The sequence below is a fragment of the Glycine max genome, chromosome 15 (genome assembly GCF_000004515.6).
Source record: "Glycine max cultivar Williams 82 chromosome 15, Glycine_max_v4.0, whole genome shotgun sequence".
NCBI lineage: Eukaryota > Viridiplantae > Streptophyta > Magnoliopsida > Fabales > Fabaceae > Glycine > Glycine max.
In genome coordinates, this window is record NC_038251.2 from 21,922,612 (window position 1) to 21,994,700 (window position 72,089).

At 33.2% G+C, this 72,089-nt stretch overlaps 3 protein-coding genes across 4 annotated transcripts; 2 read left to right on the plus strand and 1 right to left on the minus strand.

The window, feature by feature from the left end:
• The first annotated feature begins 14,194 nt into the window (after nt 1-14,194).
• Nucleotides 14,195-19,022, plus strand: LOC100808161 (protein REPRESSOR OF SILENCING 3). The gene is made up of 4 exons (XM_003547522.4): nt 14,195-14,542; nt 15,331-15,546; nt 17,053-17,463; nt 17,594-19,022. The coding sequence occupies exons 1-4, from the start codon at nt 14,336-14,338 to the stop codon at nt 18,581-18,583; spliced, it is 1,824 nt and encodes a 607-aa protein (XP_003547570.1). The 5' UTR covers nt 14,195-14,335; the 3' UTR covers nt 18,584-19,022.
• Nucleotides 19,023-29,973: 10,951 nt separating this feature from the next.
• Nucleotides 29,974-32,421, plus strand: LOC112999599 (uncharacterized). Its single transcript, XM_026125914.1, has 4 exons — nt 29,974-31,245; nt 31,384-31,818; nt 31,926-32,025; nt 32,216-32,421. The coding sequence occupies exons 1-4, from the start codon at nt 29,974-29,976 to the stop codon at nt 32,419-32,421; spliced, it is 2,013 nt and encodes a 670-aa protein (XP_025981699.1).
• Nucleotides 32,422-49,520: 17,099 nt separating this feature from the next.
• LOC100809759 (uncharacterized) lies at nt 49,521-56,283 on the minus strand. 2 transcript variants are annotated; one of them, XM_006597860.4, is made up of 6 exons: nt 56,035-56,283; nt 54,160-55,114; nt 53,401-53,585; nt 52,691-52,914; nt 51,010-51,337; nt 49,521-50,120 (listed from the first exon to the last, which is right to left on the minus strand). In XM_006597860.4, exons 2-6 carry the CDS (start codon nt 54,905-54,907, stop codon nt 49,719-49,721), a joined length of 1,887 nt encoding a protein of 628 aa, XP_006597923.1. In that variant the 5' UTR covers nt 54,908-55,114; nt 56,035-56,283; the 3' UTR covers nt 49,521-49,718. The 2 variants fall into 2 exon arrangements, with proteins under 2 accessions (XP_006597923.1, XP_003547572.1); XM_003547524.5 differs by lacking the exon at nt 56,035-56,283 and adding an exon at nt 55,819-56,022.
• Between the last annotated feature and the right edge of the window lie 15,806 nt (nt 56,284-72,089).

Below are 72,089 nucleotides of genomic sequence, written 5' to 3' on the forward strand. Positions count from 1 at the left end.
ATAATAAATGTGACTTTATCTATAGACCCTAGGAGGGAAATGTTAATAGAAATAGATATGGAAGGTATCCATGGAACCAAAGGCACCCCCCAAAGTTTAGGCTCCTTTGCCATTAAAATAAAAATTTGAAGTCCTCTGGTAGATAAAGCTCAAATTGGCCCAAAAATAGCATATCCAATCCACCCTTCACTAAGAGCCCAATAACATGAAATCCTCCACGAAGAGCCAATAATCAACACATGAACATAATAAGCTTGATTTGGATTTTGTGTGTAGTGACCCCACTAGAGTAGTACCTTCTCACAAGGATAGCAACGACCACAAGCATGAAGATGAAAAGAGTGGAGATTGGCAAGAGATTGGAAAGAATCTAAAGCTCAATGAAGAATGCAATCACAACAGAGGCTACCACCATAGCGATCGTGACATTCACTATCGTCCAGATGTGCTCATCAACTAGGGAAAACCAAGGTGGTATCATGTGGGTCAAGTACCTAGCTTGGCCCACAACACTCACCAACAACACCATGGTATTCCCTTCAAAGCACCCAATGCAACAATGTACTTAGCCTAATCCCACCATATGACAGTAAATGCAATCGAAAAGGGTGCATTGACATCAATGCTAGTGTAGGGTTGCATGAGGCATAGTGTGGCTGAAAGCAAGCAATATGTTGTCGTAGTAATCACCATTGACCCTACAAATCCTACATATGCAAAGTATAGCATTGCTTAAGCTTGAAAAACACCCCTTGCACCAAAGGGTGCAAAGGGTGTGTAGTTTTTAGGCTTGGCATTAATAAGACCCATTATGACTATGAAGGCAATGATGACCATGTTCACCATGGAGTCAATAATTAAAGATGGACGAGTCTTTGGTGTTGTAGACTGCAAGAATTATGATTGCTATAGGATCAAAGTGGGTGTGATTAGGGTTCATGTTGTGAACCGCTGTGCAAAAACCATCAAGGTTTTTGTTGCATAGAGTGGCGAAATACGAGGTCCATGATCTTGCTATTGCGGCACAACTTACTACGTACTTCAGAAGGATGTTTCCCATGGCTATAAAGGCCACAAAGTCTTATAGCTCCACCCTTAAGTAGGGAAATGAGCCACCTACGGAAAAAGAGAGAAAAGAAAAGAAACAAAATAATTGTGAAGTTAATTAATTGCTATCAAATTCATGACATTGATTGATGATGATGGCATATGGTATTACAAGTCAACTATAAGATAATAAGTTTTTTGGAGGAATTCTATGAATTGATCGTAAGCATGGTTCTGTTAAAAGTTGAAAATATGCAAAAGGCAGAAGATTAGTCAAATTATAGTTACTCACTGTTGGACCAGTTGGTTTTACTCATAAAAGGAGGTTAACGTGACTAATTACTCTACATTTTTATTAATTATTAAAAACAAGTTTTAATTAAGTAATTAACAATTAATTATTTTTTTGTATTGTTTTAAAGGAGTACTCTCTCTTTCATCTCTTATGTTGTCTTTCATCTCTGCTAACAGGTCTGGATTTGTCGTCTCCTCCCATGAGTGACAACAATCTCAGCTTCTCGACAACACCACCAACAGATCAAAGAAATAACTCTGATAAAACAAATTGGCAAGGAACATGCGCTTGCCAAATCCAAAATCAAATTTAGATATAAAACTCTTGAAAATCCTTTCGTCATCTCCTTTGAACATGCACTTACCTCAAACCCTCCACCATCAGCTTCACGCATGGCTCTAAGCTGAGCCCGACAACGAAGAGGAGCATGGTGCGACCATCTGCGTTCATGGTGTTGACATTGCGACCATTGTCAGAGTCGATGAAGTTCATTAGCACGGACTCGTCCACCACAAAGTTTTGTATTTCACGATGACTTCCTTGGCTATGTCGCCCCATTTATTCTCTCAATTACCATATCTTGGATTTTTTTTATAGATCTACAATTTCTCCCTCTCAATCCTGATGTCATCATCGGAGCACTTGGATTTTGAAGGAGCATGTTGCAGCGTTGCAGTGAGATGTCAGTGCAGCAAAAGGTGAAGTGGAGGAGAACATTGGCACTTGGAAAGGCAGTGAAAAAATCGAAGTTAACTATGTTGTCTCACATGACGACATCAATGGGAAGAAGATGAAGTGGTCGTCATCGTCAGAGGAGTTTTTGTCTTGGTTGCTGAACATAGACTACGGAATCTGAAAAACTAGCCTATTAAATTATAAGTTTTTGGTAAAACTAGTTGTTGAAGTAGTTGAATAGTGTAAAATGATAGAAAAATAATAAAATCATTATTTATTTTAAAAAGGATAACTAGGAAATTTGATAGATATATTGAAGATAAAAATGAAAGAAAATATAAAAAGCTAGAAGCTAACGTGATGTAGCTCCATGTGGAGCTTGTAGGCCTTGAATCTTTTTCATCAATGGAGTCCTTTACTTCTTGAAGATCAATGACAGCGGAATGGAGAAGGAGGAAAGATGATTGGAGACGTCACTTCAAGGAGAATATGAGTCAAGAACAAGCTCATCACCATAGAAAGTAATGAATAAGAGCTTGAAGGTAGGAAAAAATGAGTGGAGGGAGAAGGAGAGAATGGACACGAAATTTATGCCTCAAATGAGGTATGAAATTTGAAGTGTAATTTTTCAAATGATCAAAGTTGAAAAAAAATACACACACAAGGCCTCTATTTATAGCCTAAGTGTCACACAAAATTGGAAGAAAATTTGAATTTCTATTTAAATTTCACTTGAATTTGAATTTGAATTTGTGGAACCAAATTTGGAGACAAAATTTCACTAATTATGATTAGTGAATTTTAGCTATGGTTCGACCCACTAATTCAAGATCAAGTCCAAGATTCTCCACTAAGTGTGCTTAAGTGTCATAAGGCATGTAAAGCATGAAGGACATGCACAAAGTGTGACTATATGATGTGACAATGGGGTGTAGCAAGAAAATGTTCACCTCTCCCTTAGGATGGTCCAAAATTTAATTGGATTGGACTTCTCCCAATTCAATTAAATTTCTCTCCCAACACACACATCAAATAGTGCACTTAATGCATGTGAAATTACAAAACTACCCCTAATACAAGAACTAGTCTAGGTGCCCTAAAATACAAGGACTGAAAAATCCTACATTACTAAGGTACCCTCCCTACACTATGGAGCCCTAAATAAAAGGACAAAAAATAATGAAATCCTAATTTAATATATACAAAGATAAGTGGGCTCATACTTAACCCATGGGCCCAAAATCTACCCTAAGGCTCATGAGAACCTTAGGGCCTTCTCCTGCATCTCTGATCCAATCTTCTTGGAGTCTCCTAGCCATGACTCTGGTGATGGGTCCTCTTCTTGGAGTCAAGTAGCTTTCAAAAATGTTAGAATCTACTAAAAAAGCTTATTTATCGAATAGTCAAACAAACTTTTTAGCAAGTAAAAAAAGCTAGAAACTAGCTAAAATGAATTGCTGAACATAAGCTTTGTATTTTGGTTCAACTTTTTTTTTCTTCAAATTTTCAATTTTTTTATATATAAAGTTTAGGCGAGTTGGGTCTTGGTACTCACCATAGTTAGGATAGACATCAAGTCTCAGTAGTGCTTACAAAATAATACCTATGAATTAGGTCCTCATTATTGCAGCGGGGATGAACTCACATACTTGTGAGATTTGTATTTGTTTCTTATTAATTAGACTAACATTTATTAGCCAAATTTTCAAAATTTTAAGGAGAGATTCTAATCATAACCATTAAATAATTAAATGGTGTAATATCCTTATATGTATGGATGTAAAAGTCTCACATTTATTTGCAATTGAATAATATTTTCTCATGAAGTGGTCCACTTCACTCTCTTAGCATACATTTGTTATATCCTCCTATACTTTTAACATATCAACCTAATAGTTTAAATGTAACTGAATACTAGAAACTAATTTTAAATATGCTTAATTAAATCAAGTAAATTGTTTAATAAATTGTAATTGAATATCAAAACTAATTTTAAATATATGTTTTATCTTCAAACTTCAAACACGTTTCTAACATATGTATATGATATATTCTCTTATACTTTTAATATTAATTGAATTATTTAAATTAAGATTTTTCAATCTATTATTTTTAATATCTTTGGTTCTACCTTTTCAAAAATATTTTTAGTACTAGCTTAAACTTCAATTTTTTAAAAGAAATTGTTAATAATAAAAATAGAAATATATTACAATATAAAATGTTTATCATAAATCTACAATATAATTTATAAGTATAAATATATTTATTAATTACATACTTTAATTATAATATAATTTCCATATTTAAAAATATGTTTTATTGTAAAGTTTAGTTGTATAGAATAAACATTTAGCCATGGGAATGCACAAACTAAAATACTAATTAATCTTATTTTACTATCTAAAAAGAACATCAATGACATTCCTCTACTCTCTAGCTAAATTGATAAGACTCATTTTAAATGATGCTAATTCAATTTATCTATATCTTAAATTTGGACTTTCATTGTTATTTGTGGAACCAAAATATTTATTGGAGTTTTTTTTCTTAGTTACAATACATTTAATTAGTTCTCTTGCATTTCCATAAAAAAATTATTATTTCTTGCATTGAATATTGAATTTTACTTTTTATGAGATATGCTAACAGAAATTTTTTTAGCTAATAAATTCTTTTAAATTCTTTTGCTTACCATTTAATTAATGATCAGTTTCATTTATATTAATTTTGTAATTTTTAATAAATTTTAATCAATAATAAAGAATTAATATGATGGAGTACCACTTCTAATTGTTGAACCAAAACGTTTATTGGAGTTGAATTTTCTTAATTAATTAATTATTTAATTTCTGTAAAAAAAGTTACATCTTAATTACCAGCTTTATTTCCTGTGAATTTGAATTTCTATAACAAATTTGTATAATTAAATCTAGATAAAGATACTCTAAAGTGAGCTTCGTCTAGAGAATAGAGTCAATATATCTACATCGTTTTATTATTTAATACCTAATATTAATTCATATTTAAAATTTTCAAAACTTAAAAAATTAAAAATCAGAACATAATAATCATGCACTATTTTATTTTATTGCATTATACTTGTGCATTATTTTTCGCTAATTCTGATGATAAGCAAAAGTGTCTTGCTACAAAACAAATTTGCTTCCCACAAATAATCAAATGAACAAAGCTATGTCATTTTCTAGGAAAAACAAAGTTCAATTCTTGCAAACAAAATGGGCTCTGTTCCTCTAAAACTTTAGAAGTTCTTTTGTCCCTCATCAATCAATAAATACAATCAAGAGTAAATGATTAAATTTGATGAAATGTATAAATTTAGTTTCTGAATATAAAAAAATATGACAAATTTATCTTATAGTTAAATTTGTGAGATCATTATTAAAGTAGAAGAGTAAGATTACTTTATTTTTCTGTTTTAACTACTTTTAGTTAGTTGTGTTAGTTAATTCAACTAACCTAAGGTTAGTTGGCAGTTATTACTATTAGTTGTAATAGTTGTTTAGCTCTAATACAAATACTAAAGATGTATCTACTTTTGGTTGAGTTAGTTAATATCAAAAACTCCATTTCTGAAGTTTAGTTTTGTTCTCTCTTTTATTGATTTTGAAATCATTTTATGGTATCACGGAGCTTTTTTCAATCTTGAGTTTTCAACAATGGCTTCCGCGAACAATTTTCAACCTCTTCCTCCCCCTCCACCATTGTTTTCATCAACTTCGGTGGCGGATTCTTTAGTCCCTCAACTGATTCCAATTCTTGAACTAGTTCCGATGGCAATTCTAGTTTGCCTCAACTGATTCTAGTGACTGTTCCTTAGTTGACTCCGACACTGACTCTAGTGGTTGCGACACCGATTTAGGTGGTTGGCTCTAACTTTGACTTCAACAGTTATTCTGGAAGTTGCGACGCCTTCGTCATCGCAATCGCAACCTTTTACTTGCTTCTCACATGCAATCTCTACGAAATTAACAAAAACAAACTACTTGTGGTGTCAGCAAGTAGAACTAGAGGATGAAAGGCCATTGCCTTCATCTCTTCCTTGAAAATCCTACAATTCCTCCGCGATTCAGAAGCCTAGTGGATCGCAATCTTGGAATCACTTCTCCTAAGTATCTTGCTTAAGAATCTTAGGATCAACTGTTGTTATCCTGGCTTTAATCTACAGTTTCTGCAGAGGTACTTCCTAAGCTTCTTGGATGTTAAACTTCAAGGCATCTTTGATATAAACTTCATTCTCATTTTCCGTTCCTTGATTTGTGGGAAAACACATCAGCTAAGAATTGAACTTCGTAACATGCTACTGGAAAATAGGCCAGTGTTTGAATACCTACTTCAAATTCAGACTATTGTTGACTTTCTTGGTTCAATTGGAGTAACAATTTCTTCATATTAGCATATTCATGTTGTTCTTGAGGGGTTATCTAGGGAGTATAAGTCCACTATGTTGTTAATATGTAGTAAGTCTGAACCTCTTTCCATTGAAGAGGTTGAAACATTGTTGCTAGGTCATAAAGCTAGGCTTGATAAATTTCAGAAATGTGATTCCCAAATTCGTATTAATCTGACTTGAAGGGACTCTACTTCTACCAATTCTATTGATTTTACTCAAGGGCCTTCAACCTCTAACAGTTCTACTTTTGTTCAACCTGTTCAAGTAGTTCAAAATTTGCCAAGTTCCTTAAATGGCAGTTCCAATGCCCAAAACTTTGATGCTCAAGCTCATCTCACTCAAGGGGATTATAATAATTCCAATAACAAAAATAATGGTAATAGATTTTTTAACTATGGCTGAGGTGGTCGTGGTTATCGTGGCCAAAATGGAGGAAGAAGTAATGTTGGTAGAAGAGATGGTTGCAACCGTAGTAGGTTTGCAAACGTTCAATGCTGAGTTTGTCACAAATATGGTCATGAAGCTTCGTTTTGCTATCATCACTATGAAGAAAACTATGTTCCTACACAGCCAATGGTCTGAAAATACACAAACCACTTCTTCAACACAACAAGCTTTCACACAACAAGTTGTAACATAGCAACCTTCAGTGCAACAAGTTGTAACACAACAATTTCCCTCTGCTAAACACTACATGCCTATATACAGTGGCTCCTTTTCCATACTATTATCCTCAAGTGCCATATGTGCACAATGCTGGAATCCAAACAACTATTCCTCCTTAAGGTCCACCTCAAGCCAACATAGCTACTGCAGTGCAACACCTTTAAACAGTTGGTATCTAGTTTCTGGTGCTTTTCATCATGTCACTAATGTTTCCCAAAACATTTAACAGTTAACACCCTCCGAAGGACCTGATCAAATAACAATTGGTAATTGGCAAGGTCTTAGGATCAATTCCACAGGTCTAACTTCATTCCAATCTCCTTTAAACCCCAAATTTTCTCTCATTCTTAACAATTTGCTTTTTGTCCCTTCAATTACTAAAAGTCCAATTAGTGTGAGTTTATTTTGTAAGGATAATTTGGTTTATTTAGAATTTCACCCTACCTTTTGTTTGGTGAAATGATAGGTTTCTAAATATGTCTCCTTAAAGGCTTGGTGGGACAAGATAGTCTTTACCAATTCCCTAACTTGATTCAATCTCCTAAGTCAAAGTCTTTTGTTAACATTACTGTCTGTTCAAATTCTAGTTTTGAATCTGTAAATATTACTCAGATAATATTGTTGTTGGCATTTCTGCCCCTTGTAAAGCTTTTTTTTACCACTTGACATGCTAGACTAGGACATCCTAGTGTAGATGTCATGATACATGTATTCCAAATCTATAATTTCCATCTATCAATAAAAATGTCTCAGATTTATGTTTTCACTATTGTCTTGGGAAGTCACATAGACTGCCTTCTTCTGCTTCTTTAACTGTTTATTCTAGTCCCTTTGAATTTGTTGTCATAGACTTGCGGGGCCCTGCACCTTTTTTATCCAGTTCTAGTTACATGTATTATGTTTCATTTCTTAATGCTAATACTAGATTTACTTGGATCTACTTATTGAAAAATAAATCAGAAACTTTGAATGTGTTTAAGCAGTTTAAGGCTATGGTGAACACTTAGTTTAAGTTCGCTATAAAGGTTGTATAATTTGATCGGGGTGGAGGCTACATACCTTTCACTAAGTTTCTGAGTTAATTGGGTATTCAACATAAATTAATTTGTCCCCACACTTATCATCAAAATGAGGTAATAGAAAGGAAGCATAGACACATACTAGACATGGGTTTGACTTTGTTATCTCAGACCGATGTGTCTCTTCACTATTGGGATCATGCTTTTCTTATTGGGGTGTATTTAATCAATAGACTTCCATATTCATATATCCGAAATAAGTTTCCTTTTCATAAGTTATTTCACAAAACTTCAAATTACTCTTTTTCAAAATTTTTGGATGTGCTTGCGTCCCACTCTTCAGATCCTATAATTCTCATAAACTTCAATACAGGTCACAAGAGTGTGTCTTCTTAGGCTACAAATGTTTAGCTTCAGATGATGAAATTTGCATCTCCAAAGATGTATTATTCAATGAGTCAAAATTTCCTTATCCTATCTTATTTTCTTCAAAACCTTATACTTCCACTGATTCTCACCCTAATCCCTCCCTCTCATTGTTTTACCTAATTTCGCTGCTTTTGTTGGTGCACAACCCTCCCCACTATTCGCTGCCTTTTTACATCAACATTATTCTTATCATTGATAAAAAATGTTGAATAGTTCAAAAACAAATAAAACTAGGAAATTCTATAGCACATGATTAACTTAGGTCGAACTCAAAAATATAATTTAATTTGGTTCCTACGTTCATTCACTTATAAATAAGAAATTCTAGAACCAAACATATGGAGCCAGATTTGTTTTTTGTTAGAGAAAATGTTATGAAGAAGAGTCTTCAAGTGATTCATGTTCTTGTTATTGAACAATATGCTAACATCCTCATCATATCTCTATTTCCTTCCAACTTCACTATTGTTAGGGACAATCTCATATAGAATTACTCCCTTTTCTGTTTTAACTACTATTATTTAGTTGTGTTAGTTAATTCAACTAACCTAAGGTTAGTTGTAACGGCAGCTTTTAGAAAACACATTTGGTTCCTTTCTTCTACTTCTGACGCATAAGAACCCTAACAGAGCAATCGGAGGAGGAGTTCTAGAGAGCACGAGAGACGCCACAATTGCTAACAGAGAACGTTTGAGCGACTCTATCGAGGTAAGGGATGAGTTACTCACGCTTCGGGATTAGAATGAACATGTATATGAATCCCTAGAGGATCAATTTTAGATTATTTTGGGTTATTTCTTAACTGTTTTTCCCAAATTTATACTTGTCATTCTGATTGAATTTCACTTTTACAAATTTGATTTATTTACATATATTGCAAGTTTTGATTTCATGTGAATTATTTTCTTGTTTCAATGTTTTGATTTTAATTTAAATTACATAACAATGATCGTATATGTAGGCACATTATATGAATTGCTTACCCACGTTTGCCCGGATGCGTATGTGACTGATTTTGAATTATATCTAATTACCTAGTGAAATCAGATTTTTTTCTTTGGTAGATACATATATTCCTAAATATTAACGTGTATAGTTACTATTATTATTAGTTATTATTATTATATCACCAAGCATGGATAAAACACTGTTGTGTTTTGTTTCGTTTTATTTAATTTTAATCTTAGTTATTTGATTATTGTAAGGTAATATTTTGAGTTGCACACAAAAGTTTGTTGTAAGAATTGAAGCTTGATCATTTTTTTGGTGAGGAACTAGGATTCCTCTGTTGAGGTTTGATTTTAATTTTTTTTTTTGAAAAGAAAGAAGATGAGAAGATTGACGCTCACCTTAATTGAGATGTTTTTTTTGTAAATAAAAGCTTTTGAATGTACTAATTAATGGATTTAATTGTTTTCATTTGGTTGGTACCTAATAAAGTGGCCATTAATTTTATATAACAGATTTTATAACCACGTCTTTTGTTTTTATTTTGGAAGTGGTAGGTACGTATTCTTCTTTTTAGTTACGTGTTTTAATATTTGTTTGACAAATACAATTAATAATAAAGTAAGTTTTTTTTAGAAAAAAATATTATATTGTAACTATCAAATACATATGTAAGATAACTATTTTTTTGTGTAAACTGATATGTTTAATATTATAAATTAAATACTGTTGTGAAACTGTTGTTTATTGCTTTTTAAAAATAAATTAAATAGTGTTGTGAAATTATTAGTTTATTTCTTTTCAGTTGTATATGTTATATCTGTATAATAATAAATTAAATATTGTTGTAAAATTATTGATTAATAATAATTATTTTTATTTTGTTGAATTAATATATTTGAGCATTAAGAAACATTTGGAAGTATAAAAAAATGATTTAGTATTCTATTTATTTTTATCTTAGTGTATTTCAAGTATGCACTTTCATTGTGATGTGTAAAAATAATAATAATAATAATAAAAATAAGGTTATAGATATTATTGTTTCATAGTGATTATTGTTGTGACTTTATAGATTAATTGTTATAGAAGTTTTTTTTTTGTTTTTTTGAATTAATATATTTCGATTTAATTTATATTTTTTTTTGTGTCAAGTAAATGTTACTATTGAATGATATGTGTAGGATGCATAGGATGCGATAAATTATTTTATTATGGAATTGTGATTGGGATTGTGTGTAAGTGACAATTATTTGGTACGTAATGGATTGTGAATTACATGATTCTTGAGATGTTGTATGTTTTGAGTTGTGAGCCATGAATTATGTAATCACACAACTGTAAGACCCTTTAAGGGCGACGAGTTAATGTGCGATGAGTTGTGATGGGATCCACCGTGGGAACCCAACGAGTTTAATCACTTGAGACGCATTGAGTTAAAATATAATATATATATATATATAATTGAGATTTTGAAAACAATTGAGTAGTTGTGTGCATTGCATAATTCATAGGTAGAGTTTGTGTGTTCAAATGTTATTTTTTTTGGGTTGGACCTGAATCAGGAGGGAGAGGCCCTGACAGACTCTTCGGAGTGTAGGCCTTGGGGGTCATCTGATTTGAGTGCTCCTTTAAGTCGGTGTCGATCCCACACCATTCTCACAAAACAGTGTGATCCTGACTTGTCTCCGTATGATTTCACTTAGTGAGAGTGACCTGACTTACCCATTGTGAGGCATGTCCTGTCATGTACTCTTAGGCATCCGACGAGGTTTTTCACTGAAAAATGATACCACATTGCATGTAGGCTTGAGTAGTGTATTTTTCGCATAACGCTTGTGTTTGACTTTCATTGAGTTAACAATTGTGATTTGATGTTATTACCTAGAGTGTGTGAACTCAAATGGGTGTGAATAATGTGTGTCATTTTGTAAAGTGATATTATTTATATAAATTCATCTTTAAGTATTGTGTGTTCCAAATGCTCTAATGTTTTATTATATACGAATGTGATAACTCATTCCTGGTGTGTGTTTGTGTTTGGGCTGATTGCCATTTTGTTTCAGGTGAGTCATCATATAATGAGTTCCATGATAGAGCCAGAGAGACTTAGTCTGTGTTAGAGACATGCTCTGATAAGTGTGACATTGAGACATAGGATTTTACTTCGCATGTTATATTTTCCGTAAACGATATAATTGTGTTATATTTACTGTTTTAGTTTTTTTATTTATTCAGCATGGACGACCTTGTTTTGAGCCGGGATAACTTTGTTGTTTTTATTTGAACAATTTCTACTATGTTTTCATTAAGTGAATGCGAACCCTTTACCTTTTGAAATCAATTTAAAGTCAATGTGTTTTTTTTTTTAAAAAAAATCCGCATGATTTTATTTCCTTTTATTCGTTATTTGTGAGGGTAGAGGGTGTCACATTAGTTGACAATTACTATTGTTAGTTGTAATAACTGTTTAGCTCTAGTATAAATACTAGAGATGTAACTACTTTCAGTTGAGTTAGTTAATATAAAAAACTCCCTTTTTGAAGTTTAGCTTCGAGGGCACTTTGATATTAAGTTGCAAATTTTAGAGACCAATTTGTAATTAAATTGTTTGCATGATTAATTTGTCGCACTTTTTCACATTAAGGGAATATATTTAAATTAATCATCTTCCGAAGACCAATTTGTAATTAAATTGTTTGCATGATTAATTTGTCGCACTTTTTCACATTAAGGGAATATATTTAAATTAATCATCTTCCGAAGACCAATTTGTAATTAAATTGTTTGCATGATTAATTTGTCACTATTACCCTGTAATGAACTATTTATCACTTGATTGACAACTTTGAAATTCAATATTGGTAAAACTACGATAAGTTGTGAACTTGTGATCACACCCTTTTGATTGTTTAGCCATTGCACAATTTAAGACGAAGAATTTTCCAAAATAACAACCAATTGTGGTTGAAAGGTTTTAGTTGTGTCTCACACTCATGTGTTAAGGATGATGAAAGGAATGAAATACATGTAGGAAGTGAAAAATGGAGAGGAAGGAGATGTGTCTGACACAATAGCTGAAGATATTTCGTATTTTGGTTCAGTTTTTTCTTTTTCAAATTTTGAAAATTTTAAACATAGATTAATTATAACCATTTAAGACTTCTGATCGCACCCTTTTGATTGTTTAGCAGTTGCACAATTTAAGACGAAGAATTTGCCAAAATAACAACCAATTGTGGTTGGAAGGTTTTATTTGTGTTTCTCAGTCCTGTGTTAAATGATGAAATGAAAGGATTCAAATACATGCGCGGAATGGAGAGAAATGATATGTGTTCGACAGAATAACTGAAGATATTTTGTTTTTTGGTTTTGTTTTTTCATTTTTAAACATAGATTAATCATAACCATTAAATAACTGAATGATGTAATATCCTTAAAAGGGACATATCATATGAGAATGAACACGTGAGAATGAAAATTGAATGGTTCACACACACACATATGATGACCATGATACCTTTTAGGTGTCTAAACCTTGGGAGTGAAAAGATCTTGGTTATGACTTACAAAAATAATATATATACACACACACACACACACACATATATATATATATATATATATATATATATATATATATATATATATATATATATATATATTATGAAAAATTTTAAATAATTGAAAGAACATAAATAAATTTGCAAATAATATTATTTGCTCCTCAATTATCAATATTTTAATTAAGTTATTGAAATAACCTTTAGTTATTTTATTTATTATTATTATTATTATAATAGATAATTTTATATGAATATTTCAAAATTTTCTTTTGATAATGTCAGCTCGATTAAATAACATTTTTTATTTATTAACTATTTCACTAATTAATTGACTATAATATTAACTAGTTTTGCTTTCACTTTTCAAATCTATTTTTTCAAATAACTTTTATCTCTTCATTTTACAATATTTTTTTATATATAATATGTTATGAACATGCGGACTTTTGTTATATGATAATTTTTTATAAACTTTTTTTTTTTGAAAAAAATTGTCTATTTTTCTATGTTTCAAATTTTGCTATAACTTTGTTAAAAATATGATTGTTTTCTTAATTTGGTTGAAAAAATTATAGATTTTTTTTTTATTTTCATACAAATTTTGTATCGTATAAGAAAATTTAATATTTTTTCGATCTTTTCTCCAAACAAAACTTGTAGAAATTTTTTCTAGTTTTAATTCGGTACTAAAGGGGAATAAAAGTCATAAGAAAAGCTTAAGAAATATTATTAATAAAGTAAAAGATATATTTTGATATTAGAAGAATAATTTGTTATAAAAATAGTAGTTAAAATTTAAATAGTGTAATTAAAAATTGAAATTATCTATAAAATATTATATTTAATTTATATATTATAATTTTAATTATTTTGACCCCTCCAATTTTTTTTAAAGCTCCGGGACTGCATAAAACCTTAACCCAAGTTATTTCATAAAACCGTTTGGTCTGATTTTGATATAAATGGCATGTTCGGTTCAACAAGAGGTTGTTCGAACAAGTGAAACTACCGATTCGTGATTCGTCCGTCAGGTTCAAGCCAACTTTTAAAAGGAGGTTAAAATAGATTTTTAATCATTTATATTTTCGATTATCTTAGTCAAATTAAAAGTATGCAAAGAATAACAATTTATTCTAAAAATTCAAAAAACCATATAAAGGAAAAACGGTGTCGTCAAGCGCCGCTTCTCTGGTGCCAAGTGAAAACAGAGAACCCTATTATTCTCGCCGTTGTTGGAAGCAGAGCATAGAGGTGGATAGTGGTAGTCGTAGTAGGCATGGAGGAGGAAGCGGAAGAAACGAAGAGCGCAGTGAGAATATTCGTCGGAGGATTGGCGGGAGCCGTGAGCGCCGAAGACCTTCGAAGCTTATTCGCGTCTCTGGGCTCCGTCCAATCCGTCCAAACCATCCGAACCAAAGGTCGCAGCTTCGCCTACCTCGACTTCCTATCCGACCCCAAATCCCTCTCCAAGCTCTTCAGCAAGGCAAGCACTAACAATTTCTTTTTTAAGCGAGCTGAATGACGTCGTGTGATTCATGTAGCCGACCTCACCTGATAGGATTAGTATAACTCTAGATAAGGCGTTTACACCTCACAAAGGTAAGGTTTTAAATACGGGTCGCGGTCGCATTGCGGTTTTGTTGCGTTTGTTGGTATTGCGGCAAATCGCGGATAAATGCCGTCGATGCAGTTGCAATTAATAATTAAAAAACCTTGTTGTTGTCCAAATCATGGCCGCGGACCGTTTTTAAAAACCTTGAGGAGAAGTATAAAATGATAGAGATAATTCCCAAAACTTAAGGTACATAATAGTGATATACCAATCGTACCAAGTAGATAGTTGTAACAATGGATGAGAGTCGTATGATTTAGATGTATTGCCTTGTTGTATGTAACTTATTTGTGTATGTATGATATGTTTGTGAATGAATTATGTTTAGGAACATCATTTTCCATTTGACTATGAGTGTACTTGTGTATGCTGAGATGAATATGATATGTGATGATGCATGATGCGTATGTGTATGAGATGTGGATGAAGTGATGCCATGGTAAATTTGTAAGATTTAAAATGTTAAGGGAAGCTAGCCCACACAGGATAGGATTCTTCAAGTGACGTGTTAAGTAAAGCCATGCACATCCTATGTGATCATGTATCATGAATGTGCTGAGCAAAAAAAAAATGTATCATGAATGTGCATAAGTTTTTAAATGGGAGATAAGATTTTGTTGTTTGCAATACCTAATTTTAACTTTCTGTTGATGTGGCAGTATAATGGGTGTCTGTGGAAGGGTGGAAGGCTGAGGCTGGAGAAGGCCAAAGAAGACTATCTTGTGCGTTTGAAGAGAGAATGGGAACAAGGCGCTCTAGATGATGCTACTCAAAAACCACCTGCTGCTGCTATTGAGGAGGAAATTCCCAGCACCGCACACTCTTCCGAGTCAAATACCAAACACCTCAATATTTTCTTTCCCAGATTGAGAAAGGTCACTTATTTAGGTGTTTGTATATCATGTCTTCATTTTTTAGAATATGCATTTTAATCTTGTGGGTTAGTATTGTGATGGTTGGGTATGGTGAGGGTAAGGGTGATGTGTAGGCAAGGCAATAGGATTGGAAGGAGTTAGATTGGTTATCTTTAGGTGCTGTGAATGGTACGTGTGGACCTAGCGATTGAGGTGTTGTGTGTTTTATGGTAAGGGGAAAACTTAGATGCACTTACTTATATGCTTTTGGTGTTGTTCTCTGACCAAAATTGGAGTTTCACCTTGGTAACCTATGCTGACTTTCAATGCAAGTTTTTTGTAGGTTGATTATCGAGGTAAAAATCTAATTCTGAATAGATAACAAAGACCAAAACCATATAAGGAATTGCATCCAAGTTTTCTTCTTATGTTAAATTGAAGGAAGAAACTTTCGTTGAGTTAATATTCAATAACGTGTAGAAAATCAAGATAGGCCTGTTACTGTTAGGATGGGCCCTGTTAGTTCGGCCTTGTAAGTTGAGAGTAGGACTTATAATCTATTAGAATAGGTAAATTAGTGCAGCTCTAATAAATAGTCAGAAAATGAAAGGGAAAGGGAGTTAGTTGGTGAGGATTAGTTTTGGGTGGGAGAAACTAAGCTCTCTAATTCCTGGGGCAGTCATTCTTTTAGATTTTGCCCACATTCATTCTGAATTCAGATACCACACTGGTACGGATTAACAATTAGGGATTCATTCAATAAAAATCTCATTTCATTCTAGTTTCTATCAGAGACAAAGAACAAAGATTTAGGTTTGATTGCATCGCGTATCTGGGTAAATGAAAAATTATTGAGATATCATAGAGCTGAATTTTAGGTCTGAACGAAACCATCACATATGTCTCCCAGAATTTTGGATTAGAGACATAATCCCATAATGATGGAGACAATCTAATAGTGTAAATAAAATAACACCTAAGTAAGATAAACCCAAGCCCAAACACAGCCATACACAAGGGGACATGTGGAAATTACTGCATAGCCCTGGGATGGGACTAAAATATAAAATAATGCCAAAATAAAAATTTCTTATCTTGACTACGATCGATTGTGGAATCAGCCTATAATTGTCAGTAGTGCAGAATGTAGAAAATATTTGCTCTTTAGTTTACACTTTAGATGTGCAAGATCCAACTATGAGGATTTACTTCAATCAACTAATAAATGGTGCTCCCCTCTGTTGCTGCATCCTTAACAAGGAAATACATTATCACCATTTTTTGCACTTGGCAAAATTTGTAGGCACTCATAATGGTAAAATGTTGTTTTATAAGTTGTGTACAATGCATTTTCTGTGCAATGATTTTGATTTTTAAATTGCTTTATTGATTTATTATGTATAAATACATAATCATTCAATTATATAGAATATATTTTTGCCTTTGCATTATTTTTAATTATGTATAAATATATTATTTCTAAATTATTTGACTTGGTTTTTACATGTTACATATAAACCTGTGTAGGTGAAATCCATACCATTCAGTGGAACTGGCAAGCACAAATACAGTTTTCAGAATATTAAAGTTCCTCTACTCCCTGTGCATTTTTGTGATTGTGAGGAGCATTGTAGTCCTTTTGTCCCTGAAAGAGAAAAACTATCTATTGATAGGGCAGCTGATAGTGGTGCAATGAATGATGAAGAGATTAGCATAATGAATGCTGTGATGAACAAGCTATTGGGAAAACAAAAGGTTTCCAATGCCAAGAAACTTGGAGAGGAGAAGGGTTCTTTTGAATCACCTGATGCTTTACATTCTGATGAATGTGAAGATAGTGCAACAGATGAAGATGATCTCATTATCAACGTGGAGACAAAGAAAAATAAAACAGCTTTAACAGGGGACGAGGAACTTCAAAGGATCTTGGAAAACCAGGTTATTTATTTTCTTTTTCTGGGCTGGGGTGGGGGGAGTTTAACAAATTAAGGTCTAAGTGGTAATGTCAATTTCCTTTTATCAAAGAGTAGGTATTCTATTCTATCTAATTGTTCTATTCAATCTTCAGGAATCATGGTTGAATAAGACAAAAATTGCTAAGGAAGAACCCAACAAGAGCATGCCTCCAGTGCAAAAAAGGAGTAATAGCAATCATGACAAGAACAAGAAGAGAAAATCACTTCCCAAATTGGAAGTGTCTACTACCCCTGGAAGCAAGAGTAATATGCAGATGCTTCCAGATGAGGTAGGATCTGGTGCACAGCCTACTGAACTAGAAGATGATTTTGGGGAAAAAGTTTCATGGTCTCAGAAGTCTTCATGGAGAGAACTTCTTGGTGACAAAGGCAATACTTCTTTCAGTGCTTCTCTCATATTGCCAAAGTTGGACTCTGGTGAGAGTCAACAAAGATCTGACGATCAATCCACACCCGTATCTACAAACAAAAAAACTGAAAACATGGAATGGGATGGGCACCTAGGGAGCAAACCTACGAATCCACACGTGATAGAGGAGCTTGTGGAAGCTCAACCTACCAATAAACAAGTGATTGAAGATGTTACCAATAATAAGCATAATGTGGCAGTGGCACCTAATAAGACAGGTCGAGGATCTTCATGGCTGCAAAAACAATCCTGGACACAAATGGTTAGTCAGAATAACAATTCATTTAGTATTTCAAATATTTTGCCTGGCATTACTTTCCCAGAGCCAATGGCCACGGAGCCCATTGTGGAACCTGCCATTTCCAATGATTGTAAGCATAATGGTGTAGCTAAGGATACTGTTAATGAAGTTGTCAGTGATGGGTTTAGCTCAAGGGAGACTATACCAGTAAAGAGTCAGCATACTGGTGCCGATGACATTGCTTCTGCTTCAGTAGTTGAGGAAAAAGTTGAAACAAGTCCAAGAGAAAAATCCTCTGAAAATGTTGAAATAGGCGAAACTTGCTCATTTATGAGAAGTGCTGCATCTTTGAAGGAATGGGCAAAAGCTAAGGCTGCTATGAGTGGATCACTCAAAAGAAAACGTGGTCAGAAGGAAGATCAGAAGGCTTAGATAAGGCGGAAATATGACGGTTGAGCTACATTACCTTTCACATGGTTTGGTGCAGTATCATATCCACTGTCAGTTATTGTTTTCTTAGTGCTAGCAGATGAAAGTGAAAGGTAATGAAGGGAAAACTAATTTCCAGACACTTGGATAAAAGCAAAATGATATTTGCACTGTGGACACCATTGTCCACACTTTTCTTCAGTAAAATCTAATCTGGCTTGGACTGGTCCGATTGAGAGCTGGTCTAAATTGGTTGTTGGATCTGAAATCGTTTGTAACCATTGTGATCCAGTATAACAGGGTCAGTTTTCCTAGTGGACCAATGATTCGACCAGTCGAACTAGTCTGAGTGAATTGGTGACCTGGTGGGTTTCCAAGTGAATTGGTGTATTCTGAATTTTTTGAAAATTTTAAGGTATAGTGTGGACTTTTTAAGTCTGAATTTTAAAGGTATGAATTTTTTAGATTTTTTTTATTTGGTTCATGTGGTTCGACAAGTATATTGAAATTTGTAAGTTTTCTTGTTTTGTTACCCGAAAAGGAAGCAGCGGAAGGATGACGAAAGAAATTACAATAAAGTTAACATTGTTGGTGAAAAATTAATTGTCATAAAATTTATGATGAAAATTTACATGTGTATCTATTCTACGACCATATGGTTTGTGAATCTGTCACGGATCCATATGAATTATGGATCTGTAAAGTTACTAGGGATAATTTTAGAAAAATGGAAAAAGCACAGGATGCACAAGTAATTTGCTCGGTGTACTAAACAATTGCTTGTTGATCTGATATGCCAATTGAAAAGATAATCTTGGATTTTTCAGGGTGTAGAGTATATTTCATTAACCATATCATTTTGATTAGTCATCCAACTCACAGCTGCAAGTTCTTAAGATGAAGAAAAAGAAATGTCGTTTTATTACATTATTTTTGAGTAAATTACAATAACATTTGTGTAATTACATAAGTATTTTTTATTTTTTTTACCTTTACATTCACTCTCTCTTGAAGGAGTTATTAGTGTAAGATTTGAAATAATGTTAAGGGGATTGTAATGTTTTCAAACATGTAAGGGGGTGTTTGCGTAATATTTTTAAACTTAAAGGAGTCAGTGTAGGAAATAAAATCTTTGAGAGTATTGTTGTAGTTTGTAATATTTTTTATATGCATTTCTTATTATGTTTTTTATATGCAATTCTACAGTGTTGTTTTTATTTATTAAGGACATAATTGTCTTATAAAATTTAGTAGAATACCGTATGAATATGTATGCTTACTGGTTACAAAGATAAATTGTCTCATTATCAATGGAAGAGATAATTAACTTCTTGCGAAAGCTATAGGTCTAGTACCATTGCGTAGCACATGTGAGGCAAATCAATACATGATTTTTTTTTCTATCAAACTCAAAAATATCAAAGGTTACCACTTTGACAACTAATCTAATAATAAAATTCTATAACTTATCTGATTTTGGCAATAGCTTCCCATATGAGGGTCCCATGCTCCAAAATCTTCCATGGTTCCACCAATTTCCAATTTCTCTATCTAAGTGTCCGTTCAATTTCTTAAATGACAAATAAACAAAGAGAAAGTTAATTTAATAATTAACTGATATGTTTGCGCCTTGATGCAATAAAACAGATGGAATTTGTACAAACTTTTGCAAATTATAACAGGCCTACAGGAATGAAGAAAATAAGCTAAGTACTTTATACTTGGTGCATTTTTGGTAAAACCAAATACGAAAACTGAGTGATATGAAAATTGTTACTTTACTTATAGTGAATTTCTCTCTCTCTTAATTGCTAAAAAAAGTAACTATATGGTGTGTAAAAAGCAAAATAAAATAAAAGCTAACTAACCAAGTTTTTATTGTGTAGATTATAAGAGTGACATTTGTAAACATAAAAAATAAATTAAATGTAACTCAAATTGCAAAAAACATAAGTTATTTTCATAGATCGAGGGGGTAGAGTTTTCAAAGCGAAAGGAACTAACAGCAACATTGATGCAAGCTCCATTGGAGCTTGTAGGCCTAGGATCTTCTTCATCAATGAATTCCTTTGCTTCTTAGAAGATAAATGGCAGCGGAATGGAGAAGGAAGAGAGAGAGGAGACGCCACTTCAAGGAGAAGATGAGTCTAGAAGAAGCTCACCACCATAGGAGGCCATGGATAAGAGCTTGGAGGAAGAAGGAGATGAATGAAGGGAGAGGGAGAGAAGAGCACGAAATTTTGTGCTCAAAAGGAGCTCTGAAATCTGAAGTTAATATTCAAATGATCAAAGTTGAAAAAAATGCACACACATGACCTCTATTTATAGCCTAAGTGTCACACAAAATTGGAGTGAAATTCAAATTTCACTTGAATTTGAAATTGAATTTGTGGAGCCAAACTTTGGAGCCAAAATTTCACTAATTATGATTAGTGAATTTTAGTTATGGTTCAGCCCACTAATCCAAGATCAATTCCAAGATTCTCCACTAAGTGTGCTTAGGTGTCATGAGGCATGAAAAGCATGAAGGACATGCACAAAGTGTGACTATATGATGTGGCAATGGGGTGTAGTAAGCAAATGCTCACCTCCCCCTCTAAAATTTAATTGGATTGGGCTTCTACCAATTCAATTAAATTTATTTCCAACCACACACATCAAATATCCACTTAGTGCATGTGAAATTACAAAACTACCCCTAATACAAAAACTAGTCTAGGTGCCCTAAAATACAAGGGCTGAAAAACCCTATATTTCTAGGGTACCCTACCTACATTATGGAGCCCTAAATACAAGGCCCACAAATAATGAAACCTTAATCTAATATTTACAAAGATAAGTGGGCTCATACTTAGCCCATGGGCCTGAAATCTACCCTAAGGCTCATAAGAACCCTAGGGCCTTCTCTTGCATCTTTGGCCCAATCTACTTGGAGTTTTCTATCCAATGCCCTTGCGGGGTAGGATTGCATCATTCCCTCCCCCTTGAAAAGGATTTGACCTCAAATCCCGAGGTTCTTGAAACTCTGGGCTTTTTTCCTCAACACCTGTAAAAAGAACAAAAACATATGTATTAGTGGTGTTTAGTATGTTGAAGTAAGGTAAGGTCTGAAAACTCATTTCCTGGGCATCTTCCCATGAAGGAACATGGTTCCTCACCAACTCAATGAGTGGTGCTACAAGCATAGAGAAATATGGGGCAAACCTTTTGTAAAAGTTTGTTAAGTCTTGGAAGCCCCAAATTTTTCTTACACTTGGTGGAGCGGGCCACTCAGGAATGACATTTATTCTCTTAGGGTTCATGGGAACCCCTTGCTCACAATTTAAAAAATTAAGAAAAGCAAAGCAATAGAACATACCTTTTTCTGTATTTTCATGTTGATTATTCCTACCAAAAAGTATGACAAACCTAAGGTGTCCCATATGAGTGACTAAGTTTGTATTGAAACTAAAAATAAGAACAAACCTACCTAATGAGTCCCTATGTACACAAATCATGAAGATGTTGGGTGCACGAGTGATTTTACAAAAGAGTGTTGCACCACCCAAAACATTTATCACACCACCTATTTTAGGGATTTGGTGCCTAATAATACCTATTTTGGGCACCAACAAAGCACAAGGATTTAATCTCTTGCGAACCAAACCCTCATCCAACAACTCCTTTACTTGAGGATTAAACTCAAGCCTAAGAGATGTGGCAATGCTAACAAGTGTCTTTTTACAAAGGAGAAAATGTGGAGGTTGTCTAAGAAGGGAAATTTCTTTAATATTTGTCTTTATTTCAAAATGTCTTTCCTTCTTAGCTAACCTCTTGGAGGAGACACTTACCTCCTTACACTCCTCCTTAACCATTAAAGGTTGTCCTTCTTCTTGGGGGTAGATCTCTTCACTAGATTCTTCCCCTTTTGCTTCTTCACTTTTACTAGAGGAAGGTGAAGTAGTAGCCTCATCTTGGCTACTATAAATGTCTTGGCCCCTCATAATCATGGTTTTCTTGGTGGAGCATTGAGAAGTAATGTGTCCTCTTCCAAGACATTTAAAGCACTTCATGGAGCTAGTCTTCTCTTGCATACTAGCCTTAAGGGGTTGCTTTTCTATTGTCTTCCCCTTATCATCTTTGGGCTTAGAAGGTCCCACCCCTAAGATTCCTTGACCTTGGTCTTTCTTTTGATAAGAGTGAGAGCCATAAGATTTTGAAGTAGACTTCTTTTTAAGTTGTTGCTCTACCCTTATTTCCCAATCTAAATTAGCCTCTACATTGTCCTTCCCATGGAAGTATGGGAGTTTAATGTTAACCTCTTGAGGCTTTCTTTCATTTTCTCTCCTATGGGAGTGAGGTCTAAGATGTGACCTATGCCTTCCTTCATAATAGTCACGAAGTTCTTCACTTAGGCTCTTGCAAGAGTTATGACTACTATAGGAGACATGTTTTTCTCTTTTCATTTCTTTCATTATTTTTCTTCTTTCTTCCTCTCTTATTTTCTCTCTTTCATCTTGACTTATTTCTTCCACTCTTTTTGTACCTTTATCTTTTCTCTCTTGTTTTTCTTTCCACAACTTAAGGGATCTCAACTCATCTAATATCTTATACAAGGGGTCCTTAGGAGTAGAACCCTCACCATTAACACTAGATGAAGAATGAAGACTCATGTTGGTTCCTAAGTTATGGTTCTTTCTTGTTGGGGGTTTGAAAAAAAGTAAAAGAAACTATGGTTGAAACTAGCCAAAATAAACACTAAAAAAGGTGTGAAACATAAGGTAAAAACTAATTGGTAAAAGGAAAGCTATCTAGGCGGTTTGACAATGGAGGTAAAGGAAATAAGCTATGAAAGTAAGCAAGAAATTAAAGTGCAAGAAATGCAAACTAGGCGGATCCTAAGAGTGTTTGGATGACCTCATTTAAGGTTCCCAACAAAACACTCACTATCCTAAGGGAAAATTGCCTAAAATTATTACACACAAATGGAAGTAGGGTGACCTAGCGGAGGCTCCCAACTTACTTCCAATGAAAGGCCTTTTTGTTACAAAATTTGAAAACAAAGCAAATTGCCAATTACAAAATTACAAAGAAAAAAAAGTCCTCAATTGTGGTGGCTATTCTCTCTTTAGTGTTTCACTCAATTTGGAGTGCTTCTTAGTCCAATAGCTCTTAAGGTTGTTGGCCCCTTTCTTCTTGACTCAAATTCTTCAAGATATGGCACCAATCCTCCTTTCCAATTCCCTATATGGCAACTCACAACCAAGGAAACAAAGAGACAAGCAATAACCAAAGACAAAAAAAAAATGAAAAGAAAGCTAAACCAATAGAGTTTTAACAAGACAAATTTTCAAGGATTATTCAACAATTAAAGCAATGAAAAGCACAAAAAAGCAAGCTAGGACTCAAAGAGAAACCTAGAATGGCTCTAGAGTAGAGTAGAAAAACTCAAAAAAATAAAAGACTCAAGAAACCTCTAGTTTTGGCACTTGTTTTCACAATAATTTTCAATTGAAATTTCAGAACTAGGATTGGTATAAAATAGGCACCAATTATAGAACAAATTTTGAGCCAAAACAACAAGTACACTTTCCTTTCACTTTTTTTTTTTTTTTTTCCTGGACACTGATTTTTCTGCCAACTTGTGAGATTTTTCTTATTTTTTCCTTTAATCCAAATCACTTGTTTCTTTTTTTATAATTTTGGTCCAGATGTCTAGAAAATTCAGTAAAAGTTTCAGCTCAAAAAACGTAGTGACCAGTTCCCAGTAATTTATACAAGTTCGTATGTTCAAGCTGCCAGCACCAGCGATTTCAACCTAGAAATCAAGAGTAGTGTTTATGTTGCTTAAGGCTTGGATAGTTACAATTTGTGTTTGCTTATGCTCAATTATCTTGAATAAAACAATTAAAGAGAGCTTAAGACTTATTTTGATTCACAAATCCAGCCACAACTCAGCACCACAACTCAACTTCATCATAGGCATCATGTAGGAAACTTAGAAAGCAAAAAAAAAAAAAAAAGTTCAAGAACAAGACTACTTCTAGGAATTGATTTAGAACATGTTATGAACTAAATAACATGCATGAATTAGACTCAAAATTCAAAAGATAGGCTAAGAATGACAAGAATACATGAACAAATGTATCTAGAATTCAATTAACAAAAAAAAATTCAACACAAACTTAGAACATAATGTGACAATTACTATGACTAAACATGACTCTAAGACAACATGGATTAAGTGATTTACACTTAGATTTTTGTGTTTTTTTTTCTAATCAATATTTTGAAAAAAAAAATTTATATCTAAAGGTTCAGCACAAGAATATTATGAATGAAAATTGATAGAACCTAAAATCAACACAAAAACAAGATTCAAGAGTAGATCTACAAATTTTGAACCATAGAAATGCAAGAACAAGTGTAGATCTAAGATTTAATCGGTTTATTTTTTTTTTAATCTACTCTAAACATCACCAAACCACAAGACAATGAAGGATATACATGGAGAATAAGATGAAGAACAAGGAATTAAAGAGAATTCACCGAACAAAAAGATAGAGGAAGCAAAAGAACATCACCTAGATGAAGATGCTCTTGATACCACATGGTGCAAGCTCCATTGGAGCTTGTAGGCCTAGGATCTTCTTCATCAATGGATTCCTTTGCTTCTTGGAAGATAAATGGCAGCGGAATGGAGAAGGAAGAGAGAGAGGAGACGCCACTTCAAGGAGAAGATGAGTCTAGAAGAAGCTCACCACCATAGGAGGCCATGGATAAGAGCTTGGAGGAAGAAGGAGATGAATGAAGGGAGAGGGAGAGAAGAGCACGAAATTTTGTGCTCAAAAGGAGCTCTGAAATCTGAAGTTAATATTCAAATGATCAAAGTTGAAAAAAATGCACACACATGACCTCTATTTATAGCCTAAGTGTCACACAAAATTGGAGTGAAATTCAAATTTCACTTGAATTTGAAATTGAATTTGTGGAGCCAAACTTTGGAGCCAAAATTTCACTAATTATGATTAGTGAATTTTAGTTATGGTTCAGCCCACTAATCCAAGATCAATTCCAAGATTCTCCACTAAGTGTGCTTAGGTGTCATGAGGCATGAAAAGCATGAAGGACATGCACAAAGTGTGACTATATGATGTGGCAATGGGGTGTAGTAAGCAAATGCTCACCTCCCCCTCTAAAATTTAATTGGATTGGGCTTCTACCAATTCAATTAAATTTATTTCCAACCACACACATCAAATATCCACTTAGTGCATGTGAAATTACAAAACTACCCCTAATACAAAAACTAGTCTAGGTGCCCTAAAATACAAGGGCTGAAAAACCCTATATTTCTAGGGTACCCTACCTACATTATGGAGCCCTAAATACAAGGCCCACAAATAATGAAACCTTAATCTAATATTTACAAAGATAAGTGGGCTCATACTTAGCCCATGGGCCTGAAATCTACCCTAAGGCTCATAAGAACCCTAGGGCCTTCTCTTGCATCTTTGGCCCAATCTACTTGGAGTTTTCTATCCAATGCCCTTGCGGGGTAGGATTGCATCAAACATCATATACACATGTAAATAACTTCCATTAATTTTACCCTTAAAACTTAACCCAACCAGTTTCCTATGCATATAGAGGTGAACTTGGTTAAAAATGATGAAGTGTAACCACGTTTGCGACGTAACACGTTTTTTTAAACAAAAAAGAAAACATATCTAAGAGACAATCAAAACCGATAGAGAGATAAAAAAATATAACTAACAAAGAGATTAAGAAGACCTTAGTCGCACAACAATGATGATTTTCTTTAAAAAAACATTTAAAAGATAAAGGTGGTTACTTAATTTAAGAGAAAACAATATTTTTGAACACAATGATGATACATGAGTAAAGAAAATAATGGTTGAATGTAGAAGAGTATATATCTACACACAAAAAAATGTAGAAGAATAAGCATATGAAAATAAATATAAATTTCATTGATAGAAACATGTTTATAGTAAGATGAACAAATTTGAGTAATTATGTGTTTGTATTGATGAAAAACTCAATGAGAGTATAATCAAGAAAAAAAAAAAAGATGATAAAGTGACAGGTGGAGAAATATTGGACCATCCTACTTACCCGAAGATAAGGGGGAAGTGTTGGAGTGAAAATATGACACCAATGATGCGTCATTGTAACCTCTTTCCACATTACATAATCCCGCAGTTGGTAACCTGTCATATTTGCGTTCAATGTGACGCTCTCTACCCCTCACATATATGTACTAATAATAAAAGAAATAAGAAATCAAAATTAATTAAAAGTTTTTAAAAACACATTTAAATACAAGCCTTTCAAAAAGGGTAAAAGGCTCATATTCACTTTTTTAACATCACAATAAAACTTGTCCAAATAAATAATAAATCATCTCGGCTCAAAACAAGGTCGTCCGATACTTCATGCAATTAGTATAAAAACCTATACCCCAATGTCACATTTTATCAGAACATTGTGTTCCCGTGTCCTCTAGCATGAGGTTCTTCATAGTTATCCATCTAATCATCTGTTCCCACGAACATGAGGTTCGAGATCATCACAGGATCCAAATACAAATACCACGGGGAGTGAGGTATCACATTCCTAGCTAATGGAGAGAAACAAGACAACATGTAAATATACATATCATATGAATAAAAGACAACTTACTTAAGCATAGCTCACGTCATTTCACCACTTTGTCGCGCAACATCACATCACAACACCACACGTCTCATTCATTTTCACAACATTCACGTTGTAACAGCCGTAACTTTAATAAGTAAATAAGAAAATAATAAATTAATACATAAATAAATAAGAAAAAATAAAATAAAAATTATTAGGTCATAAATTCCCACTATATAAGCCAAATGTTAACCTAGAGCAGCTTTTTGGAAAACACATTTTGTTCCTTTCTTCTTTTCTGACGCACAAGAACCCTAACAAAGCAATCAGAGGAGGAGCTCTAGAGAGCACCAGAGACGCCACCATTGCTAACAGAGAACATTTAAGCGACTACCTCGAGGTAAGGGATGAGTTACTCACGCTTGGGGATTAGAATGAACATGTGTAGGGATCCCTAGAGGATCAATTTTTGGGTTATTTTGGGGTGTTTATGAATTTAATTATATTTTCATGTTTAATCGCGGATTGAGTGTGTTTGATGAACCAATTGGTGTTCTGTTGCGAGTTTGTTGCAGAATTGATGTGTTCTGTTGCGAGTTTGTTGTAGGATTGATGTGTTCCTGTGTTAGGTGTGTACCTTAGGAATTAGAATTCTTTATAATTAGCATAAAAATTGTGTGGTGGTGATTTGTTTATACCAGATATGTTGGCCTTTCAATCTTGTTCCTGTGCTAATGTATATTGTGTCCAAATAATTATTTTTTTTACACCGCAGTGTATACGTGTACATATATATTGATACTGTTTCTTTTTTTATAAACTTTATATTTTATTTCACATGGGTGATTTCTTGTCATGAAATTCATAGGTGTAGGGATTGTTGGATAATTGAATTGGCTAAAATCATTTAAAGAAATTAACTAAAGTTGTATTCACATAGTAATTAGGCATTTTCTTGATGTTGACAACTTAGTTAAAATATATTTAAAATATAGGTATACATGTTGTTCATAGAAATCAATATGAGTATATATTTTATTGTTATATATAATTTGTATTTACTTAATAATATATTTGATATTATTGTGATTACTTTATATTAATATATATTTAATACTTTTTATATGTTATATATAACATGTACGTTTACGTTTACGTTAATATATATTTTGTTATATATTTCGAATATAATATACTTATATATATATATATATATATATATATATATATATATATATTATGTGTATTTTATAGTTACTTGTTTATAAGCCTTGAAGTTAAATATTGTATGTTATTATTATTATGATACATTGTTATCTAATTGTTGAGTATATTTTGTAATTAGTTAGAGTGTGAAATGTTAAACTCTAGACATGAAACATGGTTGTGAATGAGTGTGTGATTGATATTTGTAGTGATATTACTTGTCATGTGAGTTATGAGTTATACAGTAACCCGACCAGTGTGTACTTTGAGAGAACTTTTATGCGCAGTGTTAAAGAAAATTGTAGGATTCCTAGTTAGGATCCTGAAGGGTTAAACTATAGCGCAATTTGTTAAATATGTTTGAAATATAAGAGTAAGGTCGTGGGTATTATATAACTCATAAACAGTGTCTGCGTGCAAATAAAAAAAATATTTTAGGGGTTGGACCTGAATCAGGAAGGTGAGGCCCAAACGGATTCTTCGGAGTCTAGGCCTTGGGGGTAAAGATACTCGGTTTGAGTGCTCCTTTAAGCCCATGTTGATCCCATGTGGTTGGGGCATTCTCGCAAAACAGAGTAACCCTGACTGGTCACCTTATGATGTTACTTAGTGAGAGTGACCGAGTATACCCATTGTGTGGTGTGCTTTGTCATGTACTCCTAAGCGCCCCAGTGTTTTTTTTTCACTGACATGGTACCACATTGCATATAGGCTTGAGTCTTAGTATAATTGTTGCATAACGCTTGTGTTTGAATTTCATTGAGTTAACAATTGTGGTTGATGTTATTTTATGGAGTGTGTAAACTTGAATGGGTGTGAATAATGTGTGCGATTTTGTGCAGTAATGTTATTTATATAAATTCAGCTTTAAGTATTATATGTTTCACATGCTCTAATGTTTTATTATATACGAATGTGATAACTCACTCCCGGTGTGTGTTTGTGTTTGGGCTGATTGCCACTTTGTTTCAGGTGAGCCTTCATATGATGAGTCACATACTAGAGATGGAGAGACTTAGTCTGTGATAGGGATTATGATTTACTGAATGATATAATTGTGTTATACTTTTCTACTTCAGTTTCTTTTTATTATTTATTTAGAGTGGACGGCCTTGTTTTGAGCCGGGATAATCTTATCTTTTATTAAAAAAAAAAAAAATTCTATTATGTTTTCACTAAGTGGATGTGAACCTTTATCCTTTTGAATTGATTAAATTAAATGTGTTTAAAAAGAAAAATTATTAATTAATGTTGCATTTTTTTTTCTTCTTTTATTATTATGTGTTTATAATCTTTTAAATAAATTTTGTATGATTTATTTAATTAGTTAGTTATAATTGTAAGGGTAGAGGGTGTCACATTTAGTGGTATCAGAGCCTGGTTGAACCTTTCGGTCATGTGTGTTATGAGCTTTCTGTGTTTCCTTGTGTACTCTGATGTGTTGTGTTTGTTTTGTTTGATTAGAGGTGTACTCTATTGTGTTGGTATATTTTTATTTTATTTTTTTTCTTCAAAGTTTTGTTTCTTGCGTGACATAGGAAGTAATGGCTGCGAGAAATGAGCGAGAACGACTTCTTACCGAGGCCTTGAACAACTTGGCGCAAGTTATGGCCAATCAGGGAGGCGGTGGAGGAGCAACTATGTACCATGGGTTAGATCGCTTTCAGAGGAACAACCCACCTACTTTCAAAGGGGGTTATGATCCTGAGGGTGCTGAGGCTTGGCTAAGGGAGATTGAGAAGATCTTCCGGGTGATGGAGTGTCAGGACCATCAGAAGGTGTTGTTTGCTACTCACATGCTAGCAGATGAGGCGGAGTACTGGTGGGAGAACACTCGCCCACGTTTAGAGGGAGCAGGTGGTGTTGTTGTCCAATGGGAGACTTTCAGACAAACTTTTCTGGAGAAGTATTTTCCAGAAGATGTGAAGAATAGGAAGGAGATGGAGTTTCTCGAGCTGAAACAGGAAAGTATGACGGTGGCAGAGTATGCGGCGAGGTTTGAGAACCTTGTAAGGTATTTTCCTCATTATCAGGGGGAAGCTGGGGAGAGGTCCAAATGCGTGAAATTTGTCAATGGCCTTCGACCAGAAGTAAAAATGATGGTAAATTATCACGGTATTCATAACTTTGCACAGTTGACCAACATGTGTAGAATCTTTGATGAAGATCAGCGGGAGAAGACTGCTTTTTACAGGAATGCCAATGCTAGTCATGGGAAAGATAAGAAGCCTGTGACTCACAATCGTGCTAAGCCATATTCTGCCCCTCCCGGGAAATATGGAAACCATTCTAGAGGACAGAGGACTAGTGGAGGACTTCAACCAGTTGGTGGGAGTTCTCAGCCAATTAACAGGGTGTCTCAGTCTGCGGGTAGAAGTAGTGGTGGTAGTGGTGCTCCTGCTATTGTTACTACACCACTCAGGTGTGGGAAGTGTGGTCGGCTTGGGCATATTGCACGTGAGTGCACAGATAGAGAGGTGACTTGTTTTAACTGCCAAGGTAAGGGCCACCTCAATACCAGTTGCCCATATCCGAGGAGGGAGAAGAGGAGTGGAAGTCTGAATAATCAGAGTGGACGACCAAGGACCACAGGGAGAGTGTTTGCTCTTAGTGGTGCTGATGCCGCACAGTCTGATGAACTCATCCAAGGTATGTGTTTCATAAGTCAAGTTCCCTTGGTTGTATTGTATGATTCAGGTGCGACCCATTCATTTATTTCTCGTGTCTGTGTTGAAAAACTTGCCTTGCCTGTGTCTTCCTTGAAATTTGACTTGATTGTGAATACACCTACTAGTGGGTCTGTTTTAACTTCTGATGTGTGTTTGCAATGTCCTGTCTTAATTTCTGATAGACAATTTCTTATTGACTTAGTTGTTCTACCTTTGAGTCAGATTGATGTTATTCTTGGTATGGACTGGTTATCTTCCAATCATGTCTTATTAAATTGTTTTCAGAAATCTGTTGTCTTTCCTGAGTCTGGTGTGAGTGAAGGTGATATGTTTTTGTCTGCTAACCAAGTTGAGGCATCTTTAAGGGAGGATGCACATGTATACATGATCTTAGCTAGTATGAGTGTTGAGACCAAAACCCCTGTGAGTGATATACCATTGGTGAGAGAGTTTCCAGAGGTGTTTGAGGAGGTGTCAGGATTACCACCTGAGAGAGAGGTCGAGTTCTCGATAGACCTAGTGCCCGGTACTGGACCCATATCCATAGCACCTTATAGGATGTCCCCTGTGGAGTTGGGTGAGCTTAAGAAACAGTTAGAGGAACTTTTAGAGAAACAATTTGTGAGGCCTAGTGTGTCACCCTGGGGAGCACCGGTGTTGTTAGTTAAGAAGAAGGATGGGACCATGAGGCTATGTGTAGATTATCATCAGTTGAATAAGGTAACCATTAAGAATAGGTACCCTTTGCCTAGGATAGATGACTTGATGGACCAATTAGTAGGGCTTGTGTGTTCAGTAAGATAGATCTTAGGTCAGGTTACCACCAGATTAGAGTGAAGCCTGAAGATGTTCCGAAGACTGCCTTTAGGACCCGTTACGGTCATTATGAGTACTTGGTTATGCCTTTTGGTGTGACCAACGCCCCTGGTGTGTTCATGGATTATATGAATAGGATCTTTCACCCCTACCTAGATAGTTTTGTAGTGGTCTTCATAGATGATATCTTAGTGTATTCTAAGACGAGAGAGGAACATGAGGAGCATTTGAGAGTTGTGTTGCAAACCCTTAAAGACAATAGACATTTATGCTAAGTTGTCCAAGTGTGATTTTTGGCTAGAGGAGGTGAGCTTCTTAGGGCACGTTATATCTAAGGGAGGGATAGCGGTAGGTCCTTCCAAGGTAGAGGCAGTGATGAGTTGGGAGAGTCCTAAGTCAGTGTTTGAGATTAGGAGCTTTCTTGGCTTAGCAGGATACTACCGTAGATTCATAGAGGGTTTTTCTAAGCTAGCCTTACCTTTGACTAAGCTTACTCGTTGTCCTTAAAGGGTCTTATAGTCATGTGATTGTACAATTCATAGCTCATAACTCAATGCACACAACATCTCAATGCACATAATATGTCAATGCACATATGCTCAATTTATCACATACACTCGATCTCAATCACAATGGTATAATCTCAATTTAACATATTATCACACCTCATGAATCATATACTCTTAACCTATTAACTATGCAAAACACACGACTCTTCAATGTTAATTCGAGTGGCCTCAGAATAATTAAGAAGGGGGGGGTTGAATTAATTATTCCTAGAACTATACCAATTAAAAATTACTCTTTTAAGGCTTTTACTAAATTGTTAAGAGAAAGAGGAGTAGAAGAGAAACTTAACAGAAAGTAAAAGCGGAAATTAAATGCACAACGGAAAGTAAAAGAGTAGGGAAGAAGGAAACAAACACACAAGGATTTTTATATTGGTTCAGCACAAACCCGTGCCTACCTCCAGTCCCCAAGCGACCTGCGGTCCTTGAGATTTCTTTCAACCTTGTAAAAAACCTTTTACAAGCAAAGATCCACAAGGGATGTACCCTCCCTTGTTCTCTTTAAACCTAGTGGATGTACCCTCCACTAGAACTGATCCATAAGAGATGTACCATCTCTTGTTCTCAGTCAAACCCAAGTAGATGTACCCTTTACTTGTACCACAAAGGATGTACCCTCCAATGTGTTAAGACAAATATCTCAGGCTGTTACACCTTCGATACATTGTGAATGGGGAAACAAAAGAATTCTCAGGCGGTTAAACCTTTGAACGCTTTTGTATTAGGGAATGGGAAGAATCAAAAGAATTCTCAGACTGTGTCATTTTGAATTCTTTGACAAGGGAGAAGGGAGACACAAAAAGAATTCAGGCGATTAGTCCTTGGCGAATTCTTTTTGGCAAAGGGAGAAGAGAATGAAAAGGATGAATAGCACAAGTTTTCAAGGTTTGGAAAACTAGAAAGCTTTTGGTACAAAGAAGAAGAAGAAGTTCAAAGAGATTTCAAGAGATTCAAGGCTTGTAAAAGATTGTATGAGTTTTTTTGAAAGATTGGAAAATGATTGATTCAAAATGCAAAATAAAGCCTTGCTTTTATAGATTCTTCATGTCTGATCAAGAAGACCATTCAGAAGAGTTATAACTTTTTAGAAAAACTTAAAACCCATTTGAAAAAGTCAAAACCTTTTTGAAGAGTTACATCTTTAGATTTTTCAGAAACAAACACTGGTAATCGATTACCAAATATGTGTAATCGATTACACAAAGCTTTTTGAGTGAAACAATGTGACTCTTCACATTTAAATTTGAATTTCAACGTTCAAGGACACTTGTAATCGATTACCAAAACATTGTAATTGATTACAACCTTTTGAAAATATTTGGAACGTTGTAAATTCAGTTTGAAAACATTTTCAAACTTATTTTGCTACTGGTAATCGATTACAACAATATGGTAATCGATTACCAGAGAGTAAAAACTCTTTGGTAAAGGTTTTGTCAAAAACTCATGTGCTATTCAAAGTTTAGAAAAAACTTTTTAATACTTATCTTGATTGAGTTTTTTCTTCATTCTTGAATCTTGAGTCTTGAATCTTGATCTTGATTCTTGAGATCTTGAATCTTGAATCTTGATTCTTGATTGTAGGCTTTCTTCTTGAGTCTTGAATTCTTCTTGATTCTTGAATTCTTGACTTGTTCTTGATTCTCTTGAGATGGATGTTCTTTGATTCACTTGAGCTTTTTGTTCATCACTTTTATCATCATCTTTTGTTGTCATCATTGTTATCATCAAAACACCTTTGAATCATTGTTGATTCATCATGAAGCTTTGCTTCCACAATCTCGCCCTTTTTTATGATGACAACTTCTGAAATCAAGAAACACACACACACTTTTTCCTAGTCGGTCACTCTTATAAATGCTCCCCCTTTGTTTTTGAATTTATGCTTATCTTAAAAATAAGTTGATTACTCATGTGAATTCTTGATTTAATCCCATTTCTCTCCCCCTTTGGCATCAACAAAAAGGCAAAGTGCGTATCAAATAAATTTAATTTAAACATCCATTTAATGTTCATAAAAAATATCAACCAAATCATGAAGCAAGAAGCAAGAACCATGAAACCATGAAGCAAACAACCATGCATAGATAAATTATAAACTCCACACAGTCAAATAACATACTTAATAATTGTTCAAACATACCATGCAAAAAGGGAAATAGTAAATTGTTCAAATAGTATAATAATATAGCCAAAATACAAGGCTGAAAATCAAAGTACTAATATTAAGATATAAGTCTAAGATGATGGTGGCGGCGGTGGTGGAAGATCAAAGCTTGACCGGATGTAAGATACATCTTCTTCAGCCTTAGTCATTCTTGACTCCATTTCATTGAAGCACATATCCCCTTGCAGTTCCAAAGTATCGAACCTCTCACCAACAAAGGTTTGAAGACCATCAAACCTTTCCAAAATCTTCAAAAGAAGAGATGAATCTTCTCCCTCATGTCCTTCTTCACCAATATTTCTAGCACCCTTCTTTACCCATGATCCATCATGCTCCTTAATATAACCAAAGGATGCTATGACTGAAGCGCCTATAAGGAATGATCTCTTGATTGGAACATAAGGTTCTGAATCAAGAGGGATGTTGAAATGTTGAAGGAAGAGGGTAACAAGGTGAGGATAAGGCAATGGGGGCATTCAATCGCAATGCCTTATGCATCCGATATCTAACAAGATGTGACCAATCAATTTGTAAACCTTTATGAAAGGCCCACATGACAATAAGATCTTCTTCAGAAACCTGGGCAAGGTTTGAAGATCTAGGAAGCAAAATGCAAACTATAAGGTAATGGAGGATGCGGCTTTCAAAAGCCAATGAACCGGCAAGAAGTCTTCCGGTCATATCCGCTTGGTTGGTGCAAACCAACCGGCGGGCATCATGCTCAGAGAAATCGAATTTCCATTCATCAATCAGTGCACCCTCAAAAGGCACACCTTCACTAGGCAATTTTGTTAAATCATAGAATAGGGATTGGTCAATGACCATCTTAATCCCATAGATTTCATACATTAGAACATCTTCATGAATTTCTAAATTTGAATAAAAAGCTTTAACTAACTCAGAATAGACAGGTAATTTCAGAGACATGAATGGAATAAGATTGGAGTTTTCAAATGCTTGGAAGCATTCAAAATTCTCATTAGAGAAGAACTCCATATCTATGAATTTTGGGTCTACAATGGAACGAGAGGAAAAGAGGTTTGTGTACCGTGTACGCTGTTCCTCTGATGAGAATAATGACCCAGAGGGAATGGAGGGAGGAATTGGAGCTTCTTGTGACCCGGAATGCCGCTGACTCCGACTCGAAGTTCCTTTCTGCTTTTTCGATGGTTCCGCCATTTGAAGAGTTTTTTTGGGATTTCAATCGGTTCAAATGAAAGAGATTGAAAAAATATGAAGTTTGGGCTTTGTGGGGAGTGATTTGGACAAGAAATGAGTGAGATATGGCTGGAAGAAAAATTGGGGGCGAGGGTTTTCGAGAGAATGAAGGGTTGCAGGTTTCAGAATTTGAAATTTGAATATATAGGTGCAGGGACGCGTCGTAATCGATTACACAAATATGGTAATAGATTACCAGAGAGCAACTTTGCCAGAAATAACTGATTGTAATCGATTACACTATTATGGTAATCGATTACCAGTGTTTATTTTAGCCAGAAAATAAAAAATAGAAGGCTTTCTAGGAGAGAAGAAGTTTTGAAAACTATTTTTGAAAATACTATATTTGAAAATACTTTATGACTAATTTTCAATCATGTAATTTACATATCATGTCATGCAAAAATATTCAGAACATGAAGATAATCAATTTTATCAAGAACAATTACAACACAAGTATGAAGAATATGATTTTACTTGAATAAATGAATGAATATTTCATGCAAATAGAATGAAATCAATCAAGCAAATATACTCATGATTTCAATCAATCCAAAAGACAAACAAATAAAGAATTGTTAGTCATCATAGTCAAATTGTTTGAATGAAAATTTCAACTTTAAGAAATTTTTTTAATAAGATAATGATTTTGATATTACCTTTTTCAGGATTGAAGTGTCTATATCTTCAAAGTTGAGAATCATTCTTTTTCTCCTTGTTTTTCATCATTGAGAGATGTTCTCGTCACTTTCATAATCTTTGGTTAAAAGATTAATCTCCTTTTCTGAACCATCGGATGAATCATTGTCATCCCATGCAATGTATGCTTTCTTAGTTCTTCTTTCGTCAAATCTTTTCTTTTCACTTTTCTCCGGCCATTCTTCATTTGACGGACAGTTGGCCTTGATGTGACCAATTTGATTACATTTGTAGCACCTAAGGACTTGAGAATCATCTTGTGATTTTCTTCCATGATTGAAATTCTGACGCCTGTCAATTCTTCTTTTCTTGATGAATTTATGAAATTTCTTAACAAAGAAAGAAAAATCTTCTTCATCATCTGAATCTTCTTCTTCGTTTTCTTTTTGTATTGAAGATGAGGCTTTAAGGGCTATGCTTCTCTTCTTTTTGTCATTTTCTTCATTCTGATTGAGGCATTGAAGTTCCATCTCGTGTTCCTGCAATTTACCAAACAAAGTGGCAAGAGACATGGAAGATAAATCTTTGCTTTCAGAAATAGTAGTTACCTTGGGCTGTCATTCCCTACTTAAACATCTTAATACTTTATTAATTAAATCTTCATTGGGAACGTTTTTTCCTAAGGATGCAAGATGGTTTACTATATGTGTAAATCTCTTTTGCAAACTATGGATATTTTCATTTGGGTTCATCCTAAATAATTCATATTCATGGGTAAGGGTATTTATTCTAGACCTTTTTACATTTGTGGTTCCTTCATGGGTTAACTGGAGAGTATCCCACATATCCTTGGCATTAGTATAATTTGACACTCTAAAGTACTCATCTATCCCTAGGGCTGAAGTGATGATATTTTTGGCTTTGAGATCGTACTGGATTTTTCTCCTATCTTCTTCTGTCCACTGATCTCTAAGTTTTTGGGTTGAAGTACTTGTGCTTTCATCTACTGTTGTGGGTATATGTGGTCCTAATTCTATTGCTTCCCATATATTTAGATCTATGGCTTCAATGAATATTTGCATGCGGGTTTTCCAATAATGGTAACCCTCACCATTGAAAATGGGTGGTCTGTGAATAGAATTTCCTTCAGGAAACAAGGGATTTGAGGAGGTCATCCTACAAGAAACCTGCTCTGATACCACTTGTTGGATCGAGTGGCCTCAGAATAATTAAGAAGGGGGGGTTGAATTAATTATTCCTAGAACTTTACCAATTAAAAATTACTCTTTTAAGGCTTTTACTAAATTGTTAAGAGAAAGAGGAGTAGAAGAGAAACTTAACAGAAAGTAAAAGCGGAAATTAAATGCACAGCAGAAAGTAAAAGAGTAGGGAAGAAGGAAACAAACACACAAGGATTTTTATATTGGTTCAACACAAACCCGTGCCTACCTCCAGTCCCCAAGCGATTTGCGGTCCTTGAGATTTCTTTCAACCTTGTAAAAAACCTTTTACAAGCAAAGATCCACAAGGGATGTACCCTCCCTTGTTCTCTTTGAACCTAGTGGATGTACCCTCCACTAGAACTGATCCACAAGAGATGTACCATCTCTTGTTCTCAGTCAAACCCAAGTAGATGTACCCTCTACTTGTACCACAAAGGATGTACCCTCCAATGTGTTAAGACAAAGATCTCAGGCTGTTACACCTTCGATACTTTGTGAATGGGGATACAAAAGAATTCTCAGGCAGTTAAACCTTTGAACGCTTTTGTATTAGGGAATGGGAAGAATCAAAAGAATTCTCAGACTGTGTCGTTTTGAATTCTTTGACAAGGGAGAAGGGAGACACAAAAAGAATTCAGGCGATTAGTCCTTGGCGAATTCTTTTTGGCAAAGGGAGAAGAGAATGAAAAGGATGAATAGCACAAGTTTTCAAGGTTTGGAAAACCAGAAAGCTTTTGGTACAAAGAAGAAGAAGAAGTTCAAAGAGATTTCAAGAGATTCAAGGCTTGTAAAAGATTGTATGAGTTTTTTTGAAAGATTGGAAAATGATTGATTCAAAATGAAAAATAAAGCCTTGCTTTTATAGACTCTTCATGTCTGATCAAGAAGACCATTCAGAAGAGTTATAACTTTTTAGAAAAACTTAAAACCCATTTGAAAAAGTCAAAACCTTTTTGAAGAGTTACATCTTTAGATTTTTCAGAAACAAACACTGGTAATCGATTACCAAATATGTGTAATCGATTACACAAAGCTTTTTGAGTGAAACAATGTAACTCTTCACATTTAAATTTGAATTTCAACGTTCAAGGACACTGGTAATCGATTACCAAAACATTGTAATCGATTACAGCCTTTTGAAAATATTTGGAACGTTGTAAATTCAGTTTGAAAACATTTTCAAACTTATTTTGCTACTGGTAATCGATTACAACAATATGGTAATCGATTACCAGAGAGTAAAAACTCTTTGGTAAAGGTTTTGTCAAAAACTCATGTGCTATTCAAAGTTTTGAAAAAACTTTTTAATACTTATCTTGATTGAGTTTTTTCTTCATTCTTGAATCTTGAGTCTTGAATCTTGATCTTGATTTTGGAGATCTTGAATCTTGAATCTTGATTGTAGGCTTTCTTCTTGAGTCTTGAATTTTTCTTGATTCTTGAACTCTTGACTTGTTCTTGATTCTCTTGAGATGGATGTTCTTTGATTCACTTGAGATGGATGTTCTTTGATTCACTTGAGCTTTTTGTTCATCACTTTTGTCATCATCTTTTGTTGTCATCATTGTTATCATCAAAACACCTTTGAATCATTGTTGATTCATCATGAAGCTTTGCTTCCACACAGTGATTAAACTCATTGGGTCCTCACAATGGATCCTATCACAATACTCGTCGCGTAAAAACTCATCACCTTTAAAAGATCTTACAATTGTGTGATTGCACAGTTTGTAGCTCACAACTCAATACACATGTATTTCATCATTCATCACAGGTTCAATTTATCACATAATCACAATTTGAATCACTATTTCATAATTTCAATATAACAAATTATACAAAAGGTTTATCACAACGTGAGAAATAAAATCCCTCAAATAATTTCACACAATTATATCAAAATCATAGGTATAAAAAAATGAAAACACCAAGAGTATTCTATTTTATCAACCAATTTGTATCAGGACATCAACATTATATTTACAATCATAAAGGAAAAATATCAATTTAATAAACATCCAAAAATAAACTCAATTTAATCCTCTAAGTATCCCTACACATGTTCATTCTAACCCCAATTGCGATAAACTCATCCCTTACCTCTAAGCGGGCTCACGTGTGTATTTCGACAGTGATAGCGGCAACATCTCTAGCAATTTCCTATAATTCCTCAAGTTTTTCCTTTGACTACTCTGATAGGGTTCCTTAACGTTAGAGAGAAGGAGAAGAGATTGAAGTCTTCATTCCATTGTCTATGTGCAATGAATATTTCTCCTTTCAAAGACGTTATTTTGCAAATCCCAACGGTGACAATGTGAGGAAATGAATCACGAACCACATATCAAAATTAACAACAATCCAACGATTAATGAGTCTCAGATCATAGTTTTACTGAGACAGTTTTGAGTTTCTATGGGTAAAGAAAAAGCTACAATGCAAAGGATATTTCTCTCAGCTCAAACACTTTTCCTTAATTCCCAACGCTGAGAATGTTCGGAAATGAGTTCTGAACCTGATTCTCAAATCTCACGATGATCCAACGGTGAATGAGTCCACGGTCATCATTTTTTTTAGACAAGTTTGGTGATATACGAGAAGAAGAGAGGATTTTGGGTGGAGAAGAGAAAACGAAATTGAGAGGAAGAGGAGGCGTAGAAGCTATGATCAGTTTGAAAAACCGATCTAACATGTCTCTATATATAGATAGACTACTCACAACCTATCATTTACTCTATTTATTTATTTTTATTATTTTATAAAAAAGAACTTTATTTTATTTCCTATCAAATAAATAAATCAAATATTTTTTTTTCTTCAAACCATTATTTTAATTAATAACATTATTTCTCCTTATTTATTTTATAATAAAAAAAATCTCAACATTTTTCTAAAACTATATTTTTTTAACTAATTTTTTTTAATTTATTTACGAAAAATAGAATGTTACATTCAAGATCATTCTTTTATATAAGTACGAGTGGGTGATTAACCAGGTAAGTTATTGTGGGATTATAGAATTCAAAATAAAGATCACGGGTAGTTATAAATGGTTATATATAAAAGTGAGGTATGTTTTTTTTATTTGTTTTTTCTTAATTTGTATTTTTTATTGGAGTTGGACTTGAAAGATATAATAAGAAATTTTAGAATAATTATGGGATAAAGGATGTGTATGTAAAAGTGTGTATACCAAAAGTAATGTTAAATGAAATATTCCCTTTATCTACCGGTATAGATGCAATTGCTAGCATGAGTTTTAAAAATTAAATCTCTTTTGCTATACTGTTATAATCTTGTATCTTTTGTTTAATTTTATTTGATTTTTGTGATATGTGATCAATTTTTATGAATTTTTTAGTTGTTGGGTCAATTTAATATATTAATTTTAAAATCATAATTTAATTTAATTTTTATGTTTCGATCCCTCAAAGAAGTGTTCTAATTTCATCCATATTGTCTATAATAGACAATCATTTTATATTGAAGTTTACATATTTTTTTTCTTCTGTATTAATACACTAATTAACTTTTAGTTTTGATTCTTTTATAATTTAATTTTTTTGTTTGTGTTCTAATATTGTTAAAAGAGTGAACATTTTAAATCTATTATCATAAGTTCCTTTTTTAAAAAGAAAAATTAATTTTATTCATTAAAAAAGTCAAAATTGCTTCACAAGAAATGAAAATAATCAGAACTCTCCTAATATGCTTCGCATAAATTCGTCCCAAGGACCATAGGCATACGTGTGTCCCCATTTACAACAAATTTACAATTTGCCCCCCACCCCCATCAGTATTTGCTAGTTATTTCACAACTTATAATCTTTTTTTTTTACCGTTCTATCCCAGTTATTATAAATTCATTACGTATTCATATGTCACAATTAGTTGAAATTTTATTTAACATAGATGTATTAATATAACATACTAAAAAAAAAACTAACAACCACAAAGATAATATGTACTTTCACATATTAATTTAGATAAAATGAAACATTAATTTCAATCCGTTTATAAAAATAACATAAAATGATTTAAATTTTTTTATCACACCACTATATAAACATTTTTTCCCCCTTGGCCATTGCTTCTTCGGATAAGGCCGAGGACCAAGCCTGTTAACTGGGTAGGGTAACACCAGGGTACTTGTGAGTCTAACATTAGAAATAATAAAAAGTATTTAAGAAAAAAAATAAAATGTTACTAATCCTAACATGTCTAAACATTTAATGCCGCAATTCATAAAATTTATTTAAATTACATAACCTTGAGTGTAATTCATCATGAATCATGATCCTACGTAACTCTAATAAACTTAACTCTTTTGAACAAGTCCAGTAACTGTTTTAGAGCTGACTAAAAAGATATTCCAATTCTTATATAAAAATTATATAAAATCACATTTACTTTAAAGAACCTATACATAAATATAATACATTTGTCTACAACTAGTGTTGTATTCAACAATGTTTGAGTTTTTTAAATTTAATTTAAAATATAAATAATTAACATAATATAAAATAAAATTTATTTTTAAAGCAAAATATTTTAAATAATAACAAATTTTTCATTTAAAAAATAAAGGATAATAAAATATAAACTTATCTTAGTTTTAAATTTGAATAATAATATTTTATATTTAAGTCAATCAAGACATTTAAGCCAAACATATAAAGGTATGTGCCAAATAACCTCCTTAATTTTAGGGGCGTTAGAAAGATGACTAGTGACATGGAAAGATTGTAACAAAACAAACTCCTCCATAGAAGATAGCATAGTACCCTTAGAACAATATTATATATATATATATATATATATATATATATATATATATATATATATATATATATATATATATATATATATATATATTAATTTTTTGTTTTCATTATTTAATAGACAAAAAACATCTTGTATAAAATTGATAACAATAATAATTTAAAATTGAATTGAATTTATATACATTATCATTATAAAATATTTCTATATAAAGGCATTAAATCAAATTTTGACTATGTTTATTTATTTGTTTTATGAGAGTGTAAACTCCTTATTTATCAATTCAATTCTTATGCCCATGTAAAAATAAAATATACAGGATATCGATGCACAAGATCTTTTAGCCGTGATATAAAACTAATTAAGTTTCAAAGTGAAATATTTTAAATTAATGTAAAATTATATAGATTAGAGAAAAAAGATAATATAATATAAAATCATCTTCCATGTTTAAATGTGTTAATGTTTACTGGGTTCCGGTAGCTCACCTAAACTTTCTTGTAGGAAAAAAATATATATATATTTAAATATATTCTATGCAATTTGATTCACATTCTAGATGAAATTTTGTATTCAAAAATTTTACAAAATTTCATCTTCTTTTTCTTTTTGGTGGAAATGAGGGGTTAAAAAACCCCAAACTGCATTAAAAACATCAGCCATAACGGCGTCCGTACAACAAGGATGAATAAAATCAAAGACGTAAATACGACCGTCTAAAGATAAGCCATAATTGGCCAACTTGTACGCCACTTGGTTTGCTTTGTGCAAAACATGCACCCGATCAAACGAACCACCCTTCAAAGTGAACTTCTGGATACTCTTTACAATGCTAAACCAAGGGGCTTCAATAAACTTATAGCAATTTGGGAATTTGACTCCACAGTAAACATTTTGAAACCATGTTTCCATCCTATATCAATTCCATGAAACATTGCCCACAGTTAAGTATGTAGAACAAAGCAAAACCAATATTCGAGGAGAACGAAAAAACCACAACACCAAAATGATTTCGAAACACTCCTCCAACTATAGATTTCTTCTCGATATCATGAACTGATCCATCACTATTCAATTTAAATTGATTAGGCTCTGGATGGATTCATCTGATGGGAGGGATATGACGATCAACACATTGAATAGCCCCAAGATGCTTATGCTACATAATGCTAATGTTGACAGGATCAACCTGTTGCAAGATCATGTTAACAATAGCCGAAGGGTGTTCACTCTCGCTCTCAAAGATAAATTTATTTTGATTCCAACAAATCTTATCCAGAGCTTTTGAACACAAATCATAAGTCTTTTGAGGTTATGCCTACTGATGAGTTTGATTAAGTGTATTTAGAAAAGAAAATTTCTACATAGAACAACAATTTAAATAAACTCAGAGGACTGTCATGAGTCACTCAAAAAGGATGATAAGCTTGAATGCTCAAAAGAAGACTCAAAGTGTCATTGGTTATGTATTGCAATGAAGAAGTCAACATGCTCACTAGATGAAGAGAAAATTTCAAGCCATGAGAAGTAATCAACAACTAAAGGACAAGAAGATTTGAAAAATAAACATGACAGAACAACATTGCCACGACACACTCAAAATGAAATTTCATCGACAGGATGAGTTCATTTTGGACATTGTATCTGGAATTCCAAAAATGAAATTAAGTTGTTCTTTGTGGCTATAGAAAGCTTGAAGAAAGAGCTTAAATTTTTTTGAACAATTCATGATCTGAAACAACCTGGAACATGGACAAATTTGAGCCTAAAGTTTCCGATGCTGATCTGCCTAGACAACTTGTTATGTGTGCAATAATTTAAAGATTGCTTGAGCTACAAAAGTACATTTGAGATGTTCTCAGTGTCTGTGAAAATCTAAGACAAAGATCTATATCTTTCATTAAGAAGTGTTGAAATAATATGACTTTTATCTTGGAGGAAATTAATGATCTAGATAAAGATGTCATTCTGTCCTCACAATATAACACAACTGCAATGTTTTGAAGATTGCTTATGCTATAGTAGTCAAAATGACATGAGACTAATGCATGAATGTCAAGGATAGAATTTTATACATCTGTCATGAAGACATCAAAATCTAGTTGGGCCATTCAAAGGGTCAAATAAATAAATAAAACAGTAAGAAACATAACATGCTACAACAAGCTCACCCTATAATGTTTGGAATACAAGTCTGTTATGCCATCTCATCAAAGTATTCCTATAAGAAGAACATTCCATGAATTTCCATCTACATTAGAGAACTATCTCAAAGCAAAACATCATATGCAGGAAAGCTATGAAAGATCTTCAAATGATACAATGAAAGATTTACAATGAATAAAGCATAGCAAGAGTTTTGATGAGTTCATAACAAGTTCAGAAGTGATGTCTCAACCTTTCAAGTTAGAAGCTTACGAATATTTCAAAGAAGCCATTTGTGTTATGAAGTTAGTGCTTGCCTCTTAAGATCTCAACCTTACTAAGTTGCAAAGACATCAAGAAGGCTTTACATATAAAATTTATCAAAGGCTACAATGAGCATACAACATCAGAATGAAGTTGTACCAATGTCAACATCAGAATGGTGTAAGTAAGGACTCTAAGAATGAGAACATCAAAATGATACTATGATAATAGACTAGAATCAAGACAAGATAGATTTTGAGATGTATGATAATGATTGTCGAATCGTTTCAAAACAAATAAAACTAGGATTAATTTTGTAGTACAAGAATAACCTATGTTGACTCAGAGATACAATTCAATTTGGTTCCGACTTCAATCCACTTACAAATAATAGGGGGAATTTCAACAAACAGTTTGTAGACAATAAACAAAAATTGCAGAAACACAAACAAAAATGCATAAAATGTAGAAACTGATAGAGTTTATGAAATAGGTAATGAAATAGATTCAAAAGCATCAATCCAATTCACCAAACCAAACATTTTGAATGATCACAGTTCTACAGATAATGATCATATTGTAAAAGTTCAGTCAATGTCATTAGAGGTAGTTCAATCGAATTAATCCTTAAATTCGTTGAAATGACAAATCAGATTGAAATACCATCCAAAATATGTGATTAAATTCAAAATTAGGAAATGAATCCATAACCTAATTCATTTTCAATCCTAAGCACATTCATAATCATAAGAATCAAAAATAGGATTGAAGAAGAAGATGAACATTCACATAGAATTAAAATACTAGACCAGAACTCAAGTTCAGCCTTACTTGAACTGGATTCTTGGATTGATTGATTGTTTAGCCTCCCATGATTATCATTAGTGCGGAAGAGCAAAAAAAATCGTGCAAGAAAGGAGAAGAACAAAGATGAAGAGAGGAAGAAAAATGAAGAACAATTGAGAGAAAAAAGTTTGATCCTAAAACTTGCACTACAAAATTCTAAATTCTATTTTTGTACAAAATAAAGTAACTAACTAACTACACTAATATATATAGTGACTGGTCAGAAGGAAAGGATGGACCTTGATAAGACTCAACTAATCTATCTAATTAAACTAATTATACAAAACAAAGCCTAATTTCCTAGCCTAAAATTCAAGTGCAAAGACTCTGACTTCCAAGCCTAATATGACTCTCAAAACAACAGAATTGGCCCAATCTTATTTCTGACAAAATTGTATCTCTTTTCCTTTGCTTTCTAGGGACTACTCACATGCTCCATTTGGAGTTCTTTAGCATCCCATACGTCTTGCACAAGACAGATAGATCCATTAAGCACAAAAATCCAAAAATAAGCAACAATTATCAATTAAGTTCAATTATTTGCCTAAGACCAAAACTAAGTTAAGGTGAGAAAATAAGAGTTAAAGAGAAGTCAAATAAACTAAAATAAAAATTCTCGATCAAAGACTACATCAAATGATGTATTGAAGTCAAGATCATGCATTATCTATGCATCACAATGAAATTGCATCATAGTCTACATAAGAATGATGAATATCTTGACTTTGATGATGATCCTTGCCCCTCGTTAGTCATCACACAATCTCATTTTCCTTAAAATTTGCATTTCTAATGGGTTGTCATAATTAAAACTAGGGAAATGTGTATTCAACAATAGGTTGTCACCAAGAGTGTAACTTCCAAGATGAAGGCAGAGCAATTGTCAAAAGTGAGAAACTTTGCTAAAATAAAGTCCAAAAGGACAAGGAAAAGCCTTCAAAATGAATAAGATAATCAAGAGTCAGGAAGCTCTTGAAGAAAGATAGAACCAGAGAAGTTCTAATCTAATTAGATAAAGTGCAAACTCAAAAAAGCCATAGAAAAACTTCCAGGTAGGAAGTAAAGTTTAATCAGAGTTAGTAGAATTAGTCGAGTTCATATCAGAAGCATAATATAGCTTCATAGGTCCATGAGACCATCTAAATATCATAAGGTAATAGGAAAAATTTTGTAAAATTTTTGAAGAAATAAAACAACCAGAATCATATTGATGCTTTTGAAGTTTGAGAAAATCTGACAACCATTTCTCTCTTTCTCTCTCTTCGTTGTCACCGGATGTGGTGAATTTAGTTCTAACCTTTTAAGCTTCAAAAGTATCTTTTCCTTTTTGTTCTTGTGCAACAAGGCCAAAGCAACTCTCTTTAGAAGACATATGTTTTCTCCAAAAGAGTTGACTTATAATTGGCTAAAAAGGGAAAGACAAAAGAGAGATCTTAAGTTTCTCTCATCACAAGTCAAAAGCTCAAAAGGGTAAAAAAAAAACAAATCAATTAAACTTTAAACTTTTTTGACTGCTTAAAACCTTGTTAGTGTTCTATCTCTCCTTCAATATCTTCTCGAGAATTATATCTTCTTCAATCCCAACCACTATCTTTATATCTCCTATAAATGAGAAACAAATCTCCCCATTAGCTATTAATATTTCTAAATCTTCGTTCGTGACATTCATTAATGAGAATCATAACAACTACGAGAAATTCACCATGAGCTCATCAAATTCATCTCATAATTTATGGATAATGATTTGGAAGCTAGCCAATCCAAAATTATGACAAAGCAGTACGCCAAGCTTGAGACTAGGACATTCTGACCGTAGTAGTGCTATTATTGCAGAACAAGTATTTGAGAAGACACAAGCCAAGTTTCCTCTGTACTCTAGATCTAGTCTAGGATGATATATATTCACTTTCCAATGGGCAATGGGGAATAAAGAAGGGTAATGTGGGTCTTTAGTTTATTATAAAAATTAAGGGGGTGTAGGATTATGAAGTGCGGGAAGTAATAACTAATGGCATACTGATTATCATTGCCTAAAACAATTATTAGATCTCACAACCCAAACCAGAATTTATATAATTTGCTGGGATAAAAACTTCAAACTTGATAGGCTTAAATATGATTTTGGTCCCTGCTATATACCCGTTTTTGGCATCTAGTCCCTAATAAATTTTTTCTTTCGAATCAAGTCCCTAATATTTTAAAAGTTTTGTCTAAGGTTCCAATTGTTAGTTGGGATCCGTTATCTGCTTATGTGGTCGTTAATCAGACACGTTGACATGTGATGTGTGGTGTCACGTGCTTACATGGAATTTTTTTTTAATTCTTAAAAAGTAATACGATGTGTTTTGGATTTAAGTTAAAAGAAAAAGCAAACCTCAAACCGAAAGAATCAACCTTCTCTCCTTCCATTTCTTACTTCCAGTGGTCACTCAATGACTCAACCACTATGTTTTTTCTTCATCATTCATCTTCTTCTTCTTCTTCTGCCTCTCTCTCTCTCATTCCCAATGCCCTCTCTCCACTTTCTCCCCAGTGCCACCACCGCTCCCAACTCCACATTCCTCCTCCACCCCTATTCTCCCCTCTAAAACCCTAACCCCCAAAAAACCCAAACCCCCATCCGCCCTCCTTTAGTGGAACTGCAAGCCCGAGCTCTCAGACTTCATCCCGCGTGTTGCCGTCATCACCTCCAGCAAGGGCAGCGTGGGCAAGACCACTACCACTGCCAACATCGGCCTCTCCCTTGCCCGCCTCGGCTTCTCCATCGTCGCCATTGATGTCAATGTCGGCCTTCGCAACCTTCTCCTCGGCCTCGAGAATCGCATCAACTACATCGTGATCAAGGTCCTTAATGGCAACTGCTACCTTGTCCGCGACAACCGCTTGTCCAACTTCAAACTAAACACATCACGCACTTCAGCATGTCAACCTTCGGGCTGGTCATGTTTCCACCTACGTCCAGCAAAGTCACCAAATCTAATGGCGCGCGCAGTGACAGCACCACATTGCTCTGCAAAGGAGGTGGTGGTGGTGGAGCCTTTACTTTTAAGACCAAAGCATGGGACTCGTGTGTTCGTGAAGCTAAGATGACAACGCACTCTAGCATCAGTTTCACATGAACTGTTTTGGAATCTTCTTCGCTGGTTTGCAACGAATTAGAGTAGGATTTGGAAGAGGATGAGTTCTTTGGATTGACGGAAAAAAACCTAAATCCAAACAACGTCGTATTACTTTTTAAAAAAATTTTAAAAAAATCCACGTAAGCACGTGACACCACATGTCGCATGCTAACATGTCCGATTAACGGTCACGTAAGCAATTAATAGATTCCAATTAATAACAGAGGCCTCGAACAAAACTTTTAAAATATTAGAAACTCGATTCGAAAGAAAAATTTATTAGGAACCAAATGTCAAAAACAAATATATATCAAGAAAAAAAAACATATTTAAGCCAACTTGATATATTAAAATTGACTTAGACAAAAATTTAATTATAATTAATCCCAAATAGAGAATGCTTATTTGCTAATATTAATTGTGCAGAAGTACCAGCCAGTCTCAATAATATGATAATTTTCAAATCATACTTAAATATTTAGAACCGTCCTTGCCCCTCGTTTGCTCTTCACACAACCATTAGATTTCTAAACATCCTATCCAACGAGAACTTTTCTTTTTTCTTTCTTACATTTGCTAGCCATCAGGCTTCAGCCCCCATTTAAAAAATTCAGTACTTGGTTGCTTGGAAGGGATATACAGAAGTGTATATAATTTTGATACCATACAAAAATGGCTCAACACAATTTTGTTTCAGTTTACAAACTGTCAAGAACACAATTTTGTTTCAGTTTACAAACTGTCAAGAACACAATTTACAATACATATATTTTGTGCTCATACCATCCAAAGCACCAGGCAATAGAAAAAAAGATGTGATGCAATGTCCTGCACTCTACTCTACTGGCTTTCCTGTGGTATTGATAGCCTCAATAGCCTGAGCTGAAGCATTTGAAAACTCCATCAGTGACTGGAAGAGAGGGGGAAGTGTCTTTTGGAGGTGATCTAGGGTCATGGCCCTACTATACTGAACAGCATCCAAATAATTTGCTTTCGCACTTTCCACTTGCTTCTTAAGGGCTTCGGTTTCAGTTTTCTTAAGATGTATTGGATGCCTGGGGCTTGTATCAGCCATATCTCCATCAATTCTTTGCTGCATCTCAGCCAAGGAGTTCAAGCATTTTTGGAATTTCCTATCGAGTTTTTCTAACCTTTTCAGAATGTTATCTTCCTGAATCTGTTGGCCAGTTATGGAACGGATGCATGACACAAGGCTTTTTATTGCTTCAGAGGTCTCCTGTAACCACACCAGAGTGCATGCACATTTGTAAGTCTTACTAGTTACAAGACAAACCACTCATAAAATTCTTGACACAATTTGCATTATAAAGAAAAGACAGTGCTTATTCAAATTCAAACAAGTCATTCAATATTGCAGATTGACTTTCGAAAACGTCCATAATGCAAGCAAGCAGCTTATATTTTGAAATCAAAGTTTTTGGGCAAAGAAATTGCTAGATATAAAAAACATTCATGAGCATTTATGCAACATATAGTTCTTGACATGATATCTGTACCACATTACCAGAGCCTCTACAACCATATGGTCTAGAGTTTGAAGTTACATTAGACAGACAAGACTAGCAAATACTGGCCTGAAGCCAAGCACAAGTACTTGGTGATTGGACTATGCTCGTTTTTCTTCTGCTCTACTAAGAAAAGTAAAAATTGAGTCCCTTGGAAATGCAGAGGCAAGGCCAGTAGTGTTACATTGGGTGAAAACAACAAGAACAGAACTATTATGAAGGAAGCATTGCAGACAAAACAAAGCAGTTACGATAGTCTGAATTTTGAAAACTAACATATTGAGATTTTTTTGGGTGCTGAGAAGAAAGACATGAATGAGAATAGTGAAACAGTTCTGACTAAAGGGTTTCTACTTTTCCTGTTGTTAAGATTAGATATTATAATGTTATTATGATTAGATAGTAATTAGTAATTTAGTCATTATTACTCATTATTAGATTGATGCTATCTAATCAATATTAATCTTATTTACTCATTATAAATAAAAGCCGTGTGGTCATACACAACACACAACATTACAATAAACACTGTCTTATACCTGTCAAGAATAAACAAAGCCCAAGGAAACAAGATTGACATCAAATTTTGATCAAAAGTACCTTGTCAGGTGACTCATTAAGCCCACGCTCCCACTGATCACAAATGGCAAGAATAGAAGAATGATTGCTACATTCATTACTATCCTTGAGGCTTTCAGCAAGCTTAATCCACTCATAGAGGGTCCTCACATACTCCCGTTGAAATTTTACAAGTTTGCAAAAGCTATTATACCAATAAGAAGCCTCAGTCTCAAATTGAATAGTAGCCTGGTGATGATATTCCGAATTTAGTATCATGTTATGATTATCACTGAGGTTACTCAAATGCTGGGAGATGAGTGCTTGGGCTTTATGGGACTCATGCATTGTCCTCCACATTTGTGTCAACCTACAAAACAATCAAGATGTTAAAGCAAAACCCAACCCATGCCATGATTTCAGTTCTAATTATTACACTGTTTAATTGTTTTCAATATCTGCCACATAAGTTACTCAATATGTATTTAGAAGACCTTCACCATAGGGCAAGAGAAAATGACAATAGACATTTTGTTTTTTATCAGGTAAATTCAACAAGGAATATTTTGAACCTCCCCTCTCTCTCTTATTTTAACTATCATTATTAATCTTGCATTCCTTGATTACTTACATTATCAATTTTAGTTCTTTTCTTCTAGTTTTTTTATTTATTTTAATCAAAGAGGAACTGTTTTCCTTATTATCATTAAAGATTAAAGATTTTGCAGCCATATGTAACTAGTTACTCAAACATCTGGATTTACACCAATTGAGAAACAGTAATATGGACAGACAATCAATGACAGATCCATAACATGATAGTAATGGCAAAATGGTACCTTTAAGAACGAAACTGAATGAGATACAAAACACTCTATTTCTTGCTACTCTATTACGTCTCATTTTATTTGTTGTTTAAGGTAATGCACACATCTTAAGAAAATAATTGATTATACCAATTCTCATAATAAAATAATCTAATAATCTAACTAAAATACATTTATTAACTACATTGTACAATCACAGCTATACATCTAATACTGTATTTATTTTTTGAGGGTATTATTAGTCTTAGAATGTGGGTTTGGGCATTTATTTTTTGAGGGTATTATTAGTCTTAGATATAGTGTCAAGATATAGTATATAAGCAGGGGGCAACCCTCATCCTTTGAGCTAGCTTTTGGGGTTGAGTTAGGCCCAAACCCACATTCTAAGATGATATCAGAGCCTATTCTAAATCCATTAAACAAGCCACCCACCATATTAACCCACATTCTAAAATAGTATCTAAGTCTATCCTAGATCCATTAAACGGGACCACCCACCATATTATCTACACATCAAGCCCAAAATTGTTGGGCGTGAGAGTGCATTGAGAAAAAACCAAGTCCAACATCGACTAGAGATAAGACCAAGATAAAGTATACAAGTGAGGGGCAACCCTCACCCTATAAGCTAGCTTTTGGGGTTGAGTTAGGCCCACCAAACCCACATTCTAAGAATTAAAAAAAAAAAAGTAACTAATACTTTATTGATATTCTAAAGTGACAAATAATTTGAGACAAAAATATTCAAAAAGTGACAAAATAAATGAGACAAAGGGAATATATTTCTTCAAACATCTTACTAAGATAAGAGAAAACATTATTGTGAAACTTAGATTGATATTAGCACAATCATTAAGTTGGAAAATGTCTATTGCATCAAATTCTGAGAAATATACCCTGCAGTTAATGCAACCAGCTGGGGTAAAAGCTCCTCATCTATCATTTCCAAAATTGATGAAGTTGTGTCACTGATGCACTGCCTTAGGCTTATTAAATCGGACTCCAACTTATCAACACTTGATCGAGTTTTGTCAATCTTGACCACGTCAAGATTCTCATCCTCTTGTTTACGCAATAACATGGACTTCCTGTCAAACTCCAATGCAACAATTCCCTCCTCCTACATTATATGACATTTGAACAATGAGAAATGACGGACATTCATGCAAAAAGATTTGAAATCCAAAATCAAAGATTTCCTTTCAGATAAAAGAAAAATATATAATGATCAAGATAAATTTGAAATAAATTTTATAATTTGGTGCAATATATGGCAGTTTAACTATAGGCAAAGACTATAGTTTCATTGTCTGCATTTATATTCTTCCTCTTGATTACTAAGCCACAAAAGAATGAATGGATGTCAGTATGACTAATTCTAACTAAAGACTGACTCCAATTAATTCCCTCATCCTAACTAACAATATTCAATACCTTCCCCTGTATATGCCTTGTAGTTCTATTCCCGATCTTTCTTTCAGTAGATATCTTTTGCATTAATTGGCTGTTTGTCCCTTATACAGACTCATAATACATGGGCCACACTAAATTGGCAACTTTCTAATTTCCTGTCTACAAAGTCAGATAGCTAGATTTATTAGCTTACCTTTAATGCCTTGAAAAGTTTCTTCTCTGCTGCATATAATTTTTTAAGTGTGGCACAATGAGCTCCAGGCTTGCATGGTTCACTACGACCAGAAAATTCAGCACCATCTTTGGTGGATGGGGGTGATTTTGAATACCTACTCCATGATAGTACACTGAAGACCTTTGCAGAATTGCCTCTCTTCCCTACAAATAACATAGCCACAGTAAAAAATATGTCACCACCCACACCACATAGGGAATGAATGATGTCTAAAACAAATGTTAAGTACAATAAACCAGCCACAAAACATGGTATATCACGAGAATCAAAATGTAGAAGTTTGATAGTTATTTGATGGATGTAATTCAGAAAAATTAAGAAAAAAATAAGCATAGTTTCCATGTTAGCCAATCAATTATTCACAGGCAACAGTGGTTATGGGACATGTTAATTCAACTGACACACAAGTTGACCCACATATTCTGCAATCACTTAAAATGTGATAACCTTCTAAGTTACCATTTATAAAACTGCACCCTTATCAATTGTTCTAGTAATCTAAGAACTTCCTAAGTTCTTGTTACATACAATTGTCCTAGTAATATAAGGATCTAACTATCTAAAAACTTCCAAAGTATTAAAAGATGCATTATTAAAAATATGAATATCAAATCAAACCACAAAGTACCAAAACGAAAAGACAGGAGCCAAAAGGTAAGGGCCAACCAATAAGGCAATAACAACACATGATCAATGGTACATAGTATGAAGCCTTACTATCAAGATGCCCAGAATTCTGCCGTAGAAGTGTATCTCCTCCACTGATATCTAAAATAACAGCAATTTCCTTTATACATCCAGATGCTTTCAGGAAATGATCATCCAGCTCTTTACCTATAGCCTCCAATGTTTTCCCACTTCTACCAACCGCCACAGGCATAGCTGTAGTTTCTTTTCTGTACAAACTCATAGCAGAGGAATTTTCGTCAACTGGTTCAATCAACTTTTGTTTTCCCCTACGCAATCTTTCAGCAATTGCAGCAGCTTCTGCTTCTGCTTCTTCATCCTCAAATTCTGTTTTGGTTTCTTCCCAATTATCCTCCTCTATTGATTCTACTATTTCTCTTCTATCAGTGCTTCGAAACAGCCCTATCGAGCTCAAACTTGAGTCAATTAGCAGCGGAGGCACATTGCTGTCGGCATTCTCTAGTATTTCATCTTCGTTCACCGTATTCTTGTCAGCAAGAAAAGGAGGCCGTGGTGGCGGCCGCAGAGGGGATGCAGGCAGATGATGAGATGGAGAAGCCGGCTCAGCAATGCCATTAGAGGCAGTTTCAAACTCAATCGAATCAGACTCAGTGAATTGCCTAAGGGTAGCACCAGTGTTCCTCAATGCTTTCAAATAAGCTAATAGGGAATCAGAAAACTCCCCTCTAATCTTCACCAACTGCTTAATCGCCCTCTTCCTTTCCTTGCACTTGCGAATGTTCTCATCCTCATCAATACTTGACAAAACACACCCCATTTTGGAAATTGGAATATACAAACCTCACAAGTCACAAAAGGTGTCCAAAAAATCTCTTAATGGAATTTCTATATTATTTTTTTCTTCAAAATAACTATGTAACAATCTTTGTATTGCCAAGAACTTAGTTGGTATGCTCAATCAATAGATTTCACTACTTCAATAGTCTTCACAGCGTCCAATTTTTCAATAACAAAAAATTGTCAACTACAATACAAAAGCAAATAAACATATTTATTAAGCTACAAGAGGGACATAAACACGGCTCGCACACACACACACAGAAAAAAAAAAACAATTAGAAATATTTCACAGTTGTCAACCATAGCCACACACAATAGGGTTAACACAGTGGTGTTGGTGTAAGGCTCTCTGCCTTCACATGTGGAGGAACCATTTATTTAGTAGGAGAATTCATTTTTTATTCTTTCTGTGTGCAAAAATTTCTTAGACCAATGGCAGTCGGGCATCACGAGGTCTCTGACCAGAACCAAAAATATATAAAAAAAATAAAACAAACACGACCTAACTTATTTAACTCCCAGCTTCATTAATTTTTCCAAAGTATTTCTTGCACGATTTGTCAAAACACCTATAACTAACCCAGAATCTGTAGAAAAGTATGTGCAATACTGTCTCCGGCGAGTATTGCAAGAAAAGCACAATGTAAACTATTGCCATGACGAAATTCAACAGTGGAAAAAAAAAGGAAAAAGGTCCAAACACAAAAAAAAATAGATATTCCAAGAGAATTTAGGAAGGGATACTAAAATATTGGGAGAAAATATCGAAAATAGAAAAATAAAATAAAATAAACAATGGTTGTTCTGACAGAGAAGGTGTCTGGAGCAGAGGAGACTGCAGCAACACGCAAGCAAGAAGAAACAAACGCATTGCGAATTGGAACTCACCGCATAGAGAGAGGGGGGGCATTTGGGTATGGCAAAATGTGAAGACAGAAAGGTGAATCTTCTTCCTCTGAAGGCCATTTTGTTCGGTCTTTAGAGAACAAAGAGAGAGAGGGAGCTCGAAACCCGAGAGAGAGAGAAGGGAAGCATCCAAAGAAATAAGAAGAGTGGCACAAAGACCATCGCAGAGAGAGAGAAGAATAGCAGTTACAGTAATACCTATGAGAGGAGCACGTGGCTGAAGTTCCCTGCGTGGAAGGATGGGTGTGTTGTTGATAAGAGTAAGATCACGAACTTGTTGAGCATGTGATGGTAGAAGTAGAGCGCGATGCACCGTACTAGAGAAGTTTTGCTTTGCTACTAACTACTAAGGGAAAGAAGAGAGAGGAGTGAGGGTGGTAGCAGAGAGAGAGAGAGAGCACTTTTCATAAGAGCTTTATTGGACTTCATAGACTGACGCATACCTCTTGCTTGCTTGGGTTGGGACACTGGTTTGGTTTTCACAGTAATGATAATTAATTTTTATTAATTATTCATAATAATAATAAACTAATAAAATACGTACTATAGAAGAATAGAACTATAGACAAGGAAACAATTCTAGATATTATAATTGATTTTTTTTTAGAATGTCAGGAAGAAGAGATATACTTAATTATATAGCGCTTGAAAAGAATTTCATTTTCATTGAGAAAGGAATATAGTTTTTACTTTTTACTAGAATTTAGTCGTCATATACTTAATTTCAAGGATTAATTTATGCATATACAAGATTTTACATATTAAATCAATACAAAAATTACTTTTATAAATAAAATTGTATATTTCAATTTATTTTAACAATCAATTGTTTTTGTTACAATTTTATAAAGAATTTTAAAATAAATCAGCATTGCTCTTAAATTAATTTTATAAATACTGTATTTTGTATAAAATATTTTGTATTTTCAAATTCTTAGCAAGTCAAATGTTTTTTATTTGGTATAAGGTAAATGTGTTAAATGTTGTTAACATGATACTAACATGAATGTTGAGATACGTACAAATCTATATTATATCATCCTTTATTATCAAATCTGTTTTATATCTTTCCTTTATTATTAGTTACTATTTTTATTTTATATTAGATTATATTATCCTATAATCAAGAGATTGAGTAATTATTTGATTATAATTTCACCATTATAAATAATATAGCTGGTAGAACTATTTTTCCTTAGTCATTCAGAAATCAGAATCATATACTTAAGCATGAATATACAATGTTGAGTAATATATAAAGCACGTTTCTTGAGTTATTGTAAGTGTCTATTTACTATTGCTTCTAATATAATTTTATATACTAATTTATGTAACAAAAAAATTTAAAAACAAATTAATTTAAGGATTTAATAAAAATTTGTTAATTTTTACGGTATCAATCATTCATAAATTTAGTATATTATTTAATTAGTTGACAGTTTGCATTAATGATATATCAAAATTAAAATCACAAATTAAATTCTATATTTTTTCTCTTAATAACAGCCTTTCGTTTTGTCATTTTGATAAGTGGAATTCTGAGGCAGCAACGAGTGTTATAGGCCATATCTTAGAATGTAAGATACATCTAATACTTATCATTAGTCATTAGATTATTTGAAATGTTGGGCAGTGGAATTTTCCTTTTCAACCTTTTGGCGTCACGCAGGAAAAGCAGCATTATAAAGTATTACTTTATCACCTGACTACTCGATGGAAGGTAGTAGTAATATTATTATTGCCTTTGCATTGGCCAACCAAGCTTGAACAATAACAGACCAATTTTGCTAGCAATTTCTTTTAATTTCTTTATAATAATAATAATATTTTTATGCATGCTGGCAGTGGCATGCTTATCCATGTTACTTATTAGCTAAGGGAGTGCATGTGGTTTTAATAATCCCTAGTTTCTGCATGTTATGTCTCCTTTGCCACGCCGGAGGGTGGCCCTTATTTTTTACTTTCTAGCCAATTTTTTCATTTCTTGCAATTTATTTTACTTCATTTTTATTTTATATATTTGGTATTATATTTTTTTTAGTTAAAATGCATGGGATGATGTCCCACGAACCATTGTTTGTCCTATCTTGCTATTTCCAAAAGGTATCCAAAAGAAAAAGGGTATAAAGGTCACATGAGTCTAAGTCAAACAGATTAGTTTAGCACTTCAAAAAAAAAAAGTTCAGATAGGTTTTCGGTCTAGCATCATATTCTACGTACTCAACTACATATATTGCTTAGGAAAAGCTGAAAAGGTTCATCAATCCGATATGAACAGTATCTGTAATTGAGGCCGTGGGTCATTATCTTTATAAATCGGGTGCAGGTTTTAGGTGGCTGATTATGGATTGTAAATTAGCTTTTGGATTAATCTCTTGTTAATAGGTATATTCCACGTCTATTACACTAGACTATCCACAATGGTGCATTCTCCACCTCTCACCGTCTTAAAAAACCTCACATGTCGGAAAACCCTAATTTATTGCAATTGTATCAAATCAAATGTTGAAAAAACCTAAAAAAAGGTGAGCAACTCAAATAACATAAAGATGGCAATGGCAAGCTTGGCTCGACGAAAGGGTTACACCGCCATTTTGTCATTGAGGTCATCATTTTGTCTATAAGGTGGAGAGGATACATGCTCAAATCTGATGAAAACAATGTCATCTTAACCAATGGTAATTGTCAGGAACCAAGCACGGGACACGAACAATCTAGCTTCGAGGGCTAGGAACCTCCATAGAAGAAGAGGGAGAGAGAGCGAGAAAGAAAACTAAGGGAAGAACCTTTCTGATATATTTCCAGCATAGCATTGCAGAAGCGCTTCTTACACTATATAAAGGTTGCTAAGGGACAAGTTCCCGACAGTAATAACAAGAAAATACACAAATCCAGGGAATATTCTAGCAGAATGATATTCCCTTATTCACCACTACAAAGGCATTACCAGAAAGATACGACTCCTACTACATACTTCATGTACGTGTGATGCATGCAGCATGTGTCATAGCTAGCCACGTATTGTTGCCTCCCTTTTGGGTCTCATGCTTTTTGCTTCTTGCAAACCCCTTACTTCCTGCAGTCCCATATTACTATCCCTATCATTCCTGCCCTCATCAAAAACACCTTGTCCTCTAGGTGTTGGGGCTTCAAACCATTACTTCCAAAAAATAATATCGGGATCCCAAGGTTTATTCCGGGGAATTGCACCTGGTTTAGCAATTGTGCAGAATGCAACGGTCATTGCTGGAAGCGTGTATCCGGCCATGGCAGTCCCACGAGGAGGAACTCTGCTGAAGAGCTTGGTGAAGGGCATGGTGGGGCGAACGAGATCGGACAGATGAAGAACAGGCCTAGGAAGCGGGTCCGACCAAGTTGTGGGTTGCGACTGTATGGGTACCAAAGGCGGAAGTGGTGGCGGAGGTGGCGGTGGAGGTGTCGTGGCTGGCGGAGGTGGCACGGTCGTGAATGCGGTGCGCGTGGGTGATGGAGTTGGCTTGAACAGCGGAGGCGGCGGCGGAGTCTGTGCCAGAAAGGAAGATGAAAAATGTGGAGTGGGATTGCAAGGCAGTCGCTGAAGAAGGTTGTCGATGGTGGTGGCCAAGGTGTCGATGGAAGCGGCGAGGTTGTGTTGGCTGAGGGTAAGTTTGGCTAAGGCAGCCTCAAGGCGGTCCTCGGTGGTGGACGAAAATTCAAGGTGGTGTTGTGGGGGGTAGTGGAGGGTGGTCTTGCAGTTGTGGAGCGCATCCATGGAGGCTCCGTACGACGAGTAGTGTGGGTGGTGGTAGGCAGCCATGGGAGCTTCGTATGGTGAGTGGCAGCCATGGAAGCTTCGTATGGTGAGTGGCATGGGTTGAGGTAGTGGAGGGTGGTATGACAACCATGGAAGGCAGCCATGGACTCTCAATGAAAGCACCAATGTTAGGAACCAAGCACGGGACGCAAATAACCTAGCTTCGAGGGCTAGGAACCTCCATAGAAGAAGAGGGAGAGAGAGCGAGAGAGAAAACTAAGGGAAGAACCTTTCTGATATATTTCCAGCATAGCATTGCAGAGCGCTTCTTACACTATATAAAGGCTGCTAAGGGACAAGTTCCCGACAGCAATAACAAGAAAATACACAAATCCAGGGAATATCCTAACAGAATGATATTCCCTTATTCACCACTACAAAGGCACTACCAGAAAGATACGAATCCTACTACGCACTTCATGTACGTGTGATCCATGCAGCATGTGTCATAGCTAGCCACATGTTGTTGCCTGCCTTTTGGGTCTCATGCTTTTTGCTTCTTGCAAACCCCCTTACTTCCTGCAATCCCATATTACTATCCCTATCATTAATCTTGGTGGCTACGCTAGTTCCATTAAAGCTGGCAATAAACTCAAGAAATATGAAATTAGTTCAAGACTTAATTTGATGATTGATTTGTTGAACTTGATTCATGAACTAAATGAGTTAAACATGAGTTGAAAATTGAGCTCATTAAATAAATGAGTTTTATCAAGTCTTATACTAGTCTTTCTTCTCTTAAGATTATGTGGGATTTATCATAATATATGTTCTCCAAGCAAAGGACTTAAGGTCCATTTTAAGTCCACTTCATAATAATGTACTCCAATGTGCAAAGGCATCTAAAGTTCAATTGATTTATTACATTCACACTCTTGTTAAGTCTTTATTCATTGTTTATCACAATAAATCTTTATTAATAGTAGAGTGAATTCTAGTTTCTACAAACGCACTCATGAATTGAGTTCATTTGCTCCCCCCCCCCCCCCCCTCAGGGATTTTATAATCCTTAGTTATCACACCAATAATTTTCAAAGTCATCATACAAGCACATGTCATTCAATGTTTTCAGCACAACATTTGTTCGAGGATCGCAAGTCTTCCCAATCTCTAATTTAGTCAATAACAATTCAATAATATTAATTAAAGTGCAAGGAATTCATACTTAAATCCATTCAACTCTCAACTCATAGATACTTAGTAAAAGTATATTCTCTTAACATAACCTTAAAAACCTATTTATGCATTTCATAATTCTTATAAACTAAGAAAGTTCCAATAGAAATCCATTTAGAAGTCATTCATACATATTTTGCAAGGATTCACACTTAAGCTAGCCTGGCTCAACCTACCCTTAAGCTTGGTCACGCTTAAACTTGCCTCGACCTACACTTAAGTGTGGTCATGCTCAAGCTTGGCTCACTTCACGCTTAAGCTTGAAATCCATGCACTAGCTCATTTTTTTCTTTGCATGTCATCTCACTTAAGCCTAGTCCAACCTTCTCTTAAGTATGGTTCAACCTATGCTTAAGCTTGGCTCCACCTACACTTAAGCTTGAAAACTAGTAGTCCATTTTCCCTTGCAGGTTATCATACAAAAGAATGACAAATCCATAAGATTAAAACCTAATTTACCCTTGTTTGTACAAGAAAAGACTAAGACTCAAAGTAGTGACTCAAAGAAATCTCAACCCTTATATACACATTTCAAAGCTCTCAAGGAATCTTCAATAGATCTTTCTTCTTTTGGAACAAGTACAATCACCTCTTTAGTGATCATCATAGCTTTTTACATCTGATCTTCATTATTGGCATCAAGTCCCTCATCTTGCTCTAAAAAACAAAATGGTATATGGAGTAAGTCACCCATCTCCTGTAAAACCACACAAAAACAACCTTTAGGTCACAACACAAATGCAATAACCATCATAAGGTCGTCCTCTCATGGTCTCACTCATCACTTGACTCACATCTGACTAATTCTTATTTCATTGTATCTCAGGCCTCCTGCCACTAGAACATCCAGAATTCAATGGTCTTACACATTTAAGTTGGATAACTATTTAGAGTACATCCCTTGTCACAGTACAATGATAGGATTCTAACCAACATGGTTATGGCTCACATTTATCGAGGTTGTCAAGTTGACACTATGGAAACGCGACCACAAACTCAATGACATACCCCTAAGAAACAACAAGTCAACAATTTATCCCTCAAGAACCACTTTATGTGGTCATCCAATCTCTGAGGACTGACTCCTCAACAACTCTCCTCACTTGGTTTATCTTTATTCGTCTCCTCATGATTCTTCAATCACATGTACTTAGTGGTGGTTGGAGAACAAAACATGAGCTCAAGGTCGTGTCCTTGACTCCTAAATACAAAGATAAAAAATCACCACACTAGGTGATTATTCCAACCCCACTTCTCATTATTCACACTTAACACAACAAAACTTCTCACATGACTACTTCCATGCTTCCTCTCCAACTGGCATCCACGATTTGCTATGCATTCACTAGTATAACATATCCACCACGATCCTCACATCATTAAGAAAAAATGACTTCTCCTTCTTTCAAGTCCATTGCTACTATTGTGTAGGGTACACTTGCCCTTGTACGATCCTAACATATTTTACGCATCACTCAACCTACGCTTAAGCTTGGTCACACTTAAGATTGGTTCCAGTCACGCTTAAGTTTGAAAACCAGTAGCCCTTTTCCCTAGCAAGTCATCTTGCTTAAGCGCAAGCAACTCTTCACTTAAGCGCCACGAGAGAAGCTAGTTGTGCGGGTCTATGGCTAGTTTCACTTTTGAAAATGTTTTCATAGATAGTTAAGATAGAATTAGACATAAAAAGTAACTTCACTCTTACCAAAAGAAATAAAACTCTAGCTAATTAACCTAGACAATGGCACTAATTACACAGATCAAGGAGTAAACAAAATTAATCATACACAGAGTAAATCTACATAGAATGAATTTACACTATCTAAGCTTGTACAATGTAATTTTATACAATGTAAAAATCATGATCTAATGCAATTCTAATTCCTACCAAACTTATCATATAAAATAATATTATATAGTTCAAATTTTAAATTAACTACTTTAATTAAACTTTCATGATAATTAATTTCCAATCTCAATTGTATTTTTGCATATCACACAACATATAAATTTCTATAATATGAGTTGTACTTTTTAGGATGTTACAACAGAAATTGATATGGAGTCATAGTGAGGACAATAAAAAATTAGGAGTGTAAAATGCGAAAAAGGGGAATAAAGGAAAAAAGAAAAAAGATGAATAAACTTGACAATCAATTCCAAAAGAGAGAAATCTAACGGTTTAAAAGTCCTCATTCACCATGCAAGACCTATCTCACTTTTGCATGCTAGAATCCGTCATAGGCTCAATATCTTATGAACAAAAGTGATTTCATACACATATATCATTTACTAGCATGTTGGTCCTATGCTATGCATGGAAGAAATATTTGGGAGGAGTCAACTAATTATTTCAACATGTATATAACAACATTTTGTTGAACAAGTGGCCTCAAATATCTTAAGAAGGGGGGTTGAATCAAGATATTACAAACTATTTTCCCAATTAAAAATTCTACTTTGATATCAATACAAGTTCCAAGTTCCCTTAAAGATGGATTTCTAAACAATGATTCAAATTAAGCAATCTGAATATAAATGCAAAGCAATAATAAATAAAAGAGTTTAAGGGAAAAGAAAGTACAAACTCATATTTATACTAGTTCGGCCACACCCTTGTGCCTATGTCCAGTCCCCAAGCAACATGCATAAAAGTTTCACTATCTTGTAAAATCCCTTTACAAGTTTTGAACCACACAAGGACAATCCTTCCTTTGTGTTCATATTTCTTTACTACAAGAGACCCTCGGTCTCTTAATCCCTTTTTGAGAATTAGAGTGAAGAGAAGAAGAAATTTCACTTGAAAGAGATAGATTAAACAATTTTAGCACTCAAATAATTCCTTATTGAATTGCAAGTGTATTGGCCAAGGAATCTTAAGAGGATAAGAAGATTTTGCTTTTTGAGAGGATGAGACTTTTTTTTTTGTTCTAAAAAACTCTAAGCAAATTCGTGTTCCAAGTCACATATATATAGACCTTTGATGACCATGTAAAAACCATTTGAAAAGATGTGACCCTTAGAAATAATTTTCTGAAAATCTCCTTTGGTAATCGATTACATTCTTTAAAATTTGAATCATAACATTCAGTAACTGCTAGTAATCGATTACCATTTATGTGTAATCGATTACACAGTGTAAAGTTTAAATTCAAATTTGTAATGGATGTTGTAAATTATTTTTGGCCACTGGTAATCGATTACATCCTCTAGTAATCGATTACCAGAGAGTAAATTACTTGAAAAAGACTTTTTAACTTAAATTTCTTGGCCAAACCTTTTGCTATTTCAATTTGGAATTACCTTCCTAAAAATACTAGAGATCTTCTTGATGTTGTATCTTGTATTCTTGGATTGTTGTCTTGAATTAAACTTGAGAAGCGAATTTTCATAAGACATCAAATCATCACGATCATATGGCATCATCAAAACATCAAATGCAAAGTCTTTGCTTCTACAATCTCAAAGTCTTTGCTTCTACACATTTTGACAAAACTATGTGTGGTTAGAAAATAATATTGCGTGTGTGTGTGTGTGTGTGTATATATATATATATATACATATATATATATATATATATATATATATATATATATATATATATATATATATATTGTGAAAGGGAAGCATGCTAATGCATTTTAAAAGTGTTATTATTAAAACTCAAGCTTTGTTATAATTTAAAATTAGATTGTATGTTTAAAAATTCAGTGAAAATTATTTTAATAATACTTAAACATTTTTACATAAAATAAGTTTAGATCATCATTTAATTTTTTCATAACAATTTTTTAATTGAAATTAAAATAATTAATTATAGAAATCCTTAAATAGGTAAAACAAGAATAGAAGCATTAAGTATGTTCAATTTTTTTTCAAGAACTTATTTACATAAATCATTTTTTAGTGTGTACTAAAGATATCCTCCTTCCAATATTAAGAAATTATTTACATAAATCTCTCTTTGGTATGCACTAAGAATATCCTTCAATTGATAGTCGAATACTAATTCTTTTAAAGGTGTAGAAATCATTGAAGTAAGTTTTGTCCATCTCAACAAAGCTTTTTTTTCTCCATTCACATGATCAGGAATCAAACCTCTCACAACATGCTTAAGGAACTTAGTTATCTACCAATTGTGCTAAATCTTGTTGGCTTTTACAAAAACCATCAAAACTCTTGCTTGAAAAAAAATCACTAATTAACATAAAAAATAATAAATAAATAGGCATGCAATATCAATGTAAAAGTTTTTATATCATCATCCAGTCAAACAATTTTTTGGTGTCTTTTAAGATAGTTTATTGTAAAATAACTTAACATAACGATGTTTCATAATTGAATGAGATTTTGCATTGTTAATGGATGCATTTTTCATTAATAAGTTAAAACTAATAAATTTTAACTTGAATTTTCAGTATTTCATTGTTCATGAGTACTACTATTTATAAATTTTATCAACAAATGTTTTGAAAAAGGATATTTTCTAATAAATACACAATAAAATTTTCAATAAAAAGTTCATGATATTACTATATGTGTTTTATCAAATGTTTAAAATAATCTCACAAAAAGAATATGTATTTTCTAATACACTTTACAAAATTGACTTGATTTTTTCATTTTTCTAAAAAATCCTCTATTTACAATCTACTTTAAAGTATAACTTTTGAATTAGAACAAAATATATGTTTTTATGTAATCTTTTCAATCAATGGAGATAAAGAAATTTCAGATATTGTAGAAATTAATCAAGTATCATCCATTACAATGGCATAAACCTTAACCTAAATAAATAAGACAAAGACAAGAGTTTAAAAACCACAACAACAATAGGTCATTTAAACAAACAAAAAATCCTAAAAGAACACCATCAAAGATACCTCGAACATAATGCGACCTTTTTGTTGCACTTTTCATAATAAAATTTATCGCCAATCTCTTTTAGTTTCTTTGCACACTCCAAGCATTAATCATACTCTCAAATTCAACATCAATATTTTGGGCAAAAACAATACCAATTCCATGAACAAAAAAATGTTAAATAAAACAACATCATGTGTCCAATCCAATAATCATTAAATAATTAAGAAGCAAATTAAAAAGAAAGTTAAAAGTTTTATGCTCTCACCTTGTCATCCAAAATATCAAAGCTATTAACATGGCTCTTGTTATTGAAATCACTACCCAACCACAATCCAATGAAACAAACACAAATTTTATACTTGATCCTCTCAGGCTTAATCTCAAAAACCATATGCATCATTGACTTCTTTGCAAGAACTATTATGAGAGGATATTCACGACAAATTGACAATACAAGAAAAGTGTGTTCATCTATATATTAAAATTGGGTGAGAATTTATTTATAGATTTATAGAGATAAAGATCATAACAAAAAGGAAATACGACCCTTCAACTATAGAGTTTTGGCTCAAAGAGATGAAGGACATCTTTGAGGTTGTATTGACTACCATGTTGAAGGACGAGGCAAAGAATTGGTGGAAAGACACGATGGAGAGGATGATGACCTTGGAGATTCTTGTCATTTGGGAGAACTTCAAGATCACATTCTTGGACAAGTACTTTTCTTTACAGTGTCAGAATCCAAAGGTAGAGTAGGTTCCTGCAACTCAAGCAAGTAAAAGTGATAGTTGGTCAATATCTGGCCAAATATCATGAGTTAGTCAAGTACTTTCGTTACCTTCGCAATCAGCCTAATGAGAAGTGGAAGTCCATCCAATTCGAGCAAGTCTTGAGATTTGATATTCATAGCAAAATTAGGACTTTGGAAATTAGGTGTTATGAACTCCTAGTTAACAAATGTCTCTTTGATGTTTTAATTAAAAAAAAACATGTTTTTTATGCATATGAAATTACCTTGTTGCCCTTTTTTTTGGGGGGGGGGGTCATTTAAGTAATAAAGGATAAAGGATTAGCCTAATCAATTAAAAAACCAAAATTAATTTATGTCTAATTTAAATCAGTTTTTCATTCATCCATTGTAATCAACATTATTATTTGATTATGGATACCTAATATGGAATAAAGTGAGGTAAAAAGTCTCACCAAAAAATTTAAAATAATACAAAATCCGCATTGTTCACGAGCAAAAAGATACCTAATAAAGGGAGGTAAAGAGTCCCACCAAGTGACTCCCACCTTATTATTCACTCCATAATTTGTTAATTTATCTATATATTAGTTCCTTTCTCTAAAGATATCAGAAACATAAAAGTGTAGTTGAGCACAAAACTTAAGAAAATGATTCTATCTATTTCTATAATCCCAAGGTACAATACGTAAAATATCAAAAAGCAATATATTGTTTCAGGTATGTAGGATATATGATTTTAGATGAGATTCTTTGCTTAGAATCTAGCTAACCTTTGTAGTTTCCTACTATCTTTGATAATTGTTCAATCTCTTTATGCTTCATTTTTTATGACATTACCAATTTTTCAATCTTCCTTTTAAACCTGCATGAAATCCTATTACCCCACCACTTTCTTGTTAATAAAAATCCATGAATAATATTAACATAATTAAATTAGCTACTATAATAATTTCTTTTCAATGAGAAATAAAAAATATGGTATGATAATGCTAATGAATGTATTTTAGTAAATTTATCTTAATTTAAATTAAGATATTAAATAGTTTAACAAAATAGCAATTTCAATTGACATCAATTAACAAATATGTCTAAAAATATAATATATAAATAATCAATGAATACTAAAATATGTATATCAATTAGTTGCACCTAATTGCATTGATGGTGTAAAAACTAAATTAGTACATTATACTTAATTTGAGCCCAAAAAATTGTTGTTCACAATCTTTGATTTTTAATTTTTTTAACTCATTATCCAAATATATGATATTAATTTGATGCAAAATACCTTATTGTATTAGTACATAATTTTTGTTTAAAATAATTCTCAATGTGGATTTAGGTAGTGATTTTTTCTATATCAAAAAATTTATAAAAGATTATCACAATGACAATTATCATAATATAATTTAACTTTATAAATACATGTTATTAATATAAATTTACTTAATATCCAATAATGCATCATTATATCATATAAATTAACCAAAATTATTACAAATTTATATTTTTGTATATAAAGTACAAATACTTTTTACCTTTTGTTTTATAATTTTTAATGTTCTTTTATTAAGTCAGGTGTATCAAATCTCATGTATAGTTATTCGATGTAATGAGATCAACACTTGATGTATATTTGGAATGATAAATCTTTTAATTAATCCTATAATTTGGTAAGATGAAAAATTCACTTTTCAAAAATAATAATGTTGTCAAATATCTTATGATCAAATGTGTGAGCAACCCATCATACGAAATTCTGAAAATTCAAATTCATATTCTTATTTTATTTTATTTTTGAATTTGTACATTAGAAAAGAACAAAAATATTAGTACATCAAATTTAAAGCATTAAAGAAACAAAATGATAAAAAAAAAAGTACTCAAATGAAGTAGATGTTGATAACAAGTTGGACAACTTTAAACACCATATTCACCTTTCGTCCGCAATGTCATGATGTTGGTCAACCATTTTAGACTATACACTTATAAAATAGGACAATAAAACATAAAAACAAAATAAGGTTATAAGTCTTTAGAATGAAGAAAATGCAAAAAAAAAAATTACTTATGTATATGCATCTTAATTTGACAATATATTTTTCACCCTGACAAAGGCATAGATTAAAAAAAAGACTATTGTAAAAATGATCAGAGATGATGAATACACAATTGAACCTAAAAAAACTAAGAGTGTGTTTGGACGGAGAAATTTTAAATTCTGAGAAATTTTAAATTCTAAGAATTTCAAATACTTCAATTGAAATTCCTTTATTTTCAAAATTTTGTGTTTGGATAAAAAAAATTAAAATTATGAGGATGAAAAAAATGAATGAAAAAAAAGAGAAGATATGGTTATTGTGTTAGTTATACGTGTTCCTCTATGCTCACATCCGATCAATATTTTAGGAACTCAGACGGTGTTTTTTGAGGAAGACAAGAAGAGAATTTCAATTTCTCACCTTTTAGAAGGAAATTGAAATTCCAGATTTTTAGTTGTTTAAAATTTTATTTTAAAATTCTAAAATTTTAAATTCTTCATAAAAAGCATCTAAACAATGAATTCTAAATTATAGAAATTCAAATTCTTTGATAAATTACTTTCCTCAGTTAAAATTCTCAATCCAAACACACTCTAAAAGAAATCAAATCCAAGAAAAAAGAAAAAAAATACCTAGATTGTGTCTCTTATGAATATGCATCTTTTGTCATTTTTTCTTTGTTTGGTTGTCTTTATACTCTTTTACTAGAATTTGAATTTCAAAATTGAGCTAAATTAGAAGATATTATCAAATTAATAATTTTTGTGAGTTTGTATGAGTGATTAGAAGATATTCCCATATTAATAATATGTGTGATTATGTATCTAAGTGATTGTCGAATTGTGTATGAAAAAATTATTATTATATTTCCATTTCGATTTGATGTTAAGAATATAATTTGTAACTTTTTCTTAATTTCAAATCGATTTATTTCTTAAAAGTCCTGAGAATGTCATGTGTAAACATTCCTTTTAAAAAATATTCTCCTATGTATATACTATAAACTATAGATAGATGTTAAAATAATTTTTATTGATCAATGTGATGTACTTAAAACAATTATTTCAACAAAATGGTCGAACACAAATAATGTGTTATGAGCGTAACATATTGTGATAAATTTAACTACTTGATTCTCTTTTGGGTTTAAGATATAATAATTTTACATATAAATTTTATAGGTTATATAATTTAAAATGTGGAGATAATTTTAAACAATATGAAGATCATTTTCAACAATAATATGAATTCATTATTGTAGTGTTTGATCTACCATGGAAAATTGTATCAACTTAATCTTTAAAAGTCTTAAAGGTTCCCAAAACTAACCTTTTGCTTCAACAAAAAAACTTATATGTGAGTTCTCATTAAAGTCAAATTTTGAACATTGATAGCAATGATTCTAAAAAAACATTGATGACAATGCATATGATTTTTATCGTTTATTTGAAGAATTTTTTTTCTAATTTTTTGTTATCAAATTTATAAATGAAGTAAGAATTATGGAAAAGAGAATCCATCACACAATTCTAAAAAATAATTTGTTTGTCATCATGGTTGTTTATTATCAACACAGTCGTTGAATAAGAATAATAGAATAATGAAAAAAATTCAAAATGTAATTATAATGTAAGAATGTAGAATTCTAAAAGATAAACTAGATTTGAGGAGTAATGAGTTACATGTTTTAATAATTCTCATAAACATAAGTTATTGGAAGATAAAGAGGTTTAATTTCTTCCTAATAAAACCGATTTAATAATTGTGTATCATTATTGTCAAAAGTTGTTTGCCTTGTAAATAGAGTTCTCAAAACGAGCTCAAACTTGTGGGTCACCCCGACCACCCGTGGGTTTGAGAAGAGTCGGACCAAAAAACCCACAAAAATGTAATTAGGTGAAAATTTAAACTCAACCCACCTAGGACCTAGCTCATCTGGGCTGAACCTTTAGTGGATTGGGTACTAAACATAAGTGACTAATTATAACAATAACCCATTAATCTGTAACTCACAGTCACAACACAACTTAAACAGCATGAACGAACGTGTCCAACCCTTAATCTCCATTCACTCGAAATCACACACATCATTGTTGTTGTCGTCTCCCTTCACCTATGTTGGCACCTCAGAACAACACCAGCCCTACACTATGTATGTAATTATATGTTGTTTTCCTTCCATCGGTTCCATGTATTTGTAATGTATTTGTGTTGTCTCAAGTTCTCATAATGGATTTACCTCATAATATTATAATTATTTGCAATCTATTTTTTTCTTGGAAATATTGATAACTCAAGAAGCAAATATTCATTTATAGTGCAAATCTAAATTTGTGAGGAATTTCACTGCTAGTGCACTTGTTGCGGGCACAATTGCATGTGTTGGTTTATCATTTTTGTATCCTTAATGATTTTGGTAATCATTTACAATTATTCAATGAATATTATTTCAATAATTGAAATTTCTTGTTTTGGATTTGGAACATTGTATCTTTAATGTGTTAACAAGTAATATGACGGGTGAAAAGTGAAAATATTGGTAATGTTGTACTAATAGTAAGCTTAACTAAGCAATGAAAGAATATGTTTTCTTCCTCATTTTGTAGTTAACAATTATTGCCTTAACAACCTAATAGGGTAATTGTCTTACTTCTGATTTTGGAACTACATAATTAGGAAGATTTATAATATGTATTTTATTTAGTCTACCATAGTTACAACATATTATCATTAGTGCTTATTCTAGGGTAAGTATGACAGTAATTATTATATCTTTATTGCAACAACTTGGAAACTCTGTTTACCAAACTTCTAGTATGTAATAAATCATAATATATCTTGTTGTGTTATGGTATGTTGATAGTAAAAGATTTAATTTAACTAATATTTTTTAATTTATTCAAATTTATTTTTCTAAAAATGATTTTTTCGTTGATTTTTTTTTAAAAAAAATTATTTTTATTTTAGAAGGGTTGCTGAACCCATTGTAGGTTGGACCAGGTCACTATTTGCTAAAAAAACTATAAATAAGTTGGGTTGGATTGACTTGTTTAAGGGGTGGGTCGAGGTGGGTTGGATCAAATCAACCCGTTTTAATAGTTTTACTTGTAAATCTTGTAATAATATTTGTGTTTGAAAAAATAATAAATATGGAATTCATTTACCATTTTTAGAAATTAGAAAAATATATTTGAAATTTTATTCAATTTCAAAATTATATTAGTAAAGAGAATAATTCTTTGGAAGTTTTAAAATTATGCAAAAGTTTAAAAGATAAAGATGATGTCTTCTAATATGATTCCGCAATAGATGAAAGTAGCAAATTGAAACATATCATTTGGATTTATGGAAATTTAATTTGAGCATATGTAACTTTTGGAGATATGATTGTCTTTAAAACCACATATAAAATAAATTATTATGATATATGCCTCCTTGTACTATAGATTGTTATTGATAATCATGAAAATTCAAATATTCTTTTTGTTGTGTTATATTTTGAGATAAGAAAATTTCTTTTTTCATATGGACTTTAAAGGTAAATTTCTATTATTTTAAATTTTTATTACTACTTAAAATTTAACTAAGATTTTAGTAATATTTTATGACTTGGTTTCTTTTCAAA

Excerpts from the sequence above, each read along its gene's own strand:
- LOC100808161 (XM_003547522.4), top strand. The coding sequence starts at position 14,336 with ATGGAGGAGGAAGCGGAAGAAACGAAGAGCGCAGTGAGAATATTCGTC. Across the intron at positions 14,543-15,330 it reads TCTCCAAGCTCTTCAGCAAG|TATAATGGGTGTCTGTGGAA; the intron begins GCAAGCACTAAC and ends TTGATGTGGCAG. Across the intron at positions 15,547-17,052 it reads TCTTTCCCAGATTGAGAAAG|GTGAAATCCATACCATTCAG; the intron begins GTCACTTATTTA and ends AAACCTGTGTAG.
- LOC112999599 (XM_026125914.1), top strand. The coding sequence starts at position 29,974 with ATGGCTGCGAGAAATGAGCGAGAACGACTTCTTACCGAGGCCTTGAAC. Across the intron at positions 31,246-31,383 it reads GGTCTGTTTTAACTTCTGAT|AAATCTGTTGTCTTTCCTGA; the intron begins GTGTGTTTGCAA and ends AATTGTTTTCAG. Across the intron at positions 32,026-32,215 it reads TGGTGTGACCAACGCCCCTG|AGGAGGTGAGCTTCTTAGGG; the intron begins GTGTGTTCATGG and ends ATTTTTGGCTAG.
- LOC100809759 (XM_006597860.4), bottom strand. The coding sequence starts at position 54,907 with ATGGGGTGTGTTTTGTCAAGTATTGATGAGGATGAGAACATTCGCAAG. Across the intron at positions 51,338-52,690 it reads CTGGTTGCATTAACTGCAGG|GTTGACACAAATGTGGAGGA; the intron begins GTATATTTCTCA and ends ATTGTTTTGTAG. Across the intron at positions 50,121-51,009 it reads TTAATGAGTCACCTGACAAG|GAGACCTCTGAAGCAATAAA; the intron begins GTACTTTTGATC and ends GTGTGGTTACAG.